The 71,861-nt window shown below is 47.3% G+C and overlaps 4 protein-coding genes and 1 pseudogene across 4 annotated transcripts; 2 read left to right on the plus strand and 3 right to left on the minus strand.

The window, feature by feature from the left end:
• Positions 1-28,064: 28,064 nt before the first annotated feature.
• LOC125508850 (aspartate--tRNA ligase 2, cytoplasmic) lies at positions 28,065-38,467 on the plus strand. The gene is made up of 10 exons (XM_048673644.2): positions 28,065-28,693; positions 28,916-29,026; positions 29,122-29,235; positions 34,823-35,113; positions 35,197-35,307; positions 35,393-35,446; positions 36,053-36,132; positions 36,205-36,320; positions 37,878-37,992; positions 38,143-38,467. Exons 1-10 carry the CDS (start codon positions 28,172-28,174, stop codon positions 38,267-38,269), a joined length of 1,641 nt encoding a protein of 546 aa, XP_048529601.1. The 5' UTR covers positions 28,065-28,171; the 3' UTR covers positions 38,270-38,467.
• On the minus strand, positions 32,287-34,290 carry LOC147971308 (uncharacterized). Its single transcript, XM_087522406.1, has one exon. The coding sequence runs from the start codon at positions 34,288-34,290 to the stop codon at positions 32,287-32,289; it is 2,004 nt and encodes a 667-aa protein (XP_087378532.1).
• A 1,017-nt stretch (positions 38,468-39,484) lies between the features above and the next one.
• LOC125508849 (sodium/proton antiporter 1) lies at positions 39,485-59,623 on the plus strand. Its single transcript, XM_048673643.2, has 10 exons — positions 39,485-39,785; positions 52,488-52,661; positions 52,815-52,943; positions 53,580-53,756; positions 54,752-54,858; positions 56,049-56,169; positions 57,093-57,154; positions 57,241-57,543; positions 58,296-58,590; positions 59,107-59,623. The coding sequence occupies exons 1-10, from the start codon at positions 39,552-39,554 to the stop codon at positions 59,224-59,226; spliced, it is 1,722 nt and encodes a 573-aa protein (XP_048529600.1). The 5' UTR covers positions 39,485-39,551; the 3' UTR covers positions 59,227-59,623.
• On the minus strand, positions 45,511-47,613 carry LOC147971309 (uncharacterized; annotated as a pseudogene).
• LOC147971310 (uncharacterized) lies at positions 47,664-52,481 on the minus strand. Its single transcript, XM_087526011.1, has one exon. The coding sequence runs from the start codon at positions 50,531-50,533 to the stop codon at positions 48,251-48,253; it is 2,283 nt and encodes a 760-aa protein (XP_087382137.1). The 5' UTR covers positions 50,534-52,481; the 3' UTR covers positions 47,664-48,250.
• Positions 59,624-71,861: the final 12,238 nt, after the last annotated feature.

Raw genomic sequence — 71,861 nt, forward strand, 5'->3', positions numbered from 1 at the left:
GTTTACTCATCATATATGTCGAGATGCCATGCCCATCCATTATCAATACATATTCCATCTGTCATCATACCATGTTTTTCCACTCAAATGATGTTCTTGTGCATCAGACATCAAAAAGGAAGAGGGTGATTGCCGAACCTGAAGGAGCACCAGCAAAGTCCTTGAAAAACGTGGTGGTGCCAAAGAAATCAGACAACACCCCACTTATATTGGTTGTACAACTAGTAACACAAAACGTAGGACCGACTCCAGCAGACTGTACCCATACTTCACTGGCCACACCACTAGCCCCACCACACAGGACCTGCACTCCAGCAAAAGGTATACCGATTTCATTTGCCATAGCACCAGCTGTACCACAGAAAAATCCCACTCCAGCAAAAAGTACAGTAAGTCCACCAGCCGAAGACCTATCCCAACTGCAGAGACGGCCAATTCCTGCAGATTGGAACCCCATTCCGTTTATTCCCAGTTTAAAAGACAATGCTTTCAATGTTGTTAGGGACTACGTGCATATATTCCCATCATGGGAAGATTATTGTGAAGATAAACACCATTTTCACATCTTCCTGTCCAACTTATGTGTAAGTGCTATTATTCATGGCTATTATTTTCCTGTTTTCTGCTGATTGAACACATCAATGATTTACATTACATTGTTGTAACTAGGCGAGGGTCAATCTGGATAGTCATGACGAGCAAAGCTTGCTTGTGCTTTTCAAGGAAGCATTGCAGCAATATCGGTGTTACCCGAGGAAATCACACTTTGATGGCAAGTCTATAAACGAATTCCTGGTGAAGTCTCATGTGCTAAATTTAGAAGACATTGAATGGAAAAACCTTGTTATGCACTGGTCTCATTCCCAGGATGAGGTACTGTCTATGAAATCACATGACAATTTGAACTTCTACTTTTCCGCATGTGCCTTACGGATCTTTTTTGGAGGAAATTTGCTCGAAGAAGAATTCCGGTTTGACAAGAACGACAGGATATCTCAAATATGCTGCCCGCTGCTTTGCTCTTGTTAGTACCCGTTGTCCTGTATCACTGTACTTGCATACATACCTGGTTCATTATGTGACAGCAGTATGCATGATAGCTTGCTTATCAATTGTTCGCTCCAAATTATCTGATCTATATGAATGGTTACATTAGTGTAGAATATATCCAATGCCAATGTTTTTTTAGCTCTGCATTGTTCTTGTAAGTACATGTTGTCCTTTATCAGTGTACTTATAATGACAAGTAGTTGTTCATGTACCATCACTCTGCAGCTTATTTTCCTTTGCCCTCCATTTTCTACACATCAGATCTATATTTACTCTTACAATAAGGTTGGTACTGAAGAAGTTTAGCTGTGCATTGCTCTTGGCTGTACCTTTTGCCTGTATCGCTGCACTTACATTTATAGCTACTTGGTTATGTAGCATCACTCTTCATCTTATCTTAAATATTCTCCATTTTTTTCGTATATTATCACATCTATATTTACTCTTAACAAAATGTAGAATAAAGGCAATGCTTTTGAAGAAGATTATGTGGTAAACTTCTTGAATTGCCCCCCCCCATCAGCATGGACAAGGCCTTTATAGAGTCTGTCTTCACCAATAATGTAAGTTTGTCCATCTCAAGCCTTCAAACTTTGTTGTATATATTTTGTTAGGCATGACTGCAACAGCTGTTTATTTTTGGTGTTTGCATCAAATTGCTTGTTTAAATTTTATTATATGTAGTTCATAAACAAAAGTTCGTCCTTTCTCAATTTAAGTTTTCAGTTGTACAACCAAGTTCCTTCTTCATACCATGTAAATTAAACTATACAGAGCAAGTGATCTTCTTTTGCACTGCATGTATACTTCTGTTCTTCATCTGTAATCCAGTGGTGTGGTGAACCTACCCACTACAACACAATGTCATATTTTACAATGTCTTAACTATGAAAAATGTCATATCATTCTACTATTATTTAAACCGTCTCTTTATTTGCCAATCTGAAATGGTATAAATTGACAGCACACTAATCATTGATACTTATGAGTTCTTGATCTGTAATCCAGTGGTGTCGTGAAGCTACCAACTCCTTCACAATGTCATCTCCTGCCATGTCTTGACCTGAACAATGCCATATTGTGTTAATGCAAATTTAAACCGTGTCACTTTATTCGTCAGTAAGAAATGTGATGAATTGTCAGCACTGATACTTTTATGTGCAAAACCTGTCATCTGTTTGCTTGTTTATCTTTCAGAGTGAGAAAGATATAAGTGTTGAACAAGCGCAGACTCATCATCTTGCTCAGCTGCTTGTGCTGCAGCTCCCCAGCAGGGCTAACCTTTCTTGAACTCTATTGAAGTGCTGTCGGTTTTGTATATTATTTTGTCGGCGTGTTTATTTGCACTGGTGGCGATCTTTGATGCCCAGTGTATGTAATATGTTGTCTGCTTGTGCTTTATTATCATAGTGGCAAACTTTGATGCCTAGTGGATGTAATATGCTGTAATTTCTTTATTGTATAGTATATTTTTTTTCTTATTCACGATGCTGCAGTTATTTTACTGTATATATATATCCTGTCTTCGCAGTAAACCGGCCAAACTGTAAAATTACGGTACATAATCGGGCTGTCATGCAATCACGATGTAGGTTGGGCCTGAAACATGCCGATTAGCTCACGGGCCGGCAGCAGCCCGAAATGAACCCTGACCCATGATTGTGCGAATCAAATAACGGGCTTTTAACAGGCCGAAAAATTGTCTCGGTCCTTATTTGGCCCAATCAGATATCGGCTGCGAGAGGGCCGGATGCAAACCGGGTCGTAGTTAGGCCCAACTATATGACGGGCTTTTAATAGGCTGAAATTAATATAGGGCCGAAATGTTAAACAGGCCCTTAACATGACAAAACTAATATCAGGCCGAATTACTAAGTGGGCCTTTAGCAAGTGGGCCCAAAAGCATAGTGTCCAGTTGACGGGCCGAATCTAATATGGGCCATAATTAGGCCCAAAACCTCTTAAAGGGTCGGACCTGATCTGGGCCGTAATTTGGCCCAGAACATGGTAGGCTTTTAACGGGCCAGATCTCATATGGGCCACTATTAGGCCCGGAGCGTGGCAGGCCATTAATAGACCGTATCAAATATGGGTCGGCATTTGGCCCAAAACATGGCAGCCAGTTAACGGGCCAACCTACTAGGGTCCTCAAAATCTTGTGGGCCTACAGCTGGGCCGGCCCATTAATGTCGGCGAAATCTCGTGGGCCTTTAGCTGAGCCGACCCATTATGATCCGCAAGAATTTTGTGGGCCTTTACCTGGGCCGGCCTATTATGGCACACAAAAATCTGGTGGGCATGTACCTGGGCCGGCCCATTATGGCCCGCGAAATCTTGTGGGCCTTTAGCTGGGCCAGCCCATTATGGTCCGCAAAATCTCGTGGGCCTTTAGCTGGGCCAGCCCATTATGGTCCGCAAAATCTTGTGGGCCTTTAGTTGGGCCAGACCATTTAAACTTGTTGGGCCGTGCCATGTGTCGACGTATCATAGGCGGCTCCTGTCCAGTGAGTGGATGACATCTGTCCCGACGATGAGCCGACACGTGTTTCCTCTAGCCAATGATGATTTTACATTTGGAAAATCCCCATTGGTCGGGGCTGTTAACGGGTTATCGGATCCAAAACCCGACCCGATAGCTTAATGGCGTTCCGTTACGGTGGATGCCACATGTCGATCACCCTTGACAAAAGCACTTCTGTGACGCGTGATTTATCGTCATGGAAGTGGACACTTCCGTGATGATAATTTTGGTAATGTCATGGAACACTTCTACGACAGCAGAGGTATGACTATCTTGATTCTGTCATAAATTTGTCATGGATGTACATGCATGACAAAAAAGCGACCTACTGTGACAAACACGTATCATCACGGAAGTGTATTTTTTTGTAGTGATAATATGCAAGGGATGAATAAGACAATTCCCGAGCTCTTCGCAATGCTAAAGGCTGTGGAGGTAGAAATCAAGAAGGAGCATCAAGTGTTGATGGTAAACAAGACCACCAATTTCAACAAAAAGGGTAAAGGGAAGAAGAAGGGGAACTTCAAGAAGAACAGCAAGCAAGTTGCTGCTCAGGAGAAGAAACCCAAGTCTGGACCGAAGCCTGAAACTGAGTGCTTCTACTGCAAGCAGACTGGTCACTGGAAGCGGAACTGCCCCAAGTATTTGGCGGATAAGAAGGATGGCAAGGTGAACAAAGGTATATGTGATATACATGTTATTGATGTGTACCTTACCAGAGCTCGCAGTAGCACCTGGGTATTTGATACTGGTTCTGTTGCTAATATTTGCAACTCGAAACAGGGACTACGGATTAAGCGAACACTGGCAAAGGACGAGGTGACGATGCGCGTGGGAAACGGTTCCAAAGTCGATGTGATCGCGGTCGGCATGCTACCTCTACATCTACCTTTGGGATTAGTATTAGACCTAAATAATTGTTATTTAGTGCCAGCGTTGAGCATAAACATTATATCTGGATCTTGTTTGATGCGAGACGGTTATTCATTTAAATCGGAGAATAATGGTTGTTCTATTTATATGAGTAATATCTTTTATGGTCATGCACCCTTGAAGAGTGGTCTATTTTTGATGAATCTCGATAGTAGTGATACACATATTCATAATGTTGAAGACAAAAGATGCAGAGTTGATAATGATAGTGCAACTTATTTGTGGCACGGCCATTTAGGTCATATCGGTATAAAGCGCATGAAGAAAATCCATACTGATGGACTTTTGGAACCACTTGATTATGAATCACTTGGTACTTGCGAACCGTGCCTCATGGGCAAGATGACTAAAACGCCGTTCTCCGGTACTATGGAGAGAGCAACAGATTTGTTGGAAATCATACATACAGATGTATGTGGTCCGATGAATGTTGAGGCTCGTGGCGGATATCGTTATTTTCTCACCTTCACACATGATTTAAGCAGATATGGGTATATCTACTTAATGAAGCATAAGTCTGAAACATTTGAAAAGTTCAAAGAATTTCAGAGTGAAGTTGAAAATCATCGTAACAAGAAAATAAAGTTTCTACGATATGATCGTGGAGGAGAATATTTGAGTTACGAGTTTGGTCTACATTTGAAACAATGCGGAATAGTTTCGCAACTCATGCCACCCGGAACACCACAGCGTAATGGTGTGTCCGAACATCATGATCGTACTTTACTAGATATGGTGCGATCTATGATGTCTCTTACTGATTTACCGCTGCCGTTTTGGGGTTATGCTTTAGAGATGGCCGCATTCACGTTAAATAGGGCACCATCGAAATCCGTCGAGATAACGCCTTATGAACTATGGTTTGGCAAGAAACCAAAGTTGTCGTTTCTGAAAGTTTGGGGTTGCGATGCTTATGTGAAAAAGCTTCAACCTGATAAGCTCGAACCCAAATCGGAGAAATGTGTCTTCATAGGATACCCAAATGAGACTGTTGGGTACACCTTCTATCACAGATCCGAAGGCAATACATTCGTTGCCAAGAATGGATCCTTTCTAGAGAAGGAGTTTCTCTCGAAAGAAGTGAGTGGGAGGAAAGTAGAACTTGATGAGGTAACTGTACCTGCTCCCTTATTGGAAAGTAGTACATCACAGAAATCGGTTTCTGTGACACCTACACCAACTAGTGAGGAAGTTAATGATGATGATCATGAAACGTCAGATCAAGTTGCTACTGATCTTCTTAGATCAACCAGAGTAAGATCCGCACCAGAGTGGTACGGTAATCCTGTTCTGGAAGTCATGCTACTAGATCATGATGAACCTACGAACTATGAAGAAGCGATGGTGAGCCCAAATTCCATAAAATGGCTTGAAGACATGAAATCTGAGATGGGATCCATGTATGAGAACAAAGTGTGGACTTTGGTTGACTTGCCCATTGATCGACAAGCAATTGAGAATAAATGGATCTTTAAGAAGAAGACTGACGCTGACGGTAATGTTACTGTCTACAAAGCTCGACTTGTTGCCAAAGGTTTTTGACAAGTTCAAGGGATTGACGACGATGAGACCTTCTCACCTGTAGTGATGCTTAAGTCTGTCCGAATCATGTTAGCAATTGCCGCATTTTATGATTATGAAATATGGCAGATGGATGTCAAAACTGCATTCTTGAATGGATTTCTGGAAGAAGAGTTGTATATGATGTAGCCGGAAGGTTTTGTCGATCCAAAGGGAGCTAACAAAGTGTGAAAGCTCCAGCGATCCATTTATGGACTGGTGCAAGCCTCTCGGAGTTGGAATAAACACTTTGATAGTGTGATCAAAGCATTTGGTTTTATACAGACTTTTGGAGAAGCCTGTATTTACAAGAAAGTGAGTGGGAGCTCTGTAGCATTTCTGATATTATATGTGGATGACATATTGCTTATTGGAAATGATATAGAATTTTTGGATAGCATAAAGGGATACTTGAATAAGAGTTTTTCAATGAAAGACCTCAGTGAAGCTGCTTACATATTGGGCATCAAGATCTATAGAGATAGATCAAGACGCTTAATTGGACTTTCACAAAGCACATACCTTGACAAAGTTTTGAAGAAGTTCAAAATGGATCAAGCAAAGAAAGGGTTCTTGCCTGTGTTACAAGGTATGAAGTTGAGTAAGACTCAATGCCCGACCACTGCAGAAGATAGAGAGAAAATGAAAGATGTTCCCTATGCTACAGCCATAGGCTCTATCATGTATGCAATGCTATGTACCAGACCTGATGTGTGCCTTGCTATAAGTCTAGCAGGGAGGTACCAAAGTAATCCAGGAGTGGATCACTGGACAGCGGTCAAGAACATCCTGAAGTACCTGAAAAGGACTAAGGATATGTTTCTCGTTTATGGAGGTGACAAAGAACTCATCGTAAATGGTTACGTTGATGCAAGCTTTGACACTGATCCGGACGATTCTAAATCACAAACCGGATACGTGTTTACATTGAACGGTGGAGCTGTCGGTTGGTGCAGTTCTAAACAAAGCGTCGTGGCGGGATCTACATGTGAAGCGGAGTACATATCTGCTTCGGAAGAAGCAAATGAAGGAGTCTAGATGAAGGAGTTCATATCTGATCTAGGTGTCATACTTAGTGCATCGGGTTCAATGAAAATCTTTTGTGACAATACTGGAACAATTGCCTTAGCAAAGGAATCCAGATTTCACAAGAGAACCAAGCACATCAAGAGACACTTCAATTCCATCCGGGATCTAGTCTAGGTGGGAGACATAGAAATTTGCAAGATACATATGGATCTGAATGTTGCAGACCCATTGGCTAAGCCTCTTCCACGAGCAAAACATGATCAGCACCAAGGCTCCATGGGTGGTAGAATCATTACTGTGTAATCCAGATTATTGACTCTAGTGCAAGTGGGAGACTGAAGGAAATATGCCCTAGAGGCAATAATAAAGTTATTATTTATTTCCTTACATCATGATAAATGTTTATTATTGATGCTAGAATTATATTAACTGGAAACATAATACATGTGTGAATACATAGAAAAACAGAGTGTCACTAGTATGCCTCTACTTGACTAGCACGTTGATCAAAGATGGTTAAGTTTCCTAGCCATTAACATGGGTTGTCATTTGATTAACGGGATCACATCATTAGGAGAATGATGTGATTGACATGACCCATTCCGTTAGCTTAGCACACGATCGTTTAGTATGTTGCTATTGCTTTCTTCATGACTTATACATGTTCCTATGACTATGGGATTATGCAACTCCCTTTTACCGGAGGAACACTTTGTGTGCTACCAAACGTCACAACGTAACTGGGTGACTATAAAGGTGCTCTACAGGTGTCTCTGAAGGTACTTATTGGGTTGGCGTATTTTGAGATTAGGATTTGTCACTCCGATTGTCGGAGAGGTATCTCTGGGCCCTCTCGGTAATGCACATCACTTAAGCCTTGCAAGCATTGCAACTAATGAGTTAGTTGTGGGATGATGTATTATGGAACGAGTAAAGAGACTTGCCGGTAATGAGATTGAACTAGGTATTGAGATACCGACGATCGAATCTCGGGCAAGTAACTTACCGATGACAAAGGGAACAACGTATGTTGTTATGCAGTCTGACCGATAAAGATCTTCGTAGAATATGTAGGAGCCAATATGGGCATCCAGGTTCCGCTATTGGTTATTGACCGAAGACGTGTCTCAGTCATGTCTACATAGTTCTCGAACCCGTAGGGTCCGCACGCTTAACGTTACGATGACAGTTATATTATGAGTTTATATGTTTTGATGTACCGAGGGTTGTTCGGAGTCCCGGATGTGATCATGGACATGACGAGGAGTCTCGAAATGGTCGAGACATGAAGATTGATATATTGGAAGCCTATGTTTGGATATCGGAAGTGTTCCGGGTAAAATCGGGATTTTACCGGAGTACCGGGAGGTTACCGGACCCCCCCCCCCCCCCCGGGAATCAAATGGGCCTTAGTGGGCCTAGGTGGAAGAGAGGAGAGGAGGCAAGGGCTGGTCGCGCGCCCCTCCCCCCTAGTCCGAATAGGACAAGGAGAGGGGGCGGCGCCCCCCCTTCCTTCCTTCTCCTCCACTCCTTCCCCCTCAAGTCCTAATCCAACTAGGAAAGGGGGGAGTCCTACTCCCAGTGGGAGTAGGACTCCTCCTGGCGCGCCCTCTCCCTTGGCTGGCCACACCCCCCCTTGCTCCTTTATATATGGGGGCAGGGGGCACCCTAGAGACACAACAATTGATCAAGTTGATCTTTTAGCCGTGTGCGGTGCCCCCCTCCACCATAGTCCACCTCGATAATACTGTAACGGTGCTTAGGCGAAGCCCTGCGTCGGTAGAACATCAACATCGTCACCACGCCGTCGTGCTGACGAAACTCTCCCTCAACACTCGGCTGGATCGGAGTTCGAGGGACGCCATCATGCTGAATGTGTGCTGAACTCGGATGTGTCGTACGTTCGGTACTTGATCGGTCGGATCGTGAAGACGTACGACTACATCAACCGCGTTGTGCTAACACTTCCGCTTTTGGTCTACGAGGGTACGTGGACAACACTCTCCCCTCTCGTTGCTATGCATCACCATGATCTTGCGTGTGCGTAGGAAAATTTTGAAATTACTACGTTCCTCAACATGATCATCTCATACAATAAATATAGCATCATGTCTTGACCATATCACATCACAACATGCCCTCCAAAAACAAGTTAGACGTCCTCTACTTTGTTGTTGCAAGTTTTACGTGGCTGCTACAGGTTGAGCAAGAACCATTCTTACCTACGCATCAAAACCACAATGATAGCTCGTCAAGTTAGTGTTGTTTTAACCTTCTCAAGGACCGGGCGTAGCCACACTCGGTTCAACTAAAGTTGGAGAAACTGACACCCGCCAACCACCTGTGTGCAAAGCACGTTGGTAGAACTAGTCTCGCGTAAGCGTACGCGTAATGTCGGTCCGGGCCGCTTCATCCAACAATACCGCCGAACCAAAGTATGACATGCTGGTAAGCAGTATGAATTGTATCGTCCACAACTCACTTGTGTTCAACTCGTGCATATAACATCTACGCATAAAACCAGGCTCGGATACCACTGTTGGGGAATGTAGTAATTTCAAAAAAATTCTCCTACGCACACACAGGATTATGGAGATGCATAGCAACGAGAGGGGAGAGTGTTGTCCATGTACCCTCATAGACCGTTAAGCGGAAGTGTTATGACAACGCGGTTGATGTAGTCGTACATCTTCAGGATCGACCGATCCTCAGTATCGAACGTACAACACCTCCGCGTTCAGCACACGTTCAGCTCGGTGACGTCCCACGAACTCACGATCCAGTAGAGCTCGGGGAAGAGTTTTGTCAGCACGACGGCGTGGTGACGATGTTGATGAAGTTACCGCAGCAGGGCTTCGCCTAAACACCGCTACAGTATGATCGAGGTGGATTATGGTTGAGGGAGTCCTGGATTAGGGGGTGTTCGGGTAGCCAGACTATACCTTCAGCCGGACTCCTGGACTATGAAGATACAAGATTGAAGACTTCATCTCGTGTCCGGATGGGACTTTCCTTGGCGTGGAAGGCAAGCTTGGCGACGCGGATATTCAAGATCTCCTACCATTGTAACCGACTCTGTGTAACCCTAACCCTATCCGGTGTCTATATAAACCGGAGGGTGGTAGTCCTTAGGCAATCAACTCCATACACAACAATCATACCATAGGCTAGCTTCTAGGGTTTAGCCTCCTTGATCTCGTGGTAGATCTACTCTTGTACTACCCATATCATCAATATTAATCGAGCAGGAGCTGGGTATTACCTCCATCGAGAGGGCCCGAACCTGGGTAAAACAAAGTGTTCCCTGCCTCCTGTTACCATCCGGCCTAGACGCACAGTTCGGGACCCCCTACCCGAGATCCGCCGGTTTTGACACCGACATTGGTGCTTTCATTGAGAGTTCCTCTGTGCCGTCACAATCAGGAAGGATGCCTCCTCCCGTCTTTAAAGACGGCACCGTTGCTAAGGGAGCCTTGGTTGTCGGCCAAACCCTCCGGCTAGGTGGTTTCCTCATGACCGCCTGTTCGGCTGTTGCGCCGACGGTGACCTCTCGGGTCATCAAAAGCAACCTACACGTCAGCTCGGAGCTCGTCGAGCAGCTAGATCCAATGGAGCTCTCTTCCGTAAACGAGCTCTTGGATCGCATCGCCGCCCTGGGGGTCGCTACGGATTACGACCAGGTTGGGCTTAAACCCGATCTAAGAGAAATTAACTCTCCCCAAGTCACCCACCACGTTGTCGTCGTAGAGGCGCAGTGCGGCGACCCTTCATCTATTTTAAGGACTAGCTACGTCCGAATTCCCGACTCCTCCAAGCCGGATACCCGTGGAGAGGAGGATGTAACTCAAGACCTGAGCTTAAGATCAGGCAACGGGCTAGATTCGTTGGACAACATCCAAGAATCCGAACTTCAGAGTTCAGAAACTCTTCGGCCTCCGAATCTTGGATTGGTGAGGTTTCAGATTCAACGACACCCGCCCACCCGAACATAAGCGATCTCTCCCAAATCAGGCAGAGGCCCGAGGAAACAGTACATCATTACTGGGCCAGATTCCTCCTGGTTATGAACAGGATAAAGGATTGCCGCGAGGGAGACGCAATCTCAATTTTCTGTAGTAATTGCACAGACGAGGGAATCCTTAACGCCGTAAGTCGTCGTGATATTACACGCGTCGCTGACTTGGCGTCCATAGTACAAAAATACTGTGCGATGGAAAGCGCTTGGAAAACCGAAATAAAATTTTGGGATAATCCGGCCTTGAATAGTAATCCCGTCCGAACTAAGAGGGTGCATCATCATAAGACACCCGGGATAAACACCAAAAAGCCAAAACCCTCTACAGGGCATGGAACCGTACTGGAAAGGTGGCTTGATGGACCCTGTAGAATTCACAGTACGGAGGACGCCACACCAACTCACAGCCTTAGAGCATGTTGGATACTCCAGCAGGTGGCCAAAATTGGCGAGGACCTCTTAATCTTGGAGGCCGCAGAAAGCCAGCCCGAGGACACCAGTACCGTTCTCACAGTCTTCGAGACTTTCGCATCAAACAATATGCGAAAAAGAACACTCCGCAGCCTCGCCGAAGTCTATCAAGTTGCAACAATAAATCCATGGAGCGACACTGCTATTACCTTCAATGCAAGTGATGAACCTAGATTCCGAACAGCCCGAGCACCAGCCGCATTGGTCCTCAGTCCCATAGTGGACGGCTTTCGCCTCACCAAGGTGCTCATGGATGGAGGCAGCGGACTGAACCTCATTTATGAGGAAACCCTTCAAAAAATGGAAATAGACTGGAACCGCATCGAGCGAAGCAGCACAACCTTTAGAGGAATAATCCCCAGTCGGGAAGCGCGCTGCACAGGAAAAATCACACTAGATGTGGTGTTCGGCATGCCGGATAATTACAGGTCTGAAGAAGTCACGTTTCAGGTGGCCCCGTTTAAGAGCGGACATCACGCTTTACTAGGGCGGGAAGCATTCACAATCTTCCAAGCAATACCCCATTACGGGTACATGAAGCTTAAGATGCCCGGGCCGAATGGAATTATCACTCTAGCTAGTGATCCGGACATAGCACTCCGCGCCGAAAACAAGACGGCCGCATTAGCCCTTGAGGCGCTATCCGAAGCCTTAGCGGCCGAGGAACTGACTGCGCTGTGCTCCATGGTTAACAGGGATGATGTGATACTCGATAAGAGATCCAAATCCACATCCTTCAAGCCAGCCGACGAAATAGTCAAATTCCAGGTCCATCCAACGGACCCCAACAAAACAGCTTCAATCGGGGCACGACTGAACCCTGATGCAGACGCCGCAGTGCGAGAGTTCCTACGAGAGAACTGGGACATCTTCGCCTGGCACCCTTCAGACATGCCAGGGATCCCACGCAGGCTGGCCGAACACAGCTTAAATATCCTAAAAGGATTTAAACCTGTCAAACAAGCCCTTCGGCGTTTTTTCGAACCTAAGAGACATGCTATGGGAGAGGAGCTAGCCAAGCTATTAGAGGCCGGATTCATCAGAGACATAAAACATCCGGACTGGCTAGCAAACCTGGTGATGGTACCAAAGAAGGACAAATCCTGGCGCCTGTGTGTCGATTTTAAAGACCTTAACAAGGCTTGCCCAAAGGATCCCTTCCCCCTCCCCCGCATCGATCAAATTATCGATGCCACCGCAGGACACGATTTGTTGTGTTTCCTCGACGCATACTCCAGTTACCATCAAATCAAGATGGCAGAATCAGACCAAGCTGCAATAGCATTCATCACACCATACGGCCCATTCTGCTTCAACACAATGCCCTTCGGGCTAAAAAACGCCGGCGCAACATATCAGCGCATGATCCAGACATGTCTGGCAAACCAGATCGGCAAAACAGTGGAGGCGTATGTGGATGATGTGGTCGTCAAATCAAGACATGTCGAATCCCTAGTAAACGACTTGAGGCTTACATTCGATAACCTCTGACAATATGACATCAAGCTCAACCCAGATAAATGCGTCTTTGGCGTTCCAGCCAGAAAGCTCTTGGGTTTCATTGTATCCGGTAGAGGAATTGAAGCAAACCCAGCCAAGATTCGAGCTTTGTCACAATTGGATGTCCCAAAGGACCTTAAACAAATACAAAAATTAACCGGGTGCGTGGCGGCTTTAAGCCGCTTCATCTCCCGCTTGGGAGAAAAGGCACTACCCCTTTATCGCCTCCTTCGGTGCACCGAACACTTCGAGTGGACGGATGCCGCCACGGCCGGACTTGATGAAATAAAAGCCATATTGGCAACAAACCCAGTCCTGTCCGCGCCAATCACCGGCGAACCAATGTTATTGTACATTGCAGCAACACACCAAGTTGTCAGCGCAGTGCTCGTTGTCGAGCGGGAAACGGACGGACACAAATTCCCGCTTCAAAGGCCGGTCTACTACGTGTCCACTGTCCTCACTCCATGCAAATCACGGTACCCGCATTATCAAAAGATTGCATACGTGGTATTCATGGCATCCCGGAAGCTACGACACTAATTCAAGAGTGTTCCATAACAGTAGCCTCGGAAGTGCCACTAAACGATATTATCAACAACCGCGATGCAACGGGCCGGATTGCAAAATGGGCCATCGAGCTCCTCCCGTTCGACATAACCTATAAGCCATGGCGAGCTATTAAATCGCAAGTTTTGGCCGACTTCGTCGCAGAATGGACGGAGGCCGAGCTCCCTAAAGAGTACGACACATATTCAAACTGGATTATGCATTTCGACGGCTCCAAAATGTTGGCTGGACTGGGGGCTGGCGTCGTCCTGACGTCCCCCACAGGAGACACAGTCCAATATGTGCTCCAGATCATGTACACGGATTCCAACAATGCAGCCGAATATGAGGCCCTCCTACATGGTCTCCGGATAGCAGTATCCATGGGTATCCAGCGCCTAGAGGTACGCGGGGATTCAAACCTCGTGATATCCCAAATAAATGGAGACTTCGACGCCAAGGACCCAAAAATGGCAGCTTACCGCAACGCCGTCCTAAAAATGTCAGCTCGGTTCGAAGGGCTGGAGTTCCACCATATAGCCCGAGAAAACAATCAAGCAGCGGACGTCCTGGCACGCATCGGAGCAAGACGCGATGCAGTCCCCCCTAACATCTTTTTGGAAAGATTGTTCAAGCCATCCGTAGCATGGGAGGGGGAACCCGCAAATAACAGCCCGGACCCAGCCGCACCACTCGACGCCGAACAATCTGACACAATTTGAGGCTCTGCCAATGAAATTACACCTTCAGCCCACGTAATAATGGCGGTTATCGCCCCGTGGACAGAACCATTCCTAGCCTACCTTACTAGGCAGGAACTCCCAGAGGACCAAAACGAGGCCCGCTACATAGTGCGGCGATCTAAAGCCTATAGAGTCCATGAGGGAGAGCTTTATAAGAAAAGCACTACCGGAGTCCTTCAAAGGTGCATCTCCGAAGAGGAAGGGCGGAACCTTCTGGCTGAAATTCATGCCGGACTCGATGGTCACCACGCCGCTGCTCGGTCCCTTGTTAGCAAGGCTTTCCGTACAGGCTTTTATTGGCCGACGGCCCGGGCAGACGCTTAGGACCTAGTCCAACGATGCGCTGGTTGCCAATTTTTTGCCAACCAAAGCCATATGCCACCCACCGCACTCCAAACTATACCCATCACCTGGCCTTTTGCGGTCTGGGGGCTTGACATGGTCGGACCCCTTAAAGGTGGGACCGATAGGAAAAAATACTTACTGGTCATGGTGGATAAATTCACCAAATGGATAGAAGCCAAGCCTGTTAAAACGGTCGAATCCGGACCTATGATAGACTTCATATCCGGGGTTGTACACCGTTATGGCGTCCCCCACAGCATCATAACCGATAACGCTACAAACTTTACCGCCGACGAGGTAAAACTCTGGTGCAAAAACATGGGCATCAAGCTCGATTATGCTTCCGTTTATCACCCACAAACCAACCGCCAGGTCGAACATGCAAATGGTCTTATCATGAGCGGCATCAAACCCAGACTGGTGCAGTCCCTCAAGGAATCTAACACGCACTAGGTAGAGGAGCTCGACTCCGTGCTATGGGGGCTACGGACCACGCCAAATCGCACCATCGGATACACACCATTTTTTATGGTGTACGGCGCAGAGGCAGTTCTGCCCTGCGACATAATTCATGACTCACCTAGAGTGCGCATGTACGAAGAAAGAGAAGCCGAGCTTGATCGGTAGGACAACTTGGACGCCCTGGAGGAGGAGTGTGACGTGGCAAAAGCCCGTTCCGCATTTTATCAACAGCAGGCCCGAAGATATCAAAGCAGAGAAGTACGAGCCAAAAATTACAATGTTGGCGAACTAGTTCTACGCCTGCCGGATAAGAAAAAGGACAAACTCAAGCCCAAGTGGGAAGGTCCATTCATAATCGACCAAGTCCTGACTGGCGGGGCGTACCGCCTGCGAGATGCGTCGGATAACCGACTCGAGCCGAACCCGTGGAACGCCACCTGTCTCCGAAGATTCTATGCCTAGCGCCGGACTCTGTGTTCGTCTCCTTCCTTTGTCCATTTTTTGCATTTTTCTGTCTTACATTTCTCTCCTTCCCCTCTTTTCTTTTATAGCCCTTAAAGGCTCATCTAGTGACATGCCACTCGCGCTCATTAAACCTGGGGGCTTCTTTAACAGAAGCTTATTTATACGGGCTTCACGCCCAACACATGCGTCAAACTTCCGCATGTACCTTTTTCTTCACCATTATATGCATCGATATGACTTAAGTTTTGGCCAAGCTGGGTTGCCTGGCTCCTGTGCTTACCCCTACGTTCCCGATTGTTCGGCTAGGCGGTAAAGGGAGCACCTTTGTGATTGTTACTGCCGGGTCAGTCGGATGTGTACCTCAGACTGGGTGAAGCCGAAAGCTAGCGTTCTTAAGGGAATATTCGGTCGGTGAGATAAAAGATGATCTTTTTACTCATTTTATGCGCCCCCGGATGCTTTTTTCTGCGTCTTTTACGCAGTCCGGACATGCACTTTAGGGCATGCCTCCCAGCGAAAGGAACCCCTAACGGAACTATTCTCTCTGGAAGATGTTTCTTACTAACCATGTAATATAACATAACTAGTTGGGCACTTGTCTGATAAAGCACTAATGACCCCTACGCCTGGTCTCCACGCATACCACGGTTCTTATATAACCGCTATGGTATTCGGACACACTCCGGACCGTCAGGTCCCGAGGTTGAAGCGAAAAGGTCGGCAACGACAAACGATCTACAATCCGGCTAGAAGGCATTACACATGTCAATTCAAAATTACATAGTCATTCTGACTAATTGTATTCCTCTTCTATACCATCTAACAGGCTGTCTAATTTACAGTCCTGCTGGGAATACTTCGCGGCTAACTCTACTTGGCCGTATACTAAGCTTACAGGGATCTCCTTCCCGTCAGGCCCCACTGGTCCGACCTCGGCCATGTGGTTTGGGTCAGACTTCATAAAACGGGTCTTCACCATGGCCCAGGCCTCCCTAGCGCCTTGTCGGCAGGCCGATATCTTCCATAACCGGAAGCGCCGCCGAGCTCCCTTCAGCTTCTCCGCAAGCTCTCCAAGGCCCTCGGGCATGGAGTGGGCAGGCCATAAGGCTTGGGCAACGCCTCGCATCGCCTGCCGAATTCGCTCGTGCAGTTGCATGAGTTCGGGAAGAAGGTCACCCGTAGAACCGGGCATCTCCTCTGCAGGACGACCTGTGAGCATACCTACAGACATTACTCTGTTAGTCGACTTCATCGCCGAACTCTTTTTTCAAAGTTCGTTCAAGCACTTACTAAAAATGCCGCGTCGAAGCCGCTGATTCTCCTTCGTGGAGTCCGACAGCTGGCCACGAACATCTTTAAGTTCGACGTCCAGCTTGGTGTTGGCATCCTGAAGATCATTCTTCTCTCGCCTCACCTTTGTCAACATACTCTCACCGGCCTTTACCCGGCGTAAGAGTTGTTGCTTGTCCGGATCTAGTCCGGCGCCATCTGCAATATGACTTGTCAGATTTGCACCCACACCGCACAATACTAATCTTTCGAAGTGTATCTTACCTGAGGGGGTCTCTTTGGGCTCCCCTGCTGCGGCTAGTGCGGCCTCTAGTTGGGCCTTGCACTTTTCCAGCTCCTGGGACAGTACGGTATTCTTCTCTGTAAGAAGCTGCATAATAAATGATCCTTAAATCAGTTGTTCTAACTGTTTCAAGTCTCGGGGGCTACTGGTATATATATATATATTTGACCAAAATTTTCTTACCCGTATGTCTTTTACATACTGCTCCGTGGCTCTGGCTAAACCATTTTGAGCGGCACGGAGGTACGCATCTCCCGAATTAAAGGCATCTAAAGCCTCTTGGGAGAAACAAGCATCGCGTAGAACTATCCGGCGACGCGTGTGGTTCATGGCACTCTCCACTTCAGAATTTGTGGCAGACAGCCTGTCCGCATCCTCTGTCGGAGGAGCGTCCGGTGCGCGCCTTGTGCTCGCCTCCGCTTCCTGGCCAGACGTTGGAGCCTGGCTGGTGGAGGCGCGATTGGCAACCTCTCCGGATGTAGTCCGGCGAGGTCTCTTCATTCTGAAGATAGCACGAACGTTAATATGCCCTGACAGAATAACACCAGGGAAACAGAGGGTGCGCTATACCTTTGCTTCGGCATCTCAGTTCGGACTACATTCCTTTTTGCCCCACGGGGCCCTGCGGCCCCTCGTTGGCTAGCCACCGCAGGTTCGGCCTCCTGCCTCGGAAATCTCCCCTGCAAAACACGGTTGTCGTCAGAGACACCGGAATATGTGAGAGTGGAATCTCTCTCAAGGGAATGAGACTCCGGTTTCTATCACCTGGGAGGCCGGGATTAACCCTGGGTAATCAGCCGTGATGGCTACCAAGGTATTGTCCTTGCTTAGCTGATGGAATACCCCGTCGATAAGCTCCACTGATATGTCCGGGTCCTCTTCGGAGTCCGGATCGAGGGACCGTTCTGGGTCCTCGGGCTGTGGAGGGCGGCTGTTTATATCCTTTACCTCCTGTCGCAGTTCCTGCAATGAAGTCGTTAGACTACATATCTAACCGTGGGAGTATAAAACAAACGGGCAAGCGCAATTATTCACTTACCCAACTTGGAGGATCGTACATAGTAAATCCGGCCTGCGGATTGACGCGGAGGAATTCCTCCTTTTCTCCCTTGTACAAAGAGGATAAGATCTTTACTAGGGCGGCAGCTGAGGCTGGCCCCTTACGACCGTAACGTGTGGCGTCATCCTCCCTGTTGAAATCCCACATGGGGTGGCCTCTATATTGAAGCGGCTGCACCCCCCGCATAATGCATGCGACCATGACTCCAATCATGGTTAGTCCGGAATGATCCAACAGTCTTATCCGTCCCATCAGGTAAAGGACGTCTCTGTCGCTTTCTCTCTAAGAGCTCCGCGGACGCCAGCTCAAGCGTTTCTTCAATGGAGCACTGTTGAACTCAGGGAGACCGACCCGGATAGGGTCCGGTAGCAGGACGTCATCTATATAAAACCATTCCGAAGGCCAGTCCTCGGACGCCTTCTTTCGGGTTCCGGATAGGTATCTAGTCCCGGCGATGCGCCATACTTCGGCTCCGCCCACTTGGTACATAGACCCCTTTTAAGAACGGGGCACCAGGCAGAATAACCTCTTCCATAGCGCGAAATGAGCCTCAACGCCTAAAAATAGCTCGCAAAGGGCGACGAAACCCGCAATATGCAATACGGAGGCGGGCGTGAGATTGTGCAGCTGGAGGCCGTAGAACTCCAGAAGCCCACGGAGAAATGGATGAATTGGAAAACCCAGTCCCCTTATTAGATAGGGGACGAGGCACACCCGCTCTCCTTTAGAAGGATTGGGGGTGCTCTCCGCTTGTTTTCCGCCATTGTAGGTGGCGAGACCGGCTCGGATCGGGACCATGAATGCCTGAGGGAGAAATCCCTTGGCCTGAAGTGACGCTAACTTGCTGTGCGGGATGGTGCAACTCTCCCAGTCCCCGGGTTTGGGACCGGAGGGGCGAGGGGAGGAGCTGCGACGGTTGGCCATGTTGGAATGGACCTTTGCTGGAAGCGCTCTGATGATAACTCGTGGAGAGGAGAAGATGTGGTTTGGACCTAAATCCCCATCCCGTTAAATAGGCGGCTCGTTTATACGGCTAGGGGCGTGGATGTAAAAACGCCCTGGCTTTTCGCATTCGTTTGACACATGGAAGATGGCCATTATTGGGCGTGGAAGCCGAGGAACACTACATTACAAAAATCGGACATTATTCCTATAGGTACACAAGATTTGGAGAAGAACCCGCCTTGCAATGCCGAACAATCTGCGCGCCGGACTCGTCGTCATTGAAGCCTGGTTCGAGGGCTACTGAGGGAGTCCTGGATTAGGGGGTGTTCGGGTAGCCGGACTATACCTTCAGCCGGACTCCTGGACTATGAAGATACAAGATTGAAGACTTCGTCCCGTGTCCGGATGGGACTTTCCTTGGCGTGGAAGGCAAGCTTGGCGACGCAGATATTCAAGATCTCCTACCATTGTAACCGACTCTCTGTAACCCTAACCCTATCCGGTGTCTATATAAACCAGAGGGTGGTAGTCCGTAGGCAATCAACTCCATACACAACAATCATACCATAGGCTAGCTTCTAGGGTTTAGCCTCCTTGATCTCGTGGTAGATATACTCTTGTACTACCCATATCATCAATATTAATCAAGCAGGAGTAGGGTATTACCTCCATCGAGAGGGCCCGAACCTGGGTAAAACAAAGTGTTCCCTGCCTCCTGTTACCATCCGGCCTAGACGCACAGTTCGGGACCCCCTACCCGAGATCCGCCGGTTTTGACACCGACAATGGTGGAGGGGGGCACCGCACACGGCTGGGAGAGATCTTTGTGATCAACTTGTCTCTAGAGGTGCCCCCTGCCCCTGTATATAAAGGAGCAAGGGGGAGGCCGACCGGCCCTTGTTGGCGCGCCTAGGAGGAGGAATCCTCCTCCTAGTAGGAGTAGGATTCCTCCCTTTCCTACTCCTACTAGGAGGGGGAAAGGCAGGGAGAGAAAAGAGAAGGAAAGGGGGGCGCCGCCCACCTTCTCCTAGTCCAATTCAGACAGGGGGAAGGGGGCGCGCTCCCTGCACTAGGCCGGCCCCTCTCTCTTTCCCTTATGGCCCAACAAGGCCCATTAGCCCCGGGGGGTTCCGGTAACCCCTCCGGTACTCCGGTAAAATCCTGATTTCACCCGGAACTATTCCGATGTCCAAATGTAGGCTTCCAATATATCAATATTTATGTATCGACCATTTCAAGACACCTCGTTGTGTCCGTGATCAAATCCGAGATGCCAAACTACCTTCGGTACATCAAAACATATAAACTCATAAAACCAATCGTCACAGAACTTTAAGCGTGCGGACCCTACGGGTTCGAGAACTATGTAGACATGACCGAGACACGTCTCCGGTCAATAACCAATAGCGGAACCTGGATGCTCATATTGGTTCCTACATATTCTACGAAGATCTTTATCGGTCAAACCGCACAACACTATACGTTGTTCTCTTTGTCATCGGTATGTTACTTGCCCGAGATTCGATCGTCGGTATCCCAATACCTAGTTCAATCTCGTTACCGGCAAGTCTTTTTACTCATTCCATAAACAACCCATAACTAACTCATTAGTTATCATGCTTGCAAGTCTTATAGTGATGTGTATTACCGAGAGGGCCCAGAGATACCTCTCTGACAATCGGAGTGACAAATCCTAATCTTGATCTATGCCAACTCAACAAGTACCATCGGAGACACCTGTAGAGCACCTTTATAATCACCCAGTTACGTTGTGACGTTTTGTAGCACACAAAGTGTTCCTCCGATATTCGGGAGTTGCATAATCTCATAGTCATAAGAACATGTATAAGTCATGAAGAAAGCAATAGCAGTAAACAAACGATCAAGTGCTAAGCTAACGAAATGGGTCAAGTCAATCACATCATTCTCCTAATGATGTGATCCCATTGATCAAATAACAACTCATGTCTATGGTTAGGAAACTTAACCATCTTTGATCAATGAGCTAGTCAAGTAGAGGCATACTAGTGACACTATGTTTGTCTATGTATTCACACATGTATTATGTTTCCGGTTAATGCAATTCTACAATGAGTAATAAACATTTATCATGAAATAAGGAAATAAATAATAACTTTATTATTGCCTCTAGGGAATATTTCCTTCATCATCCTCCCTTACGTCCACATCTACATGCCTCCTCCCATACGAACGGAGTGACACATCAAGACCTCGCCGCTAGAACATGGAAACCCCTCGACTTCTACCCACTGGATTCCAGGCACACATGTTAGCGAACCCTAACTTCCACCAAAATTTGTCCAACTACTTCTCTATGAGCCGAGTCTCCGCCAAGAATAACACATCGTGATCCTCCACTCTCCCCAACTCGAGGAGAGATCGAACTGTCGGGCCATTCCCAAGTCCCAGGCAGTTCCAACTAATGATTTTCATTGTGTCCCGGACGATATCTCTTCAGTAGCATTGTTGACTTCCCCTTTCTCGCTAATGATTGTTGCCACTGCCTCCTCCATCAACCTCCCCTTGTTTGCGTCCTCCTCCATCCCAATATCTTGCTCCTCATGGATCCTTTTCTGACCCACTATTTTCTCCGTACTTAGCCCTGACTCCCTCTTTTTATCCTCTCTCTTGAGCTTCCGGTGAAACTTCCCAATCTTCTTGGGGTTTTGGTTTTCACCCGCCCCCTGCTGTCTCCCACCTCTGTTACCACCTGCGACTGCACCACTTGGTCCTTCTTCCTTGAGTCTGCTGCAACCCCGAGGGGCGATTCATGTGACTTCTCCCCAGTATCCACCTTCTGCCCATGCAAGACCACTCTTTTCCATAGTCTGTCTTGTCCTTTGTAACTAGTTCCTGTGAAGCTGACGCATTCATATCCAACCTCCTCGGATTACCCCCACGCGCTGGTTTGTTGCTTAACTGTTTTACATGGCTCGTCACCTCCTCCTCACCTTCAACTCTGCCTCCTTTACCACCAGTCTCCCGACCACCATCCTTTCTCCAAGATAAGCTATCACTACCACTCCCACTTCCTCATCTTCCACTCGAACGGCTATACCCATAGTTTTGGTTCCCTCCCACACTACCACCTTTTGCCTTCCAGTTGCGGTCATCTTCATTGACAAACCTCCTTCTCCCAATATCTGTTCTCAGCCAAGGACCAAACTAAGGGTTCTCTCCTTCGTTCATTCTGATGGAACATTCCTTCGCGACATGTCCAATAAAACAACATGTGTAGCAAAAGTCAGGAAGGTATTCGTACTCAAACCGACACCAGAGCCCCTCTTCCTACTCTTCCTCCTTCCCATCTATACTCATTTTCTTCTTTCTCTTCTGTGGTTCCTTGTCATTCTCATCATCTAGGGGGAATCCCCTCATAATTGGTTTACCTATGTTCATCCTGATCTTCACTCGCAGGAACTTTCCAATCACTTTCCCATCCATGCCAGCATCCACCTCAACAAACTGCCCAATGATGTTCCCTATCCCCTCCGCTGTATCCTCATTCGTCATACCAAGGGTAAGACTGAAGATTCTCACCCATAAAGGAATTTCATTGAAATCGTAGTCCTCGATCCTTTTGCTTGGATCATAGTCCTCCACCATAACAAGATCTTTGTCAAACATCCACAGCCCGTCCTCCAAAGCCTTCCGCTTCTCGGACTCCTGCTCGAAGGTGAACACAAACCTATTGTCCCCGGCCTCCTTGCAGTCGACCCCTTTTATTGGGCACTAGATCCGCCCCAAGGAGAGGCAGATCGCATCCGGATGAGCTAGCTTCTCGTACACCACCGTCCCAACCGCCTGGAGATCAGTTGCCTTCCCTACCAAACGGATCTTGACTCCTTTCCTCTCCTCCCCCGACAACTTCAGGCTCCTCAGCCCCGCTACTCCCTCCATCTTCCTCCTACAGACCAAGAGCCACCGTCGCACGCCGCCTAAGGTTTTGGTGTATTACGACCGTGCGCCCTAGGAAGCACACCGAAGGTTTTGGGGGGGATGGGTTTACGACAAGACCTACGTGGGGGCGAGATGAGAGCGATCTGAAGAGCACATGATGGTTACGATCGATCATGGACGAGAACAAGGGTGCGCAAAACGCCCAAACCCTAGTCGCCCCCGAGATCGTCGGAGTGGAACATGAACCATCACCAGGAGGGACAGACTCAATATGTGCCCATCTATACAAGGAAATTGATTCCATGGCAAAAGGTGCGGCGACCTAGAGCCCATCTTAAATAAGGGCCCAATATATCTATATACATAAATTATAAGAATATAGATTGCAGAACAAAAAAGTCAACACGGACAAGGGCATATGCCCCCTTCCTTAACGCATTTCACCTCATTGTATTTATTCAATAGTTATTTATAATTGAGTACATTATAATCAATATTTGCAGCATATAATCACATATAGATGGTGTGTTGAGACTTTATTTGTCAAGTAAAATTATGTTTTTATGTTAATTCCTTTTTATTTTTCATGATATATGATATATATTGTTGAAACTATATATGTTACTAATGTTAAAGTTCATTGTTCTAAATAGCACCAGGGCCTCCATAATGCTAGGGCTGGCTCCGCCTCTTCTCTACTACTTGTATCCACGGTGGTCTAGCTATCTCAACATCTATAATCTTTTGCTGCTAACTATCTGTGTGCATCGACTTCTCCGGGTGCTCTCTCTGTACTCTGGTTTGTTAAAACTCTGAGGAAAATGTGGAACACTTACAGAAAGGCAGTGGCTGTCTGGAAGTCGCTGGCGGAGATCATGAACGCGCCCGCGGTGGCCGCGAGGAGGGCCTGCATGAGGCACGTCACGAGAGAACAACACGCCCCCTGCTCTGGATGCATTAGGAGCAGGCGGGTCACTAAATAAATATATTTGCAGCCGCCGCCGCATCCGGAGCAAGGTGCGGGCCTTGTCCCTGTGCTGCCTTCACCTCCATCGGAGCCGGTGTCGGGTGCACCACCGGATGGCTTGGTCACGGGAAGATGGCGTCGCCTTGCTCCATGCAACACACGCGACGACGATGGAGGGCCAGAAGCAATGGGGGCGAAGGGGGCGAGCTGGTCGACGGAAGGAGCTGCCCCTGTATCAGCGGGGGAGCGGATGCGAGACTCAAATCACTCGAAATCCAGGGAGGGATGGCACACTCCCATTTTAGAATTCCTATTGATATTGAAGAAAACACCATGTGCGATATTAAAAGAGGTACCATGCTTGCCGAATTGATTGAACATACCTCTTTAGTTATATGGGACGAGGCGCTGATGACACATAGCAAATGTTTTGAGAGAGTTGATAGGTCACTGCGAGACATCCTTGCTGCCTCCGACCCATCAGTAGCAGACAAACCGTTTGGTGGCTTGGTGTTTGTTCTTGGCGGCGACCTTAGCACTAGTAGAAAACGGAGCTTTAAAACCGGTTCGTAAGGGTCTTTAGTGCCGGTTCCATAACCGGCACTAATTGGTGGGCACTAAAGGCCCCCCCTTTAGTACCGGTTCGGCACGAACCGGCGCTAAAGTGCCACCACATTTTTTTTTCAATTTTTAATTTTTCTGAATTATTTGGTGATTTAGTCTCTAATCACCTCTCTTAACTGCTCAAGTGTGGATCACTCATTTCAAATCATCTAACTTCCCGACCGGTCACCCATCCCTCTCACTACTCCAGCCCAAGCACGCTTAACTTTCGGGTTCTATTCTCCTTCGTTTCCAAGTCTGCACTTGTTGTTTTCCTGACAATAGTAAGATGTCAATCCTATTAACCCTCGGGAGTTTAGCTTGAGCATGAAGTCACACATTTCACTGTTTGAGTTTGAAACTATTATTCTAAAAAACAGTAATTATTTAGTAACACTAATATTTCTTGAATAAGTTTGACCATAGTTTGACCACAGTTTGACCATAGTTTGACCAGATTTGACCAAAATTCAAAAAATTGAAATAATTATTTAGTAACACTAATATTCTTGAATAATTATGTAGTAACATTAATACTTCTTGAATAAGTAGTTTGACCAGATTTAACAAATTTTTTTTAAAAAACTTAAATTTGATCATATCTTTTTTTCCTTTTGGAATTTGAGGGTTCTAAAAAATTGCAAATAGGCTGTAGGCTGTTTCCATCGGATGCGGATTTTCGTGCTGAATTTTTTGATATATTATACGTTTTTTTTCCGACATCGTATGCAAAAGTTATAGCCATTTTACATTTTCCCTACACTTTTTGCAAAACATGTCCAAATTTAAGTTTTCAAATTTTCCTAACGTGTAGATGTAGTAATATAACTACCTCTCGAAGAATTTTATTTGAAGAAGTTTTTATCATTTTCTTTTGATTTTTTCAAAACTGAAATGGCGATACACGCGAGGGGGGGAGGGGAGGGGGGTAGAGTTTGAAAATTGCCCTATAGTGCCGGTTTGTGTCTTCAACCGGGACTATAGGTTAAGACTCTGTAGTGCCGGTTGGTGACACAAACCGGTACTATAGGTTAGACCTTTAGTATCGGTTTGTGTCACAAACCGTCACTAAAGGTGCTCGTGGGGCCCTGGCCTGACGCCAGCTTGCCACCACCCCTTTAGTACCGGTTCGTGGCACGAACCGGTACTAAAGGTTCATTACGAACCGGCGCTAATGCATAGCCATTCGAACCGGCACTATTGATCACATTAGTGCCGTTTTTTACAAACCGACACTAATGCACTTCACGTTTGACCCTTTTTCTACTAGTGTAGGCAGATATTACCAGTTATTGAGGAAGGTACAAGACCACACATAGTGAATGCCACTGTCACAAAATCTCCCTTGTGGGTAAGATACTCACTTTGGCCCTGTTTGGATCCAGGGGTTAGAGTTAGTTTGGGTTAGTTTGGACTTAACTAACCCAAAAATATCCAAACAGGAGGGTTAGTTTGGGTTAGATGCATCTAACCCATTCAAAAAATCTAACCCACCCAAGAGGTGCTTATTTGGGTTAGTTCTTCTCAAGATCACTAAAAACACACATTTTTCTCTCGCTCTTCCCGCGGCAGATCCCTCCCCACTTCCTCGAAGCTTCTCGTCCTCTCCCTCCCTCCCTTTCGCACCGTCCGTGAAGGCGCCTCGCCGTATCCGCGCTCCATCTAAACCCTGCCATCCAAACACCTCTTTGGCTAGAGTTAGTTTAGGGTTAGTTCAGGGTTAGAATCTAACTCTAACCTCTAACTGAGTTAGAGTATCCAGACAGGGTTTATCTACTAGTAATATGCAACTATCCTGTGGGGGGTTAGATGAAACTTCCCGTGCTGAACTGACAGATTTCAGCCAGTGGGTGCTTGATTTAGGAAATGGAGCTCTACCTGCAGGTTTTATCTATGTTGTGCCTACGAGTGTGCTGGTAACCTCATCACTTCGATAAGAGGTTACCAGACCACATGTGTTCTGTCTAACTAAACACCACACACTTTATCGATGTCTAGAGAAGACCTGTAACCGAACACCATGCGTGCATTTGTTCTCAACCAAGTCAGAGAGGACATAAGCAAACTACATGCAGAACATGGTTTTTAGCTTGCATTTGCTTAGCCAACCGAGTTGAGAAAAAAAGAAGACCAAAAGGGCGAGAAACACCATTGAAATATCCAAACCTCATGGGATCGAATCCAACTTGTCCGGGACACAAGACTATGTCCCTACCACTAAACTACATTCAGCTATCTAGGCCCAATTAAATCACACATGGAAGAGGGAGTACATGCTATCAAACGCACCCGCTCTAGCAAAAAATCTTGTTAAACAATTGAAGGTCGCAAAGCCTCGACGGTTTTAGAGTATGGTTAATACTATAGTCAGCAATTAGGTATAAGTAGTTGGCATGTCATTTATAGCCAACATAATAGTTGGTTTAAATATGTACGTACTATTTTATTAATGACAGACCCATCTTACGATCTCACAAAGTGTCTTGGCGTCGTGCTATAGCTGGTTCTTATTCTACAACTCGGTTTTATTCTCTCTCCTTCAACTGAACAAAGATATAGAAGTAGCATTCATTATAGTCTGCTTATATCATCTTATTATACCTGCTGAGGGCATGTACAATGCATAGCCTTAGGATGATGTCTCGCATGTCATGTAGGATCGGATATGAGTAAAATATGCTTGGATAGGGAAATGGAATCCTCTCCAGGAGGCGGGTGCTTGAAGAGAAAAAATATGGTCCGGGGTCAAAAGCTGAAAAAGTTAGAGTGAAAAGTAAAAATGCATGTGTACTAAAGTCTTTATTTTCTATTTCTTAATAAGACCTACTAGTGATAGCTCGCATTGAAAAGAAAAAAATAAATGTAAATATTTCAAACTACTTTTTGTCATGGGGCATCTGTATCCATATGCCACCATTATACATGCCCTGAATATACTGTCCCAATCCAGCTGCCGCACCAACAAAGAAAAAAGTCCAGCTGCCGCTGCAAATCCACGGGGGCTTCATTACACGGCGCGAGACGCCGTCGTCGTCGCGGTCAAAACCGTGGTGCTACCCTGGAAGACCAATGAACGGCGCGGTTAGCATGAAGCACGATTCCATGAGCAAGACAAGTGCATTGCTTCCCCGTCAAACTTGGGCACATCCCGCCCACAGCATATTACCCTCCACCGCAAAGCCAAACTGAATCTACAAATACCGGGCAAAAAGACACCTTCTACCATTTCCAGGCAAGAAGTGGCTTTGACCTGAATTCTTTGCGTTCCTTTCCGGGGCCGCCAAGCCAACACATCAGACGGGCTGGGCCGGTAGGCTTACACACCGACCTTTAAGTTAAGCCCAGTCCATCGAGGGCGTCCCGTCGTCAAGTTCACCCCCTCCACCACCATCCCCATCCCACCAGACCACGCTAAACCCTATTACCGCCTCCCCTCGCCGCCAGCCCGCCACCGCCGCGATGTCGTCGGAGCCCGCGCCTGCACCCGCCTCCGCCTCCACGGAGGAGCTCGAGGCCGACCTCTCTGCCGCGACCATCAGCAAGAAGCAGCTGAAGAAGGACGCGCGGAAGGCCGAGAAGGCCGGGAAGGCGTCGCAGCGCCAGCAGCAGCAGCAGCCGCAGGCGGAGGAGGCCGACCCCTTCGCGGCCAACTACGGCGACGTCCCCGTCGAGGAGATCCAGTCCAAGGCCATCTCCGGCAGGTCCTGGACCGACATCGGCGACCTCGACGAGGCCGCCGCGGGCCGCTCCGTGCTCATCCGCGGCTCCGCGCAGACGCTGCGCCCCGTCAGCAAGAAGATGGCCTTCGTCGTGCTGCGCCAGAGCATGAGCACCGTGCAGTGCGTGCTCGTCGCCAGCGCCGACGCCGGCGTCAGCACGCAGATGGTGCGCTTCGCCACCTCCCTCAGCAAGGAGAGCATCGTCGACGTCGAGGGCGTCGTCACCCTCCCCAAGGAGCCCCTCAAGGCCACCACGCAGCAGGTCAGTCGTCTTATCTGGCCCAGTTTGCTTGTTTCTCGTCATCGGTAGCAACCATCATCCGCATAGTTAGATGGTTGTTTTGTAACCTTCCTTATTTGATTCGAATTGTTGTCGCCTAATTCGGAATATCAAGTGCACGCTCGTTACAATTTCGTTTTGTTTGTGTGTTATATATGGTGTGCCTAGCTGATGAATTGTTTGTCTGTTCCTTTGGACTGGCAGGTCGAGATCCAGGTTAGGAAGGTTTACTGCATCAATAGGGCGATCCCCACACTTCCGATCAACCTTGAGGACGCAGCCCGTAGTGAAGCAGAATTCGAGAAGGCTGAACAAGTACGTCCGTTGCAAATTCTTCCATTCGCCTTCTTCCTCTTTGCATGAGGCGCCCAGTTTTTGCTCTACGATTCTTATCCTTGCCATGGTTACAGAATGGAGAGAAGCTGGTACGTGTTCTCCAGGACACACGGTTGAACTATCGAGCTATCGATCTGCGGACACCTGCGAATCAAGCAATCTTCCGCATCCAATGCCATGTTGAGAATGTGAGTACTATTTGTCCTTGTTTGTACTGACCGACTGTTACATTTCATGCAGCAAGGCATACTGCCGTAACAAATAGCATGTTCTGTTATGTCTAGCACCACGTGCGTTGTTATTATTAAATAGAAGCAGGCCCTGTCGCCGTTCATTCTTTCATCTTAGTATCTCCATCTACCAGCAAAAGGCACCTTGCACAAAACTATATTTAACATGCAGCATTAGATATTGTTCATCAAAACTATGCTTATGTTCGTGACATTCATGTGGCATCTCATGCAGATAGATTTTATTATGTACTCCCTCCGTTCCTAAATATAAGTCTTTTTAGAGATCTCAATATGGACTACATATGGATGTATATAGACGGTAGTTTAGGGTGTAGATTCACTCATTTTGCTTTGTTAGTAGTCCATATTGGAATCTCTAAAAGGACTTCTATATTTAGGAACGGAGGAAGTATTTCTGTAGCATGTAATGTTTATTGTCAAGGACCTCGGTGCCCAAGACAGCAGGACCTCGACTACGTAGCTCGTAGTCTCGGTAGATAGGAGCGCTAGGGTTTTTGCCTAACTGCTCAATGGTGCGGGAGATGAGATTAGGAGCAGAGGGAGAGATAGGAGATAATGATTTATTGCTTGCGTCAAAGGGTGCAGATTACAGGATATATAAAGGCCTTATGGGCTTCTAACAAACTAGGAAACTAACTACTCCTGGACTCTAGGAACCAACGTAGGATCAGGACTCCTTGCCCCGATCATGCCTGGCCAGCTGTGGCCGTCGGCTGCTGCTCCTGGGCGCGTGACCCGCGCCTGTACGCAGCGCCCCACATGACATCTCTCCCCCCCTCGACGAACAGCTCGTCCTCGAGCTGAAAAGTGGGGTAGCGCTCGACGAAACTGTCAAGATCCTCCCATGTTGCCGACGAAGCAGCCTCGCCCTTCCAGTGGACAAGGAGCTGGCGAACGCTGCGTGCGAGGCGTGAACGAGTCACGCGTTCTGGTTCCGGAACAGCCGCACCGTTGTGGATTGGAGGCAAACCCGGCGGTGCAGTTGGAGGCGTGCCGAAGAACTTCTTGAGGAGGCCCACGTGGAACACATCATGGAGGCGCGAGCGCACGGGTAGCTCAAGGCGGTAGGCGACGTCGTTGACGACCTCGGAAATGCGGTACGGCCCGTAGAAGCGTGGCTTGAGCTTGCCCCTGGTCGGCAAGTTGAGAGAAGATGCGGCGCGCTGGTGAAGACGAAGCCACACCCAATCGCCCACTACATGCCTGACGTCGTGATGGCGTCTGTCGTAGTAGGACTTGTAGACCGCCTGCGCCTGCTGTAGTCGGTAGCGGACATCAGCGAGTAGCTCGTCTCGCTCCGCCATGCTCTTTGCCACGGCCGCCACCCGCGTCTCGCCTGGCTCGTAAGAGCGAATAGTGGGAGGGTCGCGTCCATACACGAGCTTGAACGGAGTTTCTTGGGTCGCCGTCTGGTAGGCGGTGTTGTAGATGTACTCGGCCCAGGGAAGCCACCGTAGCCATTGTCGCGGACGATCCCCTGTGAGGCAACGCAGGTACATAACAATGATCTTGTTAGCAGCCTCCGTTTGGCCATCCGATTGAGGATGAAATGTCGACGTCATGTGCAGCTTCGTCCCGGTGAGGCGCATGAGCTCCTGCCAAAATGCCGAGGTGAAGACGGGGTCGCGGTCCGAAACCATGGACTGCGGAATGCCATGGAGGCGCACGATCTCGGCGAAGAACACCTGTGCCACCGACTCTGCCGTGTACGGGTGGGCCATCGCCACGAAGTGGCAGTACTTGCTGAAGCGATCCACCACGGTGAGTATGACAGACTTCCCGCCCACGCGAGGGAGCGCTTCCACGAAGTCGATGCCGACGTCAGTCCACACGCCCGTGGGCACCGGCAGCGGCAGCAGCAGACCGGCGGGGTGCAAGTGCTCGGACTTGTACCTCTGGCAAGTACCGCAGGCGCGGACGTACTCTTGCACCGTCTTGCGAAGGTTAGGTGCGTGGAAGTCGCGGCGGAGACGATGCAGGGTGCGCAGGACGCCTTCGTGCCCGTCGTCGTGCACTGCGGTGAGGAGCTCCTGGAGTAGCGGGGACGACGGCGGAATGTAGAGGCGGCCGTTAAAAGTGACGAGGCCGTCGGAGAGTGACCACGGCTGCTGCCGCGTACCCGTCGTGATATCCTCACGTAGTGCGACGAGCGCCGGGTCGGTTGACGTAGCTTGCCGGAGGCGATCAATGAAGTCGAAGCGAGGACCCGATATCGCCATGACCGACGTCTCCTTCGTGTCGCGGCGGGAAAGGGCGTCCGCCACCGTGTTTGTACTACCGGCCTTGTACTCCATGGTGAAGTCGAACCCCAGTAGTTTGCCGACCCAATGATGCTGCGGAATGGTTGCCAAACGCTGGTCAAGTAGGAATTTAAGACTAGTGATCAGTTTTTACCACAAATTGGCGCCCCCAGAGGTATGGTCTCCAATGACAAATAGCGAGCACCAGGCCGATGAGTTCCCGTTCATATGCTGCCAGGGAACGGTGACGTGGCGTGACCGGCCAGCTAAAGAAAGCCACCGGGTGCTGGTCCTGAAGAAGGACGGCCCCGAAGCCGTATGTAGAGGCGTCACACTCGACGATGAACGGCCGCGTGAAGTCCGGCAACGCGAGGACGGGAGCCGTGGTGACCGCCGTCTTGAGGGCGGTAAAAGCTGCTGCCGCCTCCGGCGACCAGGAGAAACCATCCTTGCGAAGGAGGGCTGTTAGTGGCGCGGCAACCACGCCAAACTCCTTGACAAACTTGCGGTAGTACCCCGCAAGGCCGAGGAACCCTCGGACCGCGCGCGCCGAGCGTGGCTGCGGCCAATCGGCCACGACCTGCACCTTTTCCGGATCCATGGCCACTTCTGCAGCGGAGATGGTGTGACCCAGGTAGGAGATCGACTCGACGGCGAACGCGCATTTGGATCGCTTGACGAAGAGCCGGTGTTGGTGCAGGACGGTGAAGACGGTGCGCACATGTCGGAGATGGTCTGCCCACGTCTAGCTGAAAATGAGGATGTCGTCAAAGAAGACGAGAACGAAGCGGCGCAGGTACGGCCGCAACAGATCGTTCATGAGTGCCTGGAACATCGCCGGCGCGTTGCAGAGGCCGAACGGCATCACCAGGAACTCGTAGAGGCCGTCGTGGGTACGGAAGGCGGTCTTTGGGATGTCCTCCGCATGCATCTGCACCTGGTGGTAGCCGGAGTGCAAGTCGAGCTTGGTGAAGAAACGAGCGCGTCGGAGCTCGTCGAGGAGTTCGTCCACCACCGGGATCGGAAACGCATCCTTGACGGTGATGGCGTTCAGGGCGCGGTAGTCGATGCAGAAGCGCCAGGACCCGTCGGGCTTGCGGACCAGCAGTACCGGCGATGAGAATGCGGAACAACTCGCTCGGATGATGCCTTGGGCGAGCATGGCGGCGCACTGACGCTCCAGCTCGTCCTTGTGCGCGGCCGGGTAGCGATACGGGCGGACGGCCACCGGGGCGGAACCAGGCAGCAGGGTGATGTCGTGGTCGCGGCTGCGGGGTGGTGGCACGCCAGAGGGTTTGGCGAAGATGCCGTCGAACTCGGTGATGATGGCGTCGAGGAAATCGCGGCCATTGCATGATTTCAGGGCTGGCCCGTCCGGTCCTGCAATGCCGCGCCAGCAGACCCGATGGCCCCTCCGCCAGAACGTCATGGAGAGGGCGCGGAAATCCCACAGGATCGGTCCAAGCGTCGCCAGCCACTGCGTGCCTAGGACGACGTCGTAGCCCGCGAGCGGCAAGGCGAGGAAATCCTCCGAGAACGCCTCTTGGTCAATGCGGAAGGACACGGCGCGGTATGCGCCCTGGCACGTAACGCGCTCGCCGTTGGCCACCGTGACACGCATCTTCTCGGTGGTGGGGGATGGCAGTGTAGCCCGAGCGGCCGCCTCCTCGGCGATGAAGTTGTGGGTGGAGCCTGAGTCGATCAGGGCGAGGAGGGAGACACCCCCGAGGGTGATATGCATCTGCATGGTCTCGCTTGTGCGCACGCCGGAGATCGCGTGGAGCGAGATCCGAGGGTCGGCCGGCGAGGCATCAGCGGTGGCGGAGGCCGTGTCGTCGTCGTCCGGCGCCAGGTCGAGGAGAAAGATGCGCTGGCACACGCGGTTGTAGCCCCTGCCAAACTTCTCATTACAATTGAAGCATAGGCCCAGGCGACGGCGTTCCTCCATCTTTGCCTGTGACAGGCGTTTGATTTGGTGCCCGTCCGGCAGACTGGGGGCCTGCTGGGGTGCGGCTGGTGGAGCCGGTGCGGGGGGCGCGAGGCGTGGTACGGGCGCCGGCAGGATGCCCTTCTGCTGAAAATGCACCGGTTGCGCGGAGGCGAGCGCGCACTGGTCGCGCAGCTCCAATTTGCGGGCGAGGCTCATGGCGACGACAAGGGATTGCGGGTTGTGGATTTCCGCGTCGAGGCTGAGGGGTGGCTGGAGTCCCGCAGTGAAGATCTGAACCTTCTGTGTCTCTAATAAGATGCCTGCCCGGGGGAGGAGCGCCTCAAACCGCTCTTGGAAGTCGACGACGGACGTTGTGCACTTGCACGCCATTAGTTCGCCCAGCGGGTTAGCGCGCAGAGGTGGCCCGAAGCGGAGATTGAGCAGCTCGGTGAAGCGGCGCCACGGAGGCGTGCCCTCGCCGCGCTGAACCTGCATATACCATAGTTGGGCAGTACCCTCGAGATTGTATGACGCCATCCACACTTTCTCCTCCTCAGCGATCCGTTGTTGATGGAAGAAGGACTCGCATATGTTGATGAATGCGAGAGGATCTGACTTGCCGTCGAACTTGGGGAAGTCCATCTTCTGAAACCGGGGCGGTCGATCATTGTGGTGCTGCCCATCGTGGGCGCCGTCAGCGCTCGACGAGGAGGCGGACTTGTCCTTCTGGAGTGCGGTGACGGACGTCTGCAGGGACGCCACCCTTGCAGTCAAGGCCTCGATCATCTTGGCCAGATCAGCGGTGGTTGGTTCTGCCATGCCGGAAGTGACCGAGGCGGCGGCGGATGGTGGCGATGGAGGTGTGCTTGGCGCGGACGCAGGGGTGGCGGCGGGCTGTGGATGGAGCGTGGACGAGGAAGAGGATCGCCTGGAACCTGATACCAAGTTGTCAAGGACCTCGGTGCCCAAGACAGCAGGACCTCGACTACGTAGCTCGTAGTCTCGGTAGATAGGAGCGCTAGGGTTTTTGCCTAACTGCTCAATGGTGCGGGAGATGAGATTAGGAGCAGAGGGAGAGATAGGAGATAATGATTTATTGCTTGCGTCAAAGGGTGCAGATTACAGGATATATAAAGGCCTTATGGGCTTCTAACAAACTAGGAAACTAACTACTCCTGGACTCTAGGAACCAACGTAGGATCAGGACTCCTTGCCCCGATCATGCCTGGCCAGCTGTGGCCGTCGGCTGCTGCTCCTGGGCGCGTGACCCGCGCCTGTACGCAGCGCCCCACATGACATTTATCTTCTTCTTTTGGTTCATACATGTAACTATTGCTGGATACCCATGCAGAAATTCAGAGAATTTTTGTTCTTGGAGAATTTTATCGGGATTCACAGTCCAAAGTTGATTGGTGGATCAAGTGAAGGTGGTGCATCTGTATTCAAGCTGGAGTACAATGGCCAGCCTGCTTGTTTAGCACAATCTCCCCAATTATACAAGCAGATGAGCATCTGTGGTGGCTTTGGCCGCGTGTTTGAGGTTGGTCCCGTCTTTAGAGCAGAAAAGTCAAACACTCACAGGCATCTGTGTGAGTTTATTGGGTTGGATGCTGAGATGGAGATCAAGGAGCACTACTTTGAGGTAAGGAAGATTTGGAGGAAATAAGTCTTTATTTAGTTCATTTGTTGAAGTGATGGTGACCAGGTACTGGTTTTTGTACACAGGTTTGTGATATCATAGATGGCTTATTTGTAGCAATATTCAAACACTTGAATGAAAATTGTCAGAAGGAACTTGAGACAATAAATAGGCAGTATCCATTTGAACCTCTGAAGGTAAAACATTACTCCTTATTGTCTTGTGTTGTTATACGTATGCTTTTGCTTAAGTTACTGTCTCAACTTCTTCTACTTTATACAGTACCTAGAGAAAACCTTGAAGCTGACGTACGAGGAAGGTATTAAAATGCTGAAGGTACTAGCTTGTACTCTTTGTCTATTTCATCATTATGGTGACGTTCACTTGCATACAGTATGCTCTTTTGTGTTCTCACAGTGTGATTGATGTTAGAAATTTAATAGCCCCATATATTACTGGTGTTTTGATTGAGCTGTCCTAATTGAGATTCCTGTGAAACAAGAAACATACTGTTAATAGTTGTTTGGAGTGGTTATATGATCTTCAAATTACGAATAATACTAAATACTGCAGTGGCGCAGCGCATATGAATTGGTGTTGTTATATTTTGCATGTTTTCTACCAATTTGAAGTGTGTATCGACATTTTGTTTTGAACAAATGCTATCTACCAACCCGTACTTCCAGCTTGACCGTTACCATGTTTTCTTGTTAGCTGAAAAACTGGTAGAAACTGGCAGTCTTTTCTGACATCACCAGCAGAATTGTTCCTCCATAGCTGAAAATAATAATTAGAGTACATCATGAGTGGATGTGCTTGACATTTTGAAACAAGGGATTAATTTTCTTCGGAAATCAGGCCCGGTGAAAAGCTGGCGGTTACTGTGAGCTCACTTATGAGTTCAGTTGGACAAGATTTATGGATGACTTGTCTGTATGGCAGGAAGCCGGAACTGAAATCGAGCCTATGGGTGACCTTAACACTGAAGCTGAGAAGAAACTTGGTCGGCTTGTTAAGGAGAAGTACGTAGATCTACTGCTCGTATGTAACTGTATCACTTAATTTCAATAAGCTAACTTATCTGTTATTTGTAGGTATGGCACAGAATTTTTCATCCTCTATCGATATCCTTTGGCTGTGCGCCCTTTCTACACCATGCCTTGCTACGATGATCCAGCTTACAGCAACTCTTTTGATGTTTTCATTCGAGGTGAGTATTAATTAATCATTACAACACTACCAAAGAAGTTGTTTGGCTTGTGATTCCAGTTGCATGGGTATAGCTTTTGTGTTATTTTTATACATTTGAAGACCTATTTTTTCTTTGATTTCTAGTTGGTGCAAAATTGCAAAATATTTGTTATTTCTATTTACGTATCTTCATTTTTCCTAGATACTACCTATGAAGTGTTTTCATGTTCCTAATCAGCGAGGAATTAAAGTTGCTTCCCATGTCCGTATGTTACCGTTTCCTTTGTTTGCAACTAGCCACTTATACTTGAGGAAACAATTACGGCAAGTTGCTTATACCACCTCTCCTTTTAGTAAAATTAAATCATCTGGGTATGTTAAGTACTCATTTCAAACAAAAAGTACTGATAAATATACAAAAAAGGAGCATTAATTAAGTTTACCTTTTTCAACTGTTGAGTTTCTTGCGGCATCATTTTTCCTAATTGGGTAGGAAAAATTACTAGTATACTGGTACCCCAGTTCCTGAACATGTGCTTTCTGGAATTTCGCAGAAAACCCAATACACATATAGGAATGACCAATCACCCACATTCATTTGGTTACTTGTTCTTGTTGGGATGATGTGTGCCACTCTAGTCAACATCTATAATATTCAGTTGGGATGATGTGTGCCACTCTAGTCCGTAACTACATTCTGATAAATGAGAATTAACCAAACAGGATACAAGTTTAAGAGAATAATGTTTCAAAGTTATATCAAAATCGTGGAATCAGATGCATTTGGAATGGAAGTTGAAAGCTATAATGGATGCTATATGGCAGAACTATTGAACTAGATGGGTAGAGCAGGGCCACTATTCTGCCTGACACTGTTTCTTATACATATTCTTTGATATCTAGACCCATAGAATGATAGGAGTGATGTTCTATTGTGGAAAAAAAGCTTCTGTGGGTTGACAAAATAAAAACAGTAGAATGTAGTGATTATTCCAACAGGTTGTGGTTATAGGGAGATGTTGCATGACAGTATAATGGCACAGAAAGTATCTATATTAGGTCAGTTCTTCTGCCTCATGATTAGGGTTTTGAAAGAATATCTATATAGACATAGCCTGGATAAGAGAACCTTTGGATGAGAAAAGACTAACCATCATTCTTGCTTGAGCAATACGTGCTCATCTCCTCTATTTATGTATGTGTCCAAGGTAACAAAGGTTCCTAGTTAACATGAGTTGGACTCTCCACTGATTCCTGACAAGTTTGTAGTCTAGAACATACAAACTTAAACAAACTGGTATATTGAAGCAAAGTTCTCCACTACTTCCACTGATAGCTAACATCGTCCCAGCCTAGGTTTTGTGCTGGCTTGTTTCCTAGGTCCATCAATAATTCAAGAAAAAAAGACATACTGGTATAATGAAGCAAAAATCTCCCATCTGTACGACTAAAGACATTAAACAAACACATTCTCTTTGGGGATTTTGCATATGAAACTGCCTGCTATGTTCAGTATATTAGCATGAATGCTTGTTAGTTTTAATTCTGATTCTGACCAATTTTATTTGTATGACAGGTGAGGAAATTATTTCTGGAGCGCAAAGAATACATACGCCTGAACTTCTGAGGAAACGTGCAATCGAGTGTGGAATTGACGCTAGTACTATCGCATCATACATTGAATCATTCAGGTTTGTTCTTGTCTCATGTATGGCGGCAATGTTGTAATATTGCAGTATTTACCAGTACATAGTTGTTTCCAACAATCCATCTCAATGCTTCAGTAATACATATATTTTCTTCACTTCGGTACTCAATTCCTCCCATGCTGACAATCACAGCTATGGTGCACCTCCTCATGGCGGTTTTGGGGTCGGCTTGGAGAGAGTGGTTATGCTGTTCTGCGCCCTCAACAACATCAGGAAGACATCTCTTTTCCCTCGTGATCCACAGAGGCTCGCGCCATAAGTTTCTTTCCTGGGTCGACAGCTTGCACCCATGGTTGTCATCATCTTCACCAATCTGCTAGTCAAGTACTGGAACAACCTATGATGATGGGTGCAGTGCTGTTTATGGCGTGGCTAATGTGTAGCACCGTCAGTGTGTTGGAGCTTCTGTTAATACTCACCAATCTCGAACAAAATGAAAATTAATCTGCTTTTCCAAGTGGGTCTGCTAGCTGTGTTTTTGCGCTTGCTGATACTGCCGTCATTTTCGTTATTTGTCTCTGTCAAACCTAGGGATGCAGGCGGATGTGTCCGCATCCATCCGAAGCCAAAAATGCAATAATCATTACTCTTTTAAACTGCTAAAACGTTTTACAATTGTTTACATAGGGAGTATTACTTCAATTATCGTGCTAGGCTCATCATGTGGTGCATGCCTAGTCTAACTGCAATGTGTCCTTTCACGTGGATCCAGTTTTTTACGACAGCAAGAATTAGTGTGGCGTCAAGATAGTATTGAGACGAATCTTTGATAGCAGGGGTTATCTTGAAGTGCGGAGTGGCGTCAAGAGTCTTGAGACAAATCTTTGATAGCAGGGGGGTATTTTGAGTGACATTTCTCCCGGTTGAAGGTTCGATGCACATTGTATATATCTGCGGTTAACATGCGCCAAACAAGAGCAGATACATTCAACATAAGGAACATAAAAAATAATAAAAATTATACCCAAATCTGTAGACCACCTAATGAAGATTATAAGTATTGACGCGAGTTGAAGGCGCACCGTCGTCATTGCCCCTCCTTGTTATCTTAAACAATCGAAAACATACTAAGGCCTTACAGAACAGCGCACCAAAACAACAACCGCCGTCGATGAAGAGAATCTCAGATCAAAAGGATCCAATCTGAAGACATACAAACGATAAACAAAAATCAAATCCACCAAAAACAAAATTGCCAAAGACACATCCTTGCACGCCTTATGCATGCAGCACCAGGACGAGGGTAGACGGAGACAACCTTATTTCATTTTTAGAGAGAAGCCACAGTCTTGCCTCTGCGAAGAACACAAACCTAACAAAACAAAAAGATATCTAAAAATTCACCAGCCGAGCTGGCTCATTATCTTAACAAACTCCAACAAATCGAGCCGGGACCAGCCAAAGGACGTACAGTATCAGTTTGTCTTGTCCGTATACAGATTCCTTCAATCCGTTCTCCGTCTGAACTGCCGGACCCACACGCACTGGTTTCTCATCCATCCATTCTATTCGACGGCCACTCCGCAAAACCCCCACTGGCAATGGCGCTCTCCTCCTACTTGCTCGCCGGCAGCCGAGCAGCCTCCCCTTCCCTCCCCTCCCTTCCCTCACTCCGCCGCCGCAGCTGCCACCGTCCGCCGCCCCTTGCCACAACCCCGCCCCCACTCCCTTCCACCCAGCGATGGCGCCGCTCGCTCCGCTTCTGCGCCTCCTCCCCCTCCTCGTCGCCCCCGCCGCCCGTGCCGCCCGAGGACGAGGAGCCCGTGGACTACGAGGTAGTGCGATATGGTATCGACTTACATTTTAACAGATTATTTTCCATGCTAGCGCGGTTCCAAGTTCTCTCACAGAATGTGCAAGCTGCCCGCCACAAGCCTCAAGAGTCAAGCATTCGACTCACATATGCTTTATTTGAATATAAATTGCTACGCAATGTAGGGTTATTCATTATTGCCTCCCCGTGAAAAAAATGTAGGATTACTGCCAAAATAAATAGAGCAACAAAAAACCGAAGAACCTGCCTTTAGGTCAACTGTTGATCTGAGCTCCGATTGCTCAGCCTCTAATATGAAGACATATTGTAAGGGTCGGGATCGATCTACGACTAGCAGCTAGGGTTCATGGTGGAATGGAGAATTTCGGTAGCGTGTATTTCCTCCCAACCTCCCTCACAGCTACAAGTTCATTACAATCGGCCGCAGCCGCCGTCCAGTCCAAAGCCAACCCATTCGAACGTTATACAATGCTATTTAACTACCGAACCCATTCAGGGCCACCGTTCCACCTGGGCTTCATCTTGACTCGAGTGGGCCGCGCCGCAGGCCTGCTCGAGGCCTGGTTCTCTGCCGTTACTTCCTCGCTTGTCGGATGGTGAACAGTATCGGGCTCTGTTGCCGCTTGGTGGTGATCTTCAGTATCCTGCACCCGTGCGTCGCTGACAATCCTCCCTCCTTGAGAGCCGGCTTGTCCCCAAGCCGGAGCACGGGGGAATTGTTGTTTGAGAAACTCCAAATCTTCCCACGTAGCATCAGCTGGCGAAGAATCAGACCACTGAACCAGTCCTCGGACGATATTCCGACGACCGACCTGACACACCTTACGCTGCAACACTTGGACCGGAATTTGAAGTGCAGCTTGGGGTGTAGGCAAGGACTGATTGACAACAGCATCGCGGGGTAGGAACTTCTTCAGCTGTGAAACATGAAACACAGGATGCAGGCGGCTGGTTGCAGGCAGACCCAGCTTATATGCTCTGTCCCCTATCCTCTCCAACACTTGGAATGGCCCATAAAACTTAAAAGCAAGTTTATGGTTCGCCCTGGAATACAATAACAATTGAGCATATGGCTGCATTTTCAGGAACACCTGATCTCCCACAGCAAACGTTCTATCAGACCTGTGTTTGTCGGCTTGGCTTTTCATACGATGTTGTGCTCGCAGCAGATGCTGTCTTGCTGTCTCTGTAATCGCCTGGCGATATTGCAACCACTCTTGCATTTCCACTGGTGCAATTGTATCAGACTCATTAACACCAAAATATCTTGGAGTATACCCATACAGGATCTCAAAAGGAGACTTTCCCAAAGCAGAATGCCAATTGGAATTATACCAAAACTCACACAAGGACAACCACTTACTCCATTTATGAGGTTGAGCACTAATGAAACACCTGAGATAACACTCCACTTGCTGGTTAACCCTTTCAGTCTGACCATCAGTCTCAGGATGGTTTGCTGTGCTCATATTCAGCTGAGTCCCAGTTCTAGCAATCAACATTTTCCAAAATTGGCTAGTGAATATTGGATCTCTGTCAGAGATAATGTACTTTGGCATCCCATGTAACTTATAAACATTGTCCAAGAACACCTCTGCAACTTTCTGAGCATTAAAAGGATGTCTCAAGGGAATGAAATGACCATACTTGGAAAATTTATCAATTACCACCAAAATGCAGTTGAACTGAGAAGATTGAGGAAGACCACTAATGAAATCCATAGAAATAGTATGCCAAGCTTGATGTGGTACTGGTAATGGAGATAGCAGCCCAGGATAAGGAACCCTCTCTGGTTTAGCTTTCTGACAGAGCAAACAGGACTGCACCTGAGCCAGAATGAACTTTTTCATACCAAACCAAGAAAACAAGGCATGAATTCTTTTGTATGTAACTGGAAACCCTGAATGGCCCCCCAAAGGACTATCATGGAAAGCAGCAAAAATTTTCTGATGCAAAGCAGGAACAAGACCCACCCATATGCTCTGTTTATATTTAAGTAATCCATTGACCAAACTGTAGGGGGGTTTAGATGCTGGTTGAATAGCTAATTGCTGCATTATAGCTATAGCTTTCTCATCCTTCTGATAACTATCCATGATCTCAAGCAACCAAGCAGGTTGATTACTGGACACTAAGAAAAGTTGGGACTGGTCTGGAGGTCTTCTGGACAATGCATCAGCTGCAGTATTATCTGAACCTTGCTTGTACTGAATTTGGTAGTTTAAACCCAACAGTTTAGTAAGACACTTCTGTTGCCACACTGTATGTAATCTCTGATCTTGCAGGTGAGCCAGACTTCTCTGATCTGTCTTGATAGTAAAATGTTGCACTTGTAGATAAGGCCTCCACTTATCCACTGTTAGACCTTTGAACCTGAGCATTGATAGTTGTGGATGACACTAGGAGAGTTGGGACAATTTTCGTTGGTTTATTTCTCACACAATGCCATGCCAACCTGAGGGGTTGGGGATACATACTTATAGGCTGCTAGCCAGCCAAGCATATGCTGAGATGCTACTAAGATGCCAGTCTAAGATGCTAGTCTAAGATGCTATCCTAACTGCCAGTCCTTGATGGTCAGGAACTCTATCCTAACTGCCACAAGGACCATGTGCTGCAGCCCCACAAAGACCCTAGTACACAGACTTATCCAACATTCTCCCCCTAAGTCTTGTACGTCGTCTTGTGGGAGTGTTGAATCATCCCGATCCTGGAGCAAAGCTCAAGGAACTTGACCCTCCCAAGAGGCTTGGTGAGCAGGTCTGCGAGCTGATCCTTGGTGTTGATGTAGCTCGCCTCGATGCTCCCTTCTTCCACACAGCTGCGGATGAAGTGATACCTCAGCCGGATGTGCTTGCTCCGTTCATGGAACACGGGGTTCTTTGCCAGGGCCAGGGCGGACTTGCTGTCCACCAGGAGCTGCACCGTTCTGGTGTCTTGAACGAGAAGATCACCAAGCAGTCGAGCGAGCCAAAGCGCCTGAGTGCAGGCGGTGGAGGCCGCTATGTACTCAGCCTCACAGCTGGACAGGGCCACCACCTGCTGCTTGACTGATTGCCAGCTCACGAGACACTTGCCGAGGAAGAGGAGGATCCCGCTCGTGCTCTTGCTGGTGTCGATGTTGCCGGCGTGGTCGCTATCGCTGTACCCGACGAAGTGTGCTGCCCCCGGACACCTAGGGTAGTGGAGGCCGTGGTCGAGGGTCCCTGCTATGTAGCAGATGATCCTCTTCACTGCCTGCTGGTGTTCCGATGTCGGTCGCTCCATGAACCGACTGACATAGCCGACGGAGAATGCTAGGTCCGGCCGTGTGTGGGTGAGGTAGCGAAGGCTCCCCACAAGGCGTCGGTACTGCGCAGCATCCACTTCCTCCGTCGTGCTGTCGCGGCTCAGTTTCAGCCTCTCCTCCATCGGAGTGAGAGCTGGATGGCAGCCGGTGAGCCCAGCTAGCTCAACGATGCGCTTGGCGTAGGCGGACTATCGAAGCGCGATCCCGGAGTGATCCTGGTGCACCTCAATCCCTAGATAGAAGGAGAGGAGCCCCAGATCACTCATCTGGAAGGTGGCCTTCATGTCTTCCTTGAATGCCGCTACCTTTGCATCTTTGGTGCCGGTGATCACCAAGTCGTCAACATAGACGCCCACCAGCAGGGCATTTCCTCCACTGCCCCGTCGGTAGACAGCGGCTTCATGCGGGCTTTGCTCGAAGCCCATCTTCTTTAGCGTGGAGTCCAGCTTGGCGTTCCACGCCCTAGGTGCCTGCCGTAGGCCATAGAGGGCCTTGCGCAGGCGGAGTACCTTGCCCTCCTGGCCGGGAATCGCAAAACCCGGTGGCTGATGCACGTAGACTTCCTCCTTCAAGTCACCGTTGAGGAATGCCGACTTGACATCCATGTGATGGACACGCCAGCCCTCCTGGGCAGCCAGCGCAAGGAGAAGTCGCACGGACTCCATCCGTGCCACGGGAGCGAAGGCGTCGTCGAAGTCGACTCCTTCCTGCTGCAAGAAGCCTCGGGCCACCAGGCGAGCCTTGTGCTTGATGATGGCGCCGGCTCCATCCCTCTTCAGCTTGAACACCCACTTAAGGGTGATTGCGTGATGACCACGGGGGAGGTCAGCGAGCTCCCAGGTGCGGTTTTGCTCGACCGCATCCATCTCCAACTGCATCGCGGCGTGCCGTGCCGCATCTCTCTCGGCCTCTGCAAAGGACCGTGGTTCGCCGTCCTCACACGCGAGTTGTAGCTGCGCCTCCAGGTCACGTGGCATCAGTCCCGGCACCGGCTGGTCGCCGAGTAGATCATCCATCGTGCGATACCGCAGCTATTCGCCTCCATACCACGCGTCGACCCGCTCCTCGTCGTGAGTGAGCGGGGAAGCGAACTTCATCGGGTTGTGCTCTGCGTGAGCTGGTGCTGATGAAGATGAACCCGGAGTGGTGACTGCCGGGGCTGGAGTATGCGGCGTCGCCAGTTGTGGTGTCGTCGGCGTAGCGGGCACCGGAGTCGATGTAGTTTTGGGGGCCGGGGTAGACGTGCCCGACGGAGAGGAGCTGCTTGCTCCCCCGGCTTCCTTGAAGTGAGCGTACTCGACAATGAAGTCGTCATACATCGGCGTCGTGCCGTCGTCCACCGCCTTGTCCCATTGCCACCTTCGCCCTTCATTGAACACAATGTCTCGCGCCGTGCGCACACGCTGTGTCTTTGGGTCGAGGATGCGGTAGGCCTTTGAGCCCTCCGCATAGCCGATGAAGACTCCCGGAGTGCTCCTGTCGTCGAGCTTGCCGATGTGGCCAAGCTCCTTAGCGAACGCAAAACAGCCAAAGACCCGCAAATGGGAAACCGCCGGCTTCCGCCCATGCCAGGCCTCATACGGTGTCCTGCCGTCGAGTGCCTTAGTAGGCGAGCGGTTGAGGATGTAGACGGCCGTCAGCACCGCCTCTCCCCAGAAAATAGCCGGCATCCCTCGCTGCTTGAGGAGAGCCCGAGCCATCCCCACAACCGTCTGGTTGCGCCGCTCGACGACTCCGTTTTGCTGCGGGCTGTACGGCGCGGAGTAGTGGCGCTGGATGCCCTCATCGGCGCAGTACGACGCGAATTCAGCCGCCGTGAATTCGCCGCCGTTGTCAGTGCGCAACACGCGCAATTTGCGGCCGCTCTCCGCCTCTACACCAGCCTGCGCGCGCCTGATGGCGTCCGCCGCTTCTCCCTTGCTGCCGAGAATCATCACCCACATGTAGCGAGAGAGATCGTCGACGAGCAGCAGGAAGTAGCGTCGACCTCCTGGTGTGGCTGGCGTCACCGGGCCGCACAAGTCTCCGTGCACGAGCTCTAGCTTCTCCTTGGCCCGAAAACTCGCTTGTTGGGGAAAGGGGAGTCGTCTCTGCTTCGTCAGTACGCAGATGTCGCAGAACTGCTCCACATGGTTGAGGCATGGCAGGCCTCGTACCATCTCCTTGGCACTTAGACGCTTCAGGGCCTCAAAGTGAAGATGCCCAAAGCGCTCATGCCATTGCCACGCCTCGTCGTCCCGACGGACAGCGAGACAGACCGGTTGTGCCACCTGCACATCAAGGACGTAGAGTCGATTTCCACCTCTGGGTACCTTGGCGAGAAGGCGACCCTGGCGATCCCAGATGCGTAGGACCCCATGCTCAATCAGCACGCGTGAGCCGTTCTCATCCAGCTGTCCCAAGCTGATGATGGAGTTCCTTAGCGCGGGGATGTAGTAGACACCGGTGAGCAGCCGGTGCTCTCCCGTCTTGGTGGTGAAGATGACGGAGCCGACGCCCTTAATTTCCACAGCGGAGGCATCCCCAAACTTGACGGAGCCTCGCGCATCGGAATCGAGCTCGGCGAAGAATTCCCTTCGACCGGTCATGTGGTGGGTGGCGCCGGTGTCGAGGCACCACCCCGTAGTCTTGTCCTTCCCGGAGGCATCGCCGAGAAGAGCGTGTGCCTTTGGCTCGTCGAGGTGGATGAGAGCTTTTGCGACTGGTGTCGCTGAAGATAGCTCAATGCTTGCATGCGCCATGAACAGAGCCGTCTCCTCCTCCTTCGCCTGTGCGACGTGAGCCTGGCCTTGTCGTGGTTGCCGACACTCATTGGCCCAATGGCCAAACTGGCCACAGTTGTGGCAGCTGTTGTCTTGTGCCGGCTTGGGCTTGCCAGCGGCGCCGTCCTTGGCACCTCCGTGGGCGTCCCCTTCGGCACGTCCTTGTGCCCTGCCCGGGGGGCCTCTTCGCGTCTTACGCTGCTTGCCACGCTTGCGGCCGCCCGTCGTGGAAGAAGGCTCCCCCTTCTTCCTGTCACCAAGGCTGGCATCCCACGGCTCCCGAGTTAGGAGCAACTTCCCGCCGGTGGTGATGGGCCCCGAGGAAGGCTGTGGCTCGTCAGTGTCGACGACCTTGAGGCGACCTATCGCCTCCTCGATTGTCATCGTGGAGAGGTCCAGCACGGACTCGATCGACCGAGCCATCTGCTTGTACTTCTCGGGGATGCACCGAAAGAGCTTCTCGACAGCTCTCTCCTCGGTGTAGGTGGCATCACCAAACTTCACCAACTTCTGCAGCAGAGTGTTGAGACGGAGAGCAAAGTCATCAACGTCCTCACCTGGCTTGAAAGCCAGGCTCTCCCACTCCTTACGTAGTGCCTGCAGAGTGGACTTGCGAGCACGGTCGCTGCCGATGCGTGCCGCGGCGATGGCGTCCCAAGCTTCCTTGGCAGTCCGCTTGCTGGAAAGCGAGAACTGCATCTCGGGCGGGACTGCGGCGATGAGGGCGTCCAGCGCCCGTCGGTCCTCTTGGTGGTCAACGTTGCTGTCCTGGACTGCCTCCCACATGCGCCGCACCTGGAGCCTGACCTTCATGATCCCGGCCCACTCGACGTAGTTGGTTTTAGTGAGGGTAGGCCACCCAGCACTGGGACCAACATCCCTGACCACAGTCCGGACCTCGTAGAGGCCGCGGTCCTGGTCGTTGCAGCCGCCGTCGCGGTGCGTACCTCCACCTGGAGCGCGGGCGTGCTCGGCTGCCCACTGCGCCGTCCGCTCTTGCGCCACTTTGGCGCGGTCTGCGTCAGCGCCGTCGTCCGCAGGTGCGGAGCTGTTGGAGCCGCCGGAGCCGCCGCGGAGTGCTTTGGCATCCGCCGTAGCCTCACGTGCTGCGTCCGCTGCTGCTGCTGCTTCTAACTCCGCCCTGGCTGCTTCTACCTCCGCTTTGGCTGCTGCCAGCTCCGCTGCAGCCAGCCTCGACACCCTTGCTGCCGCAACAGCTGCTGCTACAGCTGCTCGCTCACGCTCCTCTGCCACGGCGCGCTCGGCCTCCTGCCGGCGCCGCATGCTCGAGGTAGCCGTGTGCTGAGAGCGACCTGCAGACATGGCTCGCTGCAGGGGGGCTGTTGCGTGAAGAGGAGGCTGTTGAAGACGAACTGTTGCTCGACAGTCCGGAGGGAGGAAAGTAACCAGAGGCAGACGGAGCAGCTGCTGCTACCGACTTGGGCTGCTCACAGGAAATGCTCAGGGTACAAGATAACGAGGCTCTGATACCACTTGTTAGACCTTTGAACCTGAGCATTGATAGTTGTGGATGACACTAGGAGAGTTGGGACAATTTTTGTTGGTTTATTTCTCACACAATGCCATGCCAACCTGAGGGGTTGGGGATACATACTTATAGGCTGCTAGCCAGCCAAGCATATGCTGAGATGCTACTAAGATGCCAGTCTAAGATGCTGGTCTAAGATGCTATCCTAACTGCCAGTCCTTGATGGTCAGGAACTCTATCCTAACTGCCACAAGGACCATGTGCTGCAGCCCCACAAAGACCCTAGTACACAGACTTATCCAACATCCACTGCTAACAAGATAACTAGATATTCTTTTTCATAGACTGAGAGAGCTCTATTCTTGGGCCCCAATGTTTTGCTGACAAATGCTAGTGGGTGCCCTTGTTGCATGAGCACCGCACCAATACCATATTCACAGGCATCAGTCTCAATCATGAAGGGTTTAATAAAATCTGGTAAAGCTAGGACAGGAGCAGAGACTAGTGCTTGTTTTAATGTCACAAAAGCTTCATCTGTAATACTGGTCCACACAAAAGGAACAGTCTTCTTAAGTAGACCAGTCAGTGGCCTTGCAATTATTCCATAATGCTTAATAAACTTCCTGTAGTAGCCACTTAACCCAAGAAATCCTCTCACCTCCTTCACATTTTGGGGAGTAGGCCATTGTTGAACAGCCACTATCTTATCAGGATCAGTAGAAACTCCCTCTGCTGAGATAACATGTCCTAGATAGGCTATCTTAGGTTGAGCGAAATCACATTTAGACATTTTTACCTTCCACTGTTCTCTATGCAGAATAGATAATACTTCATCCAAATGTTCCCAATGCTCCCTTAAGGTCTTACTGAAGACCAAAATATCATCAAAGAACACTAAAGCACACTTCCTCAAAACAGGGGAAAGATCATAATTCATTGTCCCTTTGAAATGTCCCTGGTGCTCCTGACAACCCCATGCCCATCACATTAAATTCATAATGTCCATTATGAGTCTGAAATGCTGTTTTATACTCTTCTCCTGGTGCTAGTCTAATTTGGTAATACCCAGCTTTCAAATCCAGCTTGGAAAACCAACAAGCACCTGCCAGCTCATCCAAAAGTTCATCTATAACAGGGACTGGGTACTTGCTTTTTAATGTAATAGCATTAAGGTGTCTGTAATCAATCACCATTCGCCAAGTGCCCTCCTCTTTTTTTTTAACCAGCAATACAGGAGAAGAAAACTCACTATTGCTATGCCTGATCATTCCTGAGGCCAACAGTTCTTTGATCTGCTTTTCCAATTCATCCTTTAAATGAGGAGCAATCCTATAAGGCCTCACCGACACTGGTCTTGCTCCAGGAATCAATGGAATAGTATGATCTTTGAGTCTTCTGGGTGGCAATGTGGTAGGAGTTTCAAATACTACAGCATGTTTATCCAACAACACTTGCAATTCTGGATGTTTTACTTTCTCTTCTACAGGTCTGATTAATGAAATAGAAAACACTGTAACAGCAACATCCTCAGGTAATAATCCTTGCAAAGTGACCACTGTACCCTGGTAGGAAAAGGACATCCACTTCTGCACCCAATCCACTTGCATAGGACTGTGCTGAGCAAGCCAATCCAACCCAATAATCCCATCATAACTAGCCAAGGGCAACAACCTGAAAGTAGTAGCAAATTCTGCTTGACCACAGCTCCAAGAACAAGCTTTGAGAACAGAATCACACTGCAATGTGCCTCCACCAGCCACAGCTACTGACACAGGAGGTTGTGACTGAACATTAAGCAATCGATGCTGCAAGTTACTATCAATAAAAGAGTGGGTACTGCCTGAATCCACTAGGAAAATTAGTTCCATACCCTGTATCTCAACCAGAAGTTGCAGTGTTGGTGCATTAGATTGTTTTCCAACAGCAGCAGCAGACAAGTGCATACTACAAACAGACATTCTATCCTGATCATGATCACTGCCAACAGATGACCTTGCCTCTTCTGACTGAATATGGTCTATAAGCTCCTGCACAATGTGCAACTGAACTGATGACTTGCAGACATGATCCTTAGACCATTTCTCCCCGCAAACGAAACAGAGACCTTTAGACTTGCGAAAATTCCTCAATGTAGACCATCGATCTTCAGTCTGAACCGGTTTCTGAACTTCCATGCTACGTTTGTCGTCAGAGCTGCGACTTTTAGAAGGTGGCAGTGGCAACGGCATAGGCCCCGATCGAGCAGACGAAACATGATTAAGAGGAGTAATCCCTTCCCCCAACTCCTCATGCAACAACGCTAGATCATACGCTGCGTCCAGGTCCCGTGGTTTCTGCAAAGCGACAGCAACACGAACACCAGGCTTGAGTCCATCGAGGAATCGTGTAGTGTAATGCAGCGAATTGGGCGCCTCCTCATACGCAGACAACTGATCATATAAGTCAGCAAAACGCTCCACATAATCAGCTACAGACGAAGTCTGAGATATCCTGAATAACTGACGCAAGAGCGTCTGATGTTGATTTCTCCCAAATCGGTTCTGCAAACTCTGACAAAATTCAGACCAAGTCGCTTGCGGTTGACGACGTTGCATCGATTCCAACCAACGAGCAGCAGCACCCTCAAACTGAGATGTGGCCAGAGAAATCCATCGATGAGTCGGTGTACCCCACAGCCTAAATTGATCTTCACATCGAGTTTGCCACAAACGCGGATTGGCTCCATCGAATCGTGGTAGTTCCAGACGAGCACCAAAGGCAAACGAATCAGCAGTATCAAAGGAATTCGACTCACGGCCCAGTGAAGGACGGAACGGGAAATTCGACTCTCGCGCACCTCTGACCGGAGGAGGGACATAAGTATTATGCACCTTCCCCCGATGATCGTTGTCGAAGCCGAGGGAATCAGTCGGGCCACCACCGCGACCATTCCCAGCACCACGCGATGGAGATGGATCTTCCTGCGGAGGAGAACTCCCTTTCAACTGGTCGCCGCGGATCTGCTCCATCTCCATCAACAGCTCGTCGCGGACCCCGCCCACACGTGAAGAGAGCAAGCCGTCGAGGGTCGAGGTATTCGTCGAGATCAGCTTCTCCATGGCCTTGAGGAGATCCGCACCTTGGTCGCGGAAGCGCTTGTCGAGGTCGACCGCGAGATCCGCCCGAAGGAGCTCGTAGACGCCGCGCCCGTCCTCCGACAACTTCTCCATCGTCGCCGCCCGCCGCTGATCTCGCCACCGCGTCTCGTGATGGTGTTGAGGAAGCGCCAGGACCGCCGAATCTGATACCAAGTGTAAGGGTCGGGATCGATCTACGACTAGCAGCTAGGGTTCATGGTGGAATGGAGAATTTCGGTAGCGTGTATTTCCTCCCAACCTCCCTCACAGCTACAAGTTCATTACAATCGGCCGCAGCCGCCGTCTAGTCCAAAGCCAACCCATTCGAACGTTATACAGTGCTATTTAACTACCGAACCCATTCAGGGCCACCGTTCCACCTGGGCTTCATCTTGACTCGAGTGGGCCGCGCCGCAGGGCCGCTCGAGGCCTGGTTCTCTGCCGTTACTTCCTCGCTTGTCGGATGGTGAACAGTATCGGGCTCTGTTGCCGCTTGGTGGTGATCTTCAGTATCCTGCACCCGTGCGTCGCTGACACATATGTAGTTTGGAAAAAATAAAGACATATGTAGAAGTTTTTTTTTCTTTCACTTTGGTCCCCATTTCCTGTCATCTTCAATTTTATGAAATGGTAGCTTGACAGTAGTCATTTTACTCTTGTTCTGCCGCAACTACTAGCAAGTTTGGAGTATTATACTTCTCTGAGGGAGAAGGAGTATCATATGGTTTTGCAGATCTTCCTTTATTCCGAAATTGACCCCAGAATATTTATAGACCCACATCACCACTAGTCCACTAGAATTATAGCCATTAGATCGAACTTAACTAAAATAGTAACACTTTGTTCTAAAATGCTTAAGTTTCTTTGATTAGTTACCTTTAAGTTAAACTGATGGAATTCTATAAGATCATCCCTAATGTTCCACATATAGAAACTCACATTTGTATGACACCTTTCAGAGACTATAGAAATAGTTTGGGAATGATTTCTTTAGTGTTGTTACTGAAAGTAATACTCATCTGAAAAATCCGCACAAGAGCTCCGATTATATAATACATGTATGCTACAATTTGATTTGCCTATTATTCTCGATTGTCAATGCAAGTTGTAGAGAACATGTTCATGGATAGCAAAAGGATGTTTATTTTTTACCTGAATTTATCTGTGCTATGAAGGTTTCATATGTTTTCATTAAACAACTAGCACAGTGGCCCTCACAAATGCGAGGGCATTGACGTCCAAATCATTTTCCACTTTTCCATGTCTATTTGATGTGCTTGTATATAATATTCATGGCTAAAAACACGTAACCTCATATGGATATATGTTTGGGTGCTTACTTTTATAAAGATGTTCGGGTGCTAATGAAGTTAATAAAAAGAAAGTTTACCCTTATTGAGAGGTCAGACAATAAAACAACATCCTCCCATTTACTTCCCCGATTCTGAAATACATAATGTTTTAGACATGCAACATCCATGGTCTCAAAAGATGCACCTTTGACCATTACCATTTTAGATATGAATAAATTGGTAACAAATTAGAAAAACAAATCCATAGAGTAGGAAGAAGCTTGTAAAATAGCCTCCGGTGGGGATATGTAATGTCAAAGGTGGGTAATTTTCCTTTACTTAAATCAAACAGCTATAGATTATCGGTCTATGGGCAAGATGTTTCTGATTTTTGTGAGAATTTCTAGCATATTTCCCTATTTTTGATCTGTATTGTTCTTTTAATGCAACTATCAGATATCACATGCATGGAGCATAGAGAGTTAATTTTAATTTTATTTTATTGAGAGAACACTGATATAGTAACAGAAGATTTGCAAATTCATTTAATGCTCCTCCCTCAGAAAAGGAAGATTTGCAAATCCATATGATGCTCAAGAACTCCTGTGACATTGTTGGTTTGTTGTATGCCATAAGAGTTCTTGAGTACTGATATAGTGATTTTACCTCTACGTGTGCATTGGTGGTTTGTTGTTTCTACTGCCTACTATATTCTATGCAGTTTCTAAGACCTTTCTGTTTCACCAAAATTTCAGCTGTCGGAGAGTAGTGGAAATTGTGACCCTTTATGCTCCGTTGATGAAGTTAGCTCACAGTATTTTGAAGCTAACTACAAGCCAAAGAATGATCTTGTTAAAGCTTTAACTATCCTTGCAACGGCTTTGGCTGGGGCAGCTGCAATAAACCATTCCTGGGTCGCTGCTAACCAGGTTCATACACTCCTAGTTTTTGACCAAATTACAATTGCCAGTTTAACCATTTCATGTCTTTATCCTAGCATGCATATTACATGTCTCCTTATGTCAGTAGTTGTGGATGTCTGGGTGATAATTCTTGGGAACTTGGTTAAATTCCTTTTGCAGGACATTGCAATGGTGCTAGTATTTGCTCTTGGGTACGCAGGTATCATTTTTGAGGAATCACTGGCATTTAACAAAAGTGGAGTTGGATTACTGATGGCTGTTTGTCTATGGGTTATCAGAAGTATCGGGGTAAGCTAAAAGCTGCGAATTCACCTTTGGAACTTCAACAACTCTTTTGAGATTTCAAGTTATCAGTTGTCTCTCTTGAAATTTAAGATTCAACTCAGTTGGGCCATCGTGATGTTGACATATGCATACGTCCTTACAAAATTTGAACAGAGTGCAACTTATTCAATGTCAACAAGTTTTCATTTTTGGTTTATCTTGCTAATAGATGTTTTTTTTTTCAAAACTAACCTCATACTTCTTCATGTTCTTTAAAACTGTAATCAATGCCAAGGATATTTACGATATTCTTCATGTTTAGTTGTTACTTATGACTTACAAGCAATGTTTAGTTTTTCATATGTATCAACTTGTTTTTTTTTGAGGGAATGTATTAACTTGTTTAAGATACATGTTTTGGAATATAAGCCTGTTTGTTTGCATCCTGAGATGCAAAGTTGGACTTTGCCACACATATGATAAGATGCCTTGTCGTTGCTAGTGACTCTAGTTTGGAAGCACCATAGTTTTAATACAAGGATGCTTTTCATTTTTATTACAATGATGTAATCTTCATGTTATGAATATATTTAAGCATCAATTAGATGATATTCATTAGTTGATCTTTATCATTCCTTTTCTGTTCTTCATATGATTAAGGCTCCCTCGACCGATGTAGCTGTTCAAGAGTTGAGTCGGAGTACTGCTGAAGTTAGTGAAATAGTGTTTTTCTTGCTTGGTGCAATGACCATTGTGGAGATTGTTGATTCACATCAAGGTTTTAAGCTGGTGACTGACAATATATCTACTAGAAATCCTAAAACACTTCTCTGGGTGGTGAGTCTTTCTTACCTTTATATTTTCTCATTGAACTTCATATTATGTTGGATAGGTCTTTTACTTTGTAGTTCTCGTTGTGCTACTACCACAAAGGCACAAACCAACAAACATAAATGAGTTGCCAGTGATAAACCATTGAGGCGCATTTTTTGAGTTCATAATACAGCCTTTTTGTCCATACCGGATAGATTTTTAGAACTTGTATGATCAAATTATATTTATGACTTACCTTGATAGAGAAAAAACACCCTTTGCAGTGCATGTTATTCCACTTCAATGGTATCTGACGTTCACCTTGAACTGAACAATTCTCCAACCCATGGTAATTAAATCCTGAGGAAACCTTTGGTAGTAATGCTATATTTACACACTGGCCCTTGGCCCCCAGGAAATACAAGTTGCTTATTTCCTAACTGTAGGCTTAGTGTTTTCTGTAAAGAAGTGCCCCTTCTCTTGGCCTTTTTTCTAGACCACACAGAATGACTGCATTCATGTTTATCAAGGTAGAAAGCTTTTACAATTTCAACCATGATTTCAAGTTGGTGAAACCAAATAAATGTTGTATTTTTGGAGTTAGGTTATAATCTGGTTTGGCAAAGAGAATCTGGACTTTTAAGTAGCTACTTTTGCACAGCAGCATAAAGTAGGTTCAACATACCACAATACAACAACCACACCTAAGGCGAAGAAATTATGATTTTCTGGAAGAAGAAATCGTTCTGACTCCTAGATGGTTTGATGTTCATTCTTCTTTTCTCCCTAGACATTACGTAGCTTCTTGTATCATAAATATAAATAAATATAGTAGACTTAGACTCCTTCCTTACTACTTCTGTGAAGAAAAGAAATAATCCGGTTTCGGCTTCATCTCTTTTTTGGCCTGTCTTTGGTGTTGTTGCTCAACCATGTAACGTTAAATTAATAACCTTTTATTTGAGAGCCATAAATATCACACTTTGTATTTTTTATGTATACATTGTTTCTTATTTCAGATTGGCTTTGTAACCTTCTTTTTGAGTTCTGTCTTGGACAACTTGACTTCGACTATTGTGATGGTGTCCTTGCTCCGGAAACTAGTACCTCCATCAGAGTACAGAAAGTATGACCTCTATTATTATCTCAGCAATTACGTTTGTACATAATCTGGCAATTGCTTTGCTCGTATGTTACCATATTTACTGTGAATGATCAAATCCTTGTATTCTCATTATTTTCATTTTTTTGTATTCTCTGTACACAGTAGTAAAAAACTGATTTAAAGTTGTCCTCCTGTCGTATTTTTACCACCTTTCATTATAACCCGTAGGTCCAGTGCCATGCTTTGCTTCACTCTAGTTAAGCAACTATAACTTTTCGTGCTACAAGTTTGCTTTACTTCCATAGGCCCATAGTTTGACCAATGACTGGCATATCTCATAGGCTAATTTACCTGCAAACATTCACTTAAGCTGTGACGCTCAAGATATTTGTAGAAATGCTCTCTTATTCTCGAGATGATTTTAAGTCGCGAGACGTGTGGTCTGATACTCTGATTGTAGTTGGGAGGTTGGTCCAATGAAATTTGATTTATCAAAAACTTTCTTGTATCCTTTCTTTTCAAGAAACTGAGGGGGAAGCTCCGACGGTATAAATTGTAACCTAAATTCGTGTCTGTGAGACCTTGAACCCAAGTGGTGGGATTATATAATAATTGCAACTTGGAGATATTTTGCTGATGCGTCTCAATAGTTTGTTTTATACCGATCTTTGTGCCTTACTGTACATAGCACCGAGGGGCTAATAGGAAAAGTTCGTAGTGCCAACCACCCTTCTGCCACAAAAAAGTGTTTTGGCATCAAATCAACATGAGAAGCTCCCAAGAAATTTATACAGGTTGTTCGAAGTGATGTGCAACAATTTGAAATTTTAAGGTTGAACTAGAATAATATTTTCTTTTATTATAAATTAAAAGACAAAGGGAAAGGAAATTTATTAGTTGTACAAAACACATTACTGCAAAGGAAAAGGAAATTTATTAGTTGTACAAACTACGACTTCCAATTTTTATCTCTGGAAGCTTGGCATGTGAATCCATTTGCTACCTTCCCAGTTTGCTTGGGGAATAATTCCTGTGTTGATTTGAGGCCAACTTTGTGAGTATTTTTCAAAACTAGTATCGTGTTAGAGATGGACGCACATCGTAAATTGGACCTCACTTACCTCCGCAGGATGGTATATGAACTTTTTGTTCTTCAGTTTATCAATAAATGGTGCATATTATGTATAGTAAACATTGCCTTATTGGGACAGGTTGCTAGGTGCTGTTGTTGTAATTGCGGCTAATGCTGGGGGTGCATGGACACCAATTGGTGATGTGACAACCACTATGTTGTGGATTCACGGTCAGATTACGACTTTAAAAATAATGCAGGTCAGATTTCCACATTTATTCTTGTATTTTGTGGTTTGCTTATGAAGATCCTTCATTTTAGAGTTCTCCAAAATATTCATTATGCAGATCTTTCCTTAATGTTAGAGCTCTCTAAACTGTTCATTAAGTTTTTATTTCATGCTATAATTTTCTACCCTATATTATTACTGAATGGTCTTGATCAAAACTTTAGAACTTAATGTGACCTTTTCAGATATCCTACATTATGTATGTCTTTACTGGGGAATCTTCTCAAAGTTGATTAACTAAAACTGCGTTGAAGGAGAACATCTAAATATGTTTCTTAAAAGATATTACAACTACCTCTGTTCCGAATTATAAGATGTTTTGGATATTTCAATATGGACTACATATGGACTGAAATGAGTGAACAAACACACTAAAACGCGTATATGTACATCCGGTTCAGACAAAAGTTAGAACATCTTATAATTTGTAACGGAGAGAGTAGAAGATAAGGAGAAACATGCTCCCCCCCCCTCTCTCTCTCTAGAAAAGGCTATATTTCTATAATTTTTTATTTTATCATGTCCTCAATGAGGGTGACCCTACAGTGTTCTAAAATTTTAGTCGATAGCACAGTTGCTTTTAGGGATAATTTATAGTGCAAAATTAGGTGAATTGCTTTAATCAATATAAATTGAAATGAAGATGGCCCTGAATCAAAATGCAAGGCTTTGGCGTTTTCTCGAAGAAAAAATAATCTAAATGTTATATCAAGTATTGTGATTTGCCCATCACAAAAATGGAAGCCATTTTACAAAATTAACTCCATAATCTAGATTGCGAGCAATCCATCATTTTGTGAATTTTTGTGTGTTTACCTTCTTTTTTGCATGCTTGAACAAAGGGCTACATATTTCGACTGTGGAAAATGAACTGCTTGGCTTATGATTTGGCAGGGCTTGTTTGTCCCTTCCGTAGTTTCATTGATGGTCCCACTGGCCCTGATGTCCCTCACCAGGTTATTAACAAAGGACTACTTCTAATACATGATATTAAACAAAATTCATGTGCCTTACGAAATAATTTCTTGTATATTGCATGCAGTGAAGCAAATGGATCGTCTCAGGAATCTTCAAGTTTGCTGTCATCAGAGCAAATGGCTCCTCGAGGACAACTTGTATTTGCTGTTGGACTTGGAGCCCTAGTGTTTGTTCCAGTGTTTAAATCTCTCACTGGATTGCCACCTTTCATGGGGATGCTCCTTGGTCTTGGCATTCTCTGGATTCTGACAGATGCGATACATTATGGAGAATCTGGAAGGCAGAGATTGAAAGTTCCACAAGCGCTTTCACGGATTGATACACAAGGAATTCTATTCTTCTTAGGTATTCTGTTGTCGGTTGGCAGGTAACCCCACCCCCTTCCACTCTGTACAATTATTTGGGGCTTTGCCTTTTGGAGCTCACCTTTAGAAAATTTGTGGAATCTTAATGCAATTTAATTAATATCAGGTGATGCCAGTGGCAACTTAAAAGTATTAAGAGGCATTTTAGTTATTCTTCACCCCCTCTATTTTTACATCAATGCACCGTAATTTTACGCTATGTAATTTTTGTCTTATTTCAGACGTAAAAAGAGAACGTAAGAAAATACATAATCGCAATTTAAGATTTGATATACCTAAAGATGTGGAATGTAAATTTTCACTAGAAGACTGATTAGCAGAACTAGCAAAACATATTGGTTCAAAAGTTGTCATATGACTTAGCAGTGTGAATATCTCCCGAGGGTCGAAAGAACCACAAGCCCTAAGAGAGAAAGCGCCTCCCGCGCCCAAGCTTGAAGTGCTCCTCAGATGGCTCGTTGAGTGGAGCCTCCAGCACTTGATCCTTCCTGAAATGGAGTTGTTCCACATCCACATACCCATCCTTGTCACACTAGGAAAGCCCTTATGCAACTGGGAAGTACATAAGTAATTTATAACATCTAACAACTTTAACTCAAATTGTTTCTATGCTTGGAAATTTAGTTACCCTGTTATGGTGTGTGCTCTACTTATTACTGTCTATTCCATTCCAACTTAGATGGTCGTAATTTTCTGATAGTTGTTTTGAGTAATCAATTTTCTGATAGTTGGATTTGTTCTTCCTTTGCACTAGCTTGGAAGCAGCAGGGATTTTGAGGCAGTTGGCGAACTATCTTGATGCCAATATTCCAAACGCTGACCTCATTGCAAGTATCATTGGTGTAGCATCAGCAATTATAGACAATGTTCCACTTGTTGCTGCAACCATGGGGATGTATGACCTGACTTCATTTCCTCAAGATTCAGATTTCTGGCAGCTTGTTGCGTTCTGTGCTGGTACGGGTGGTTCGATGCTTATCATCGGCTCTGCAGCAGGAGTGGCTTTTATGGGAATGGAAAAGGTGGATTTCTTTTGGTACCTTCGCAAGGTAAACTTCTTTCTCATCCCGCTCTTAATAAGGAGATATGGAACAGCATAATAGCAATTAACAGCACAATCTGTTACAAATGAAACCTCATTATATCATGTTAGCAGGTGTATTAAGTACACTTTCTGATATACGCTGGCAAACTTCTGAATACAGCCCATATCTCTGATACTTTTCTTTGAGTAGTTTTTGGTAGAGTTGAGAGCAGAACTCCTATTTCTGACTGCAGCTTAGCTTGGAGGTTTAGCTCTGGTATTGCATTTTAAGAAGAAAAAAACGTTTCCGGTTCTTGAAGTGTGTTGTTGTTCGTTGAATTGAGTGAAAATGTGCTTGTTTCAGTTCCTTAGAGATCTATAGGTAATAAACCAAAGTTCAGTCTGCTTGTTCACAACATACTTGAGCAAACAATGACTGCCCTTTTCCATTGTCCTGGATGTGTGTCCACATTGCAATTGTCTATGCATCCTTGAGCTAAAATTGGTTGTTGACACGCATGATACTTGTTTGCGCTTGCAGGTGAGTGGTTTCGCCCTTGCAGGTTATGTAGCTGGCATCATCACTTACCTAGCTGGTCAGAACATCCATCTATCTCTTCCCACTTCACTGGCGGAGATCCCGTTTATCACGGGTTCGTAAAAGGCTGGCCACGGTGGTCCTGTACTGTAAGAAGATGTTACAGTAGACCGAGAAGAACACGCGAGCACACTGGCAGCAGAGAAACGGTTTTTACAACCTGGTCACTTGGCTCATAATACATACGGGTTGAAATAAGCGAGTCGTGAAACCACGCCCTGATTGAGCTCCTTGGCCCCTTTGAGATTTTGTGTAGTGGTACTGAAAGGCTTGGTGCGGTGTTGATGCGAGTCAAATGTGGTAGGCTAGAGCAGAATGGTTATGTAAATTAAGCTGGTAGTGATCTATGTCCCTGTCAACAGGGGACAAAAACATGTACTCTGAATTCCTATGATGAGTTTTGAGCTGTCTGCATGTTGTAATGATCGGCTTTTGTGGTGATGTTATTGGAAAGAATGAAGTGAAGTGATGTGTATTTGTTTGAAAAATAAAAATTCTGTAAAAGAATTGTCTGGAGATACAATAGGGATGATCCTGAAAACTTAACACCCGGTGCGGCTGTGTGGCACTGTCAGCACTTGCCCAATGGTCTTCAGTTTTCTGAATTGGTGATCCCGGTTGAATCCCTGGTCGTATGTATCCGTGGTGTATATTTCCACTTGAAACGAACATTTGTAAACCCCTTTCATGATTGATGAAGAGGTGGTTTATATAGTTCTGTTCTTCCCTTTGAGTCAAGTCAAATGTTGTAAATCAGGTACTCCATCTATAAAGCCGTACTAAAGCAACGACAATTATCATGGATTGGAGGCAACAATTAATATGGATTGGAGGGGAGTACTTCAATCTTGCGTGCGTTTGTGTGTGGGGTGTGAGGAGCATAATACTCCTACATAATACTGCCAGGAGGAAAAATTAGGATCTGATGTATCTGCAGAGACCGGGTGTAATGCTTAAATCTTTTAAGTAATAAAGAATCCCTTTTCGAAAAAATATGACCAAAACACAAGCAGAGATGTACTCTTCTTGGGACCGACCATCCTATAGCATCGCATATAGTAGTCCTATCCTCTGTGCTGCCATATATCAACAACGTACGTACTCCTATGTATGTATGGATGTACATGTATACAGGCCAGGCGACAGGCCAAGGAAGGAAATCCAAGTGCCTGCAACATAGGCAGCAGTGTCAACTCACATGCGCAACAGGAATGCATGCAGAGGCAGGCAGGACGAAGACACCGCCAGATACCGCTCGGCTCTCGCATGTGATGCTGGAGCAGAGCATATGCAGCTTTACACTGCCCCGCGGTGGCCGCTCTTCGTTGCATCTTTGCCCTTGCGAGATGTGATTTTTGTTTTGTTTTACTCTACCACTTGCGACTGTTGCGAGGGAGATGTGATCTCTATAATGTAGGAGTAGCAGTATCTTATAGTTTGATGATTAGAAACGCGTGGAAGTGGAAGCACCAAACGGTAACAACAAATTTCGTTCTTTTATCAAGGACAAGGAGGACAGAGCTAAGAGCTAGCGCATATACGTACATGGCCACGCATGCATGCATGTGCGCCCGTCCTACGTGCTCCGGGTAGAGCCAAAGAGACAAAGATTCCTGTGGCCCTACGCTGTGTGGGGTAGTATGTGCGTTGTACGTGTGCCCTTTTCTCTCGGTAACTCGTGACTCACTTGTCCCTCTCACCGCAGACCCCCGTCCCGAGCGACACGGATCATCTATCTGCACACATTTTTACCAAAGGCAGGCTTTGGTAATCTAGTACGTACTTCTCAGCTGGACTGCTGCTACACTGTCTCAGACTCGGTCCATTGCAGCCAGAAACCGTCTCGTCTAATACTACTACTCCCTTTACCACAAGTAATATGGATCGGAGGGATTAGCAAGCTGCTATTAGCTTGTTGACGACGAGCTCCAGTGAGCCCTATTAGGGCCCTTTCCATACAGCCGGCAATATATATAGACCAAAGCATTGAGGTTTTCAGGAGATAGAGAGAGACGGAGGTCATTGGACTGGAGTATTCCGCTTCTTTTGGGGCAGAAGATCAGAGGGTCGGTGCGGATTATATATACGTAGGTAGTAGAGGGTCCTCAGACCTCAGCCACCCCAAAGCAATAGGCAGCGGCTGCAGAAGTAGCAGGGCGGTGCGTAGCAGGTAAGTATTTCTCGTCGGCTCCTGCCGGATGGTTCAATACGTAAAAGCACCCCAGGTACCCTAACTTGCATGGAATGTGATGTTTTAGTCCTAAACTTGTAAAATGCACTTTCATCATACCCCAACTTGCACTCGATGTAATGATTTAGTCCCCGACCTATCATAGCGTGACAAGTGGCAGCCAGGTGGCTGGTTCGGTCATCGCCCGCACTTTTACAAAAAACACCTTACAGTTTTTCATAATCAACCCGCGCTACAGGAGAGCACCTGCATTAATTCTGCCTGAAATCCACTTCGCGTCCGTTTCGAGGATATAGTTGCTGTTCATTCAATTAACATTAGCACGACCATTCAATTAACTGAAACTGCACTGCAGATAGCATTAGCATTAGCATTAACTTCGATAATAAGGGTTTGTTTTCAGTCAAATCCGCATATAAGATTCACGTTGTAGTGCTTAAAAGGGAGGCGAGCAAGCAGGCTGGCCAAAGTTCAGATAAGAAGGACTAGTTTTCATCGTTGTTCTCTTCTTTATGGAAGATTAGATGCCCGCCAAAAGTGCACCATTTTCTGTGGAGGTTTGCACACAACAGCCACCCAACTTATATGAATATAAAATAGGAGTGGTGTTGATCTGGACACTAGATGCGCAGTCTGCGGGAAATACTTTGAGGATGGAGGCCATTTATTCTTCAAATGCAAACTAGCAAAACAACGCTGGAGAGCCCTGCTACTTGATGATGTCTGATCCGAGCTAGTCCAATTCACCAATCCAAAACAAGTTCTCCAGACATTTTTTGATCTGCCGGAAGAAAAGAAATTACTGACACTTGCTTGCCTCTGGCAGTGGTGGTCTGAACGGAATGGGGGAAATCATGGAAGGAAAGGAATGGAGGTTGATGCGTTTCAGTTTGCTGTGAGACGCCATGTCAGGGATTGGATGGAATTCTTCGCGTCGAAAAAAGTAGCTCACACATCGACGCAAACTAGATGGGAGACCCCTCCACAAGACTGTGTTAAGATCAATGTAGACGCCTCATTTAACGCAAGTTTGGGCCATCGAGGGCGGGGTATGATTTGCATAGATTCGGAATCAGACATTAAGTTCCTGGCAGTAGGATCTGCTGATGACGTTTCTGATGCTCTACATGCTGAAACCATATCCCTCTCACATGTTGTTCAGCTAGCTGACCAAACTGGGCGTGGGGCGGGTAATTTTTGAGACTGACAGTCTCAACTTGCAACAAGCAGTGACCTCCAACTCTTATGACTTTGCTCCACTAGGACAAATGTTTCGAGATATCAAGGCCAAACTCAATTCACAATTCATTAGCACAAGTGTAGTCCATGTCTCGCGTGACTGTAACATGCCATCACATGTACTGGCAGCAAGGGGCGCAGGATTAGTTAATGCTGAAATGCGTTTGTGGTTGGACAATTTTCCTGTTGATGTAACCCGTTATGTAACCAGCATCTCAGCCGTGTCATAAATGGAATAAGAGTGTTCCATGTCAAAAAAGAAGAGAAACAAACCAATGTTTGATCAATATGCAGGCAGTTATGTAGTTAATTTGTTACCAAACGTAATGCACTACAGAACCGAAAATGAACACATAGATAGTATAAACAACATAAGAATTGGTCAGTGTACTAGACAGAGGACTCGGTAACTATAATCTGCAATACTTTATCTACCTTATTAATGGCTCCTTTGTCACCACCTTTCTCCAAGGCAATGATATCTGGTGTATCCAGTGTGATGGTTATTTGTTTCATCCCTTGTCTGAGTAGACTGCAGGCATATCTGTGAAAAAGAGCATCTGATTTTAAGTTCATAAAATTGGCCAAATATCGCTATAAGCATCAAAACATCTAGGAGAGATGCTATACCCGATGTTGAGGGCGGTCTCCGTCTTGTCGCCCGTCAGCACCCATATCTTGATGCCGGCCTTAGCAAGTTTGTCGATGCAGTCAGTGAGTCAGGTACCTAGAAAAAGGGAAATTAGCATGCGCAAACCAAAGATAAGTCTTGAACTGTTCCATTTTACAGCATGAAAGAAGATAAGATTTACTCACCCCCTTTTGCAGCTTGTCCTCAACGGCGGCGGCTCCAAACAGAATCAAATCCCTCTCTATCAAATCTGTCGCTTCGTCAATCAGCTCATCCCGATCAGCGCTGACAGAATTCTTAGCTGCTGTGAAGTTCCTTTCGAATTTAGTGTATTCGATCTCCTCAAGTTGACGGTATGCAAGAACTAGTGTCCTCAGGCCAGCATCAGCGTAATCATTTATGTGCTTCTGTGTCGCTTCACCATACGTACTCTGAGAGTTTGATAGCCTCTCGTACATTATACTGCACATTATACATACTCTCAAAGTCCCAGTCTTATCCGTGAGAATCGTGTATACTTGGCCCAGCTCCTCGTTCATTGAATGGTCGTGCTAATGTTAATTGAATGGACAACAACTATATCCTCGGACCCGCAGTGGATTTCAGGGAGAATTAATTCAGGTGCTCTCCTGTAGCTTGGGTTGATTAGGTAAAATGGCAGGGTGTTTTTTGCAAAAGTGCAGATGGTGACTGTCCAGCCACCTGGCTGTCACTTGTCACTCTGTGATAGGCCGGGGACTAAATCATCACATCCAATGCAAGTTAGGGTATGGTGGAGTTGCATTGTGCAAGTTTGGGACTAAAACATCACATCCCATGCAAGTTAGGGTACTTCGGGTGCTTTTACCTCGATTCTTTTACCCATGGGCAATTGAGCTATAACATGCATCCGCCTGCTTATTCTACCAGCTCCGAAACAACCTATGTAGCCACGCCAAGCCAAGCTCCACCGTTGCCTCGCGTAGTCACATGCCCTGCTCCTCCGCTCACCGCCTGCCGTCTGGCGCCCATGTGTATGCCTACAATATTCAGACCGAGCTTGGTGATTTGCCTGCCATATCTTTATTTTTTTTGAACGCTGGCAGTAGCACTGCCAAATTCATTGTTCAGAAGAAGAGTAACAAGAACACCTCCAAAGGAGAAAAGCACCGCAAAAGGGCTAGTGCAGAAAGAAAAGAAAGAAAACAGAAACCCGCCAGCACCACCACAAACCCAAGATCTGCAAGCAACCGTGCACACCATCGGAATCCATCGTCGAGGCTTCCAAGATGACGCCTCCAAGAAGGAAGTGGTATCGAGAAGATCACCGTCATCCGATCTTGCTCCACCAGATCTTAGGTTTTCACCCGGAGGCCTCAGCCATGAGGCAGGAAGAGCAACGAGCTCCATGGCGGCACCTTCAAGGAAGAAGACGACATCCATAGATGCCGTTACCGTCGGCATTGACGAGGTCATCCGGAGCCAAGCCTTCCACCAACCATCCAGGATCCGAGACCAACCCAGCACCACCGGGCAGAACAAGGCCAAACACACACTACCAGACACGGGATAGTCGCCGCCGCCCACAGAATATAGGCAAGGACACGCCAACCTGACCGGTCCGCACCGCCGCTCGTAGGACCTGGGCGAACCAAATCGACTCCGGCCATCCTCCGGCTTCGTGCACAGATCTGGGCAAGAATTCGCACCGCATCGCACAGGAAAGACCGAAGTAGAACCATAGCTGACCGCCCCGCAACGCCGCGCGCCGAAACAAAGTGAAAATCAGGCCAAAACTTAATGTGCTCGCACCGCCGCGCACAAAGACTGGACCTCCGTGCTGGATCTGGTCTTCCTGAGCCTCCTCTAGCACCAACAGGCTGGACAACGCCCCTGCTCCAGGAGCTGGACGTGCACACACTTGCAAGGGGGAACCCACCAGCATCCACTGGCACTAACCGCTCCCGCCTCCCCTATCCAGGCGCCACCGGCCAGCGAGATCTGGGCCCAAGACTGCCCAAACTTAGATCGGGCTCAGAGCTCCTCATCGCCGTGTTGCCCAACCTCCTCACGCACCGGCGCCGCCACCTAGAAGATCCGCGCTGGGGGCACCGACCGCGCTCATCCCATGCCCGCTCCACCGGCCGCCAGCCCGTCAGGCCCAGATCTGGCCCGACAACCGCAGCGAGCCTCCCACCATGCACCGCCCAGGGCCACCGCGTCGCCCAGGATATCTCGCGAGCGCGAGACCCTGCACCATCTTGGCCCCATCCCGCGCCGTCCATGGCAGCAGGCGCGCCATCCGGCAGCCGTCGCGCCAAGCATTAGGCAAAAAAAGAAAAAGGGCCCCGCCGCCACCTGCACAGGAGCCGGCCCGGACTTCGCCGGCCGCTCCTCCGGCGGCGGTGAGCCGAGGGGAGGGAGGAGAGAGGGGCGAGTTGCCTCGATCTAGGGTTTTCCCCGTGTCGCCAGGGAGGGCGACGCGAGGGACGAGAGGATGAATAATGTCGTCTGCCATATCTTTATGGTCGAGCCATTTTAGGGCATCTCAGACACGGATCATCAAAACACACACATTTGTTTACATCAGATGGTCCGGACATTTTTGGCGTCCAAGTTGTCATCAATTTGGGTAGACTGGTCTGATCGTCATACCTGGCCCCAAATCGGGGGGTGGGGGGCTCATGGAGGTTGGACATCCGCCACATTAGACTCCGACAGCCCAAACCGACCTCAAAACCTCTCTCTAGCTTATTCACAAATGGTGCGGTCGGCCACCCGTCAACCCACACTTAAGACGGCCATGACAGGTCGCCCACATTTACACGAGGGCGCCGCTCGACAAGACTATTGGTTGCCCACATTCAAACGTTTGCCGTTCCGCCTACCCTAGATATATAAAGCCGAACGACCACACCCCAAAACCCTACCGTTCCGCCTACCCTGGATATATAAAGACGAACGACCACATTCAAACATTTCCCATTCCGTCTACCCACACTCAAGCTGGCTATGACAGGTCGCCCACGTTCACATGGGGGCACCGCTCGAGAAGACTATTGGTTGCCCACATTCAAACGTTTGCCATTCCGACTACCCTAGATATATAAAGCTGAACAGCCACACCCCCAAACCCTATTGTTCTGCCTACCCTGGATATATAAAGCCGAACGGCCACATTCAAACATTTGCTGTTCCGCCACCCTAAATATATAAAGCCAAACGACCACACCCCAAAACCCTACCGTTCCACCTACCCTAGATATATAAAGCCGAACGGCCACATTCAAACTTTTCCTATTTCATCTACCCACAATCAAGACGGCTATGACATATTTCATCAATTGGGCATCATAGTTCGTCACCATTGGTAATAAAGCGCAACCAAAAAGCAGATTACATACACTGTGCATCAAAGGTCGCAACCAGTGCAAATAAATGCGTCAGCAAAATAATTTACAGAACCGATGGCGCTTCAACACAGTTCAAGAAATGTTAGCCCTACCCGGGAGATGTTGCACAAGCTGATGAGACTACCCTTGTTTGACACTCATATCCTCCAACTCTAGCTACTTAGCAATACTATATGCACTGGAGTTCTATGTTATCTTTCTTAGAGATTGGACTTCGACTTGGAGCTGAGTTGAACCATGTATTTCCGCTTGAAGTTGAGACTAAAGAAGTCGAACTAATTCAGACGGCGATTTCAACGAGCTTGTGCCACTGCTATTGGCGAGTATATTGAACACTACATTAAGACATATTTGGGGTTGTCTCGCTATCTTCAAGATGTTTTACCTTCTTCACTGCAATATATGTTAGAGGGACAAGCAATCGGTTTGTCTCACTATGTTCATTACAGTTCTCTCTGTCATCAGAGATACCACTCTAAAAGAGAAAACAAGTAGAAAAGTTAAAGGTTTTGCGTGTATAAGCATCAATGGTAAGTGTGCTATCAATTTATGCCATTTTATATTGGCAAATAAAGAGATACGATTTAAAATAGCATTAACAAAATATGACATTGTTTATAATTAAGACAAAGATGGTTATGACATTGTGCAGGTGTGGCTAAGTTTGTTAGTCATTGCATTGTTCCGCAATTTTCTTTTGATGTGCACATTCTTATATTCATTATGACATGTTCAATATCTGAGATGCATGAAAACAAAAGTAGTAGTGAGATTATCCTTGTAATGCATATGGCATTCTAATCTAATAGGTGCTCCCTATAAACCCCTATGTGATATCTCTGGAATTATGATGAGAGATGTCATGCGTGATGCAATTTGATGCATACATTAATATAATTTGGTCGTACTAATAAAAATAAGCTTCCTGTTGAGAGCTCCAGTAGTAATGATAGTTGGCAGATGATAGCTTCAAAATATACTATATACAAAGTTGTAAGTGCATCTAGTGCCATCCCTAGTTGGTTTTGGAGTATTGACGACAAACCTAGTTGAGGGACTAATGTGTTTGTGAGAATTGCAGGATAACACAGGTAGAAGTCCCTCATTGATTCGATTTTCCTACCAGAGATGACCCCTAAAAATGTATGAAGACATTGAAGTCAAAGGTGGTATGTGAAGACATTCACATTGAAGACTATGACAAGAGAAGACATCGCGTGAAGACTATGGAGCGTGAAGACTTAGCAGTTTCGTCGTTCTGTGTTTTTCTTCGTTGAGTCATAGGAACCATCGTACTGTTAAGTGGGGTCCAAGAGAATCAGTCAGAATGACTGAAGTGATGCTTAACCAAAATCCTATGTCTTCGAGTGAAGACTATGAGAGCAAATCTTGTCTAGAGTTGGATAAGTCAGCTTTGCTTGTAGCCCAAGTAAAGTTGCCGTGTGTGTTTGAAATCTGACCGTTGGAACACGTGTCAGTTCCTTAGTGACCCAATGTCATTTCGGACAAATCAGGTCGGGTTGCCTAGTGGCTATAAATAGCCCACCCCCTACAACCATAAACTGTTGGCTGCTCAGAGTTAGAGTACGGCTTTTGTCGTTTGAGAGCAACCCACCTCGAAGCCTTTGAGAGAGAATTACTTGCGAGGATAAAGCCCTAAACACCCAGAGCCAAAGAGTGTTAGGCATCACTTAAGTCTTCCTGTCTGTGTGATCTGAAGACTTATTACACTTGAGGACTGTGAATCCTCCAGCCGGTTAGGCGTCGCGTTCTGAGCATCCAAGAGTCATTGTGGATCGCCGGTGAACGAAGTCTGTGAAGGTTTGGAAGTCTACCTTGAAGACTTACCAGAGTGATTGGGCGAGGACTGGGTGTCCTTAGCTCAAGGGGAATAAGGTGAAGACGAGGTCTTCTGAGTTGAATCTCAGCCTCCCTAACCAGACGTACAGTTGTCACAGCAACTGGAACTGGTCCAACAAATCATTGTCTTCGAGAGTCACTGGTTTCATCCTTCCCTTCCCTTTATTTACTGTTGGTCCTTGTGAAGTCATTGTATGATTGCATTATCTTCTGTCTTCACTGATTGACTGCTTGTTCTGATTGGCTTCACAATATCTTCCTACCTGATCCTTACTGCATAGCTGTTATTAGTCATTGCGCTTTCACTTCATTGAATACTTGACTATGGTTTGCCTAGTGTAGTCTACCTTCCGCTGCATGGTAATAGGTTTACTTCTATCGGTTGTCTTCGAAACTTCCATGTTTTGAAGACTTTCATAAAAATTGCCTATTCACCCCCCTCTAGTCAATCACTAGCACTTTCAATTGGTATCAGAGTAAGGTACTCCCTTGTTCTGTGTGATTCGGTTTAACCACCTGGAGTTTTAGCTATGTCGACTGCAGGGATAATTAAGGTCTCCGCTGCTTGCCCCGTCTTCGATGGAACTGAATATCCCTACTGGAAGAATAAGATGCGCATGCATCTTGAAGCCATTGATGTCGACCTATGGTATGTCGTCAAGAATGGCGTTCCCGAGGCTGGTGAAGGTGTCACCGCTGCTGATATCAAGAAGTTCGTTCAACTGGACTCCACTGCCAAGAACATCATCGGTGGTCATCTGACCAAAGGACAGTATGGCCGCGTGAGTGCTTTGGAAACATCTAAGCTAGTCTGGGACTGGCTCTCCAAGGTCAATGAAGGTGTCTCAACCTAGAGAGATCAGAGAATCAATTTCCTTCGCAACCTCTTCAACCGCTTCAAGAGAAATGACAATGAGAACATCCAGCTCACGTTTGATCGACTCACTAACATCACTAATGAGATTCAAGCTCTCGACGCCACTGAGATCACCAAGCATGAAGTCGTCAAGACACTCCTGAGATCACTTGACAACTCATTTGACACCCTAGCCCTGATGATTCAAGAACATCCTGATTTCAAGACACTCGATCCATCTGACATACTTGAGAGGCTCAACACACATGAGTTTCAGCTTTCTGAGAAAAGAGACATCTACGGTCCCAACTATGGGCGAACTCGTGCCTTGAAGGCAAAAGCTGTCTCCTCATCTGAAGAAGAATCTGACAGCAGTTCTGATGATCCCGAAGACATTGGAAAGGAGCTTGCTATGCTTGTGAAGAAGTTCCAAAAATTCACCAAGAAGAAAGGCTTCAGAAAGTCTTCACGATCAAGCTCAAGAAATGATGAAGCTTCTGCTCATGACTACAAGAAGATAACATGCCACAAGTGCAAGAAACCTGGCCACTACATCTCTGAGTGTCCGCAGTGGGACAATGAGAACAACAAGAAGAAGAAGAGCAAGGAATATGACTCTGATGACAAGAAGAAGAAGAAATACTCAAAGTCTTCTTCCAAGTCTTCCTCAAAGTCTTCATCACACAAGAAGAGCTCATCTGGCAAGGCACGTGCGTTTGTTGGCAAGGAAATGGATTCAGAGGAGGAGTCCGCTTCTGAGGAGGCGGAGGTGGAGTCTGAGGAGGAGTCCGATTCTGGCGTTGCGAGTCTGGCTACAGCATACGTTGCCAAGTCCATCTTCAACACTGAAGACAATGAATTCATCACCGACACCGATGCAAATGACAAGGACTACTCTGCTCCTACCTACTGCTTCATGGCACGCGGTGCCAAGGTAAACACACGCACTGCTCACTATCAAACTTCTAGTGAAGATGACTCTGATTGTGGTTCCAAACCCAGCTACAAAACACTTGCTAAAATTGCAACTGAACAATAGAAAGCTATGGAACATATTCAAAAACTGTTAGACAAAAGCGATGATCTGTTAGACGCTGAAATGACTCGATCTCAGTCCTTAATTGAAGACATAAAAAATCTTCACGTTAAGTATGAGGAACTTGAAAGTCGTCATGAAACGCTCTCAACAACTCATGAAAAGCTTTCCTATGATTATCTTCAAAGGAAGTAAGATCTTGAGAAATTGAGAGCGGCTCATGAAGATCTTCAAAAGGAAAACGAGACACTTCGCGCTGAACAGATCAGTTCCGCTCAGGAAGGATTTGAACCACCATGTCTTAAATGCATTGAGCGTGACAACGCTACTTTTGTTGCTGAGTGTTCTACTGCTGCTACTGTTGCAATATCTTCAACTACTGATGTGGTAACTAACCCCTTTGCTGAGGATACCACTGCTATTGCTGATGAGAATGCTAGGTTGAAGACATTGCTTGAAACAGGGATGTACAAAAGTCTCAAAGGGCATCAGACACTATGTGATGTCCTCAAAAGGCAGATCCTGAACCGAAACCCTAGGAAAGAGGGTGTTGGGTTCGAAAGGAAAATGAATGCTGATGGCTCTTATTGGAAACCTGAGCAGTACCCCAAAACCACATGGGTTGCTGCAAAGGAACCTTCAACAGATCCATCCACCCTATCTGGCTTCACTTGTGCTAATCCCATTGTTATTGATGAATCCTTTGATGCAAACTATAAACTGTTTAAGAATCAGAATGGTGAAGTGTTTGCCGGGTATATTGGTACTAACTGCAGGAATGGACCGCCTACGAAGAAGATCTGGGTGCCGAAAAGGTGTTTGGAGAATCTTCCTATGAATGTCATCATGACACCACAGGTGAAGAAGACAAACCCCAGACCACAGGCTTCATATGGTCCAAAGGCTTCATACAGACAGAGGACTCACCTGATTCGCACTAACGCAAATGTTTTGTAGGGAAACCATACTCAGGCCTGTGAATATGAGCGTGTTTCATCAAACCGCCATGTTCATAAGACCAAGAACTATTCTGCTTATTCTTATGAGTACTATTGTTCACCTGCAAGACTTTTTGCTAGGGCTCCAAAGCCAAAGTTCTCAGATGCTGCACTTAGACTCATTACTTCGAAGCCACCCTTGAAGATGTGGGTGGCTAAGAAAGCTTAACTCTCTTTTGCAGGGAAAGGTCTCCAGCCGAAAACCAAAATTGTCTGATGCTATTGCTGGGGACCTTAAACATCTTGTAGGGCGCAAGATCAAATACCCAAATGGTCTTATTATGTACTTTGTTCCTGAATCGCTTGCTACTCGCCCTATCAGTCCAAATCTCGATCTAAGCTTTCATAATCCACTGGTTCGTCAAATGTTTTTGCTTCACAATTCTCTTCGTGAAGCCTATCCCCCTAACTTCACTGTAGGGTACGACACCAGCTGCTTCAGAATGGATTATTGATAGTGGGTGTACCAATCACATGACTGGCAAGCGAAGCCTT

The sequence above is a fragment of the Triticum urartu genome, chromosome 5A, assembly GCF_056163025.1.
Source record: "Triticum urartu cultivar PI428250 chromosome 5A, HENAU_Tu73, whole genome shotgun sequence".
Taxonomy (NCBI): domain Eukaryota; kingdom Viridiplantae; phylum Streptophyta; class Magnoliopsida; order Poales; family Poaceae; genus Triticum; species Triticum urartu.

Coding starts and splice junctions, on each gene's coding strand:
- LOC125508850 (XM_048673644.2), top strand. CDS start 28,172: ATGTCGTCGGAGCCCGCGCCTGCACCCGCCTCCGCCTCCACGGAGGAG. Junction 35,308..35,392: donor ATCCATTTGAACCTCTGAAG/GTAAAACATTAC, acceptor TACTTTATACAG/TACCTAGAGAAAACCTTGAA. Junction 36,133..36,204: donor GGTCGGCTTGTTAAGGAGAA/GTACGTAGATCT, acceptor TGTTATTTGTAG/GTATGGCACAGAATTTTTCA.
- LOC147971308 (XM_087522406.1), bottom strand. CDS start 34,290: ATGGCAGAACCAACCACCGCTGATCTGGCCAAGATGATCGAGGCCTTG.
- LOC125508849 (XM_048673643.2), top strand. CDS start 39,552: ATGGCGCTCTCCTCCTACTTGCTCGCCGGCAGCCGAGCAGCCTCCCCT. Junction 52,944..53,579: donor GGGTTATCAGAAGTATCGGG/GTAAGCTAAAAG, acceptor CATATGATTAAG/GCTCCCTCGACCGATGTAGC. Junction 57,544..58,295: donor ATTCTGTTGTCGGTTGGCAG/GTAACCCCACCC, acceptor CCTTTGCACTAG/CTTGGAAGCAGCAGGGATTT.
- LOC147971310 (XM_087526011.1), bottom strand. CDS start 50,533: ATGGAGAAGTTGTCGGAGGACGGGCGCGGCGTCTACGAGCTCCTTCGG.